The following is a 63,404-nucleotide window of genomic DNA, read 5'->3' as shown; positions in this document are numbered from 1 at the left end:
TCTGAGAGGTGTTAGGTGGTACCTCAGAAATGATTTAATTTGCTTTTCTCTAATAGGCAATGATTTAGAGCAATTTTTCATATGACTATGGATCAATTGATTTCTTCATCTGTAAATTGCCTTTATATATCCTTTGACAATTTGTCAATTGGGGAATGGCTTGTCTTTTTTAAAAATTTGACTCAGTTCTCTGTATATTTTAGAAATGAGTCCTTTGTCAGAAATACTAGTTGTAAAAATTGTTTCCCAGTTTCCTAATTTCTTTTGATCTTGGTTACAGTGGTTTTGTCTGTGCAAAAGCTTTTTAATTTAGTGTAGACAAAATTATCTAGTTTGTATTTAATGATGTGCTCCATCTCTTTCTTGGTCATAAACTGCTTTCTTTTCCATCTTTTCCATAGATCTGACATCTAAACTATTCCTTGATCTCCTAGTTTGCTTAAAATATTGTTTTTTATGTCTAAATCCTGTATCCATTTTGATCTTCTCTTGGTATAGGGTGTGAGGTGTTGGTCTAATCCAAGTTTCAGCCATAATAACTTCCAATTTTCCCAACATTTTTTACCAAAGAGAGGGTTTTTATTTCAATAGCTGAATTCATTGGTTTATCAAACAGCAGATTACTATAATCATTTCCTGCTATTGCACCTAGTCTATTCCACTGATCCATGACTCTATTTTTTAACCAATACCAGACAGTTTGGAGGCCTGATGCTTTATATTATACTTTTAGATCTGGTAGGGCTAAGCCACCTTCTTTTGCCCTTTTTTCATTAAATCTCTAGAAATTCTCGACTTTTTATTTCTCATATGAATTTTCTTACAACTTTTTCTAACTCATTAAAGTAATTTTTTTAGGTTGTTGTTTTTATAAGGCAATGGAGTTAGGTGGCTTGCCCAAGGCCACACAGCTAGGTAATTATTAAGTGTCTGAGGCCGGATTTGAACTCAGGTACTCCTGACTCCAGGGCTGGTGCTCTATCCACTGTGCCACCTAGTCACCCCAATTTTTTGGAATTTTGATTGGTAGGGCACTAAATAAGTAATTTAATTTAGGTAGAATTACCATTTTTATTATATTAACTTGGCCTGTCCATGAGCAATTGATATTTGTCCAGTTATTTAAATATGATTTTATTTGTGTGAGAAGTGTTTTGTAATTGTTTTCATAAAGTTTCTGAGTCTACCTGGGCAGGAAGACTCCTGAGCATTTTATAATGTTGGGAGTTACTTTAAATGGAATTTCTCTTTTTAACACTTGATGCTATATCTTGCTAGTCATATATAGAAATGTTGCAGATTAATGAGGGTTTATTTTATATCCTGTGCCTTTGCTAAAGTGCTAATTGTTTCTAGTACTTTTTTAGATGATTTAATGGAATTCTCTAGGTATACCATCATGTCATCTGAAAAGAGTGAGAGTTTTATCTCTTTCTTTCTAATTCTAATTCCTTCAATTTCTTTTTCTTCTCTTATTGATGAAGGTAACATTTCTAATACAGTACTGAATAGTAGTGGGCATCCTTGTTTTACCCTTGATCTTATTGAGAATGCCTCTAGCCTCTCCCCATTGAATATAATGCTTGTTGATGGCTTCAGATAGATATTGCTTATTATTCTAAGGAACAGTCCATTCATTTCTACACTCTCTAGGATTTTTATTAGGAATGGTTGCTGTATTTTGTCAAAAGCTTTTCCATTATCTATTGATATAATCATATGATTTCTGATAGGCTTCTTATTGATGTAAATATACTAACAGTTTTCCTAATGTTGAACCAAGCCTGCATTCCTGGGCTAAATCCTACTTGGTCATAATGTATTATCCTAGTGGTAACTTATTGTAAGCATTTTGGTTAGATTTTATTTAAGATTTTTGCATCTATATTCATCAGGGAGATAGGTTTATAATTTTCTTCCTCTTTTTTAACTCTTCCTGGTTTGGGTTTCAGCACCATATTGGTGTCATAGAAAGAGTTAGGCAGAGTTCTGTCTTCACCTATTTTTCCAGAGAGTTTATATAGAATTGGAACCAATTGTTGCTTAAATGTTTGATAGAATTCGCTTGTGAATCCATCTGGCCCTGGAGATTTTTTTCTTAGGGAGTTCAATAATGACTTGTTGAATTTCTTTTTTCTGAGATAGAGTGACTTAGGTATTTAATTTCCTCTTCGTTTAACCTGGGCAACTAATATTTTTGTAAATATTCATCCATTTCACTTAGATTATCAAATTTATTGGCAAAGAGTTGGTCAAAATAATTCCAAATTATTACTTTCATTTCCTCCTTATTGGTGGTGGGTTCACTTTTTTCATTTATGACACTTGGAACTTGGTTTTCTTCTTTCTTTTTTTTTAATCAAATTAACCAGAAATTAACCAATTTTATTGGGGGGGGTTTGTAAAATCAATTTTTGGTTTTATTTATTAGTTCAATAGTGTTTTTTTTGCTTTTGCTTTTATTAATTTCTCTATTAATTTTTAGAATTTCTAATTTGGTACTTAATTGGGGTTTTTAATTTGTTCTTTCTCTAATTTTTTAGTTGCATGCTCAGTTCATTGATTTCCTCTTTCTCTAATTTATTCATGTAAGCATTTAAAGATATACTATATCCCCTGATAGCTGCTTTGGCTATATCCCATAAGTTTTGGTATATTGTTGCATTATCTAGGATGAAATCATTAAATCTTTTTTTATAAATTGTTGTTTGATCCATTCATTCTTTAAAATGAGGTTATCTAGTTTCCAATTAGTTTTGGATCTTTATCTCCCGGGCCCAATATTGCATGTGATTTTTATTGTATTGTGATCTGAGAAAGCTATATTCACTATTTCTGCCTTTCTGCAATCGATTATTAGGTTTTTATTCCCTTAGTACATGGTCAATTTTTGTCTAAGTGCCATGCACTGCAGACAAAAAAGTAGATTCCTTTCTCTCTGCATCCAACTTCCTCCATAGGTCTATCATGTCTAGGTTTTCTAACATTCCATTTGCCTTCTTAACTTCCTTCTTGTTTATTTTATGGTTATATTTATCTAAATCTGAGAGTGGGAGGTTGAGGTCTCACACTAGTAGAGTTTTGCTGTCTATGTCTTCCTGTAACTCCTTCAACTTCTCCTCTATGAATTTGGATTCTATACCATTTGGTGCATACATATTAAGCATTGAAATTACCTTATTTTCTATGGTTTCCTTTTAGGAGGATATAGTTTCATTCTTTATCTCTTTTAATGCTAACTATTTTTGCAGGTGCTTTGTCTGAGATAAGGATTGGTTATCCTTGCTTTTTTTTTTTCACTTCACCTGAAGCAAAATATATTTTGCTCCAACCTTTTACCTTTACTCTATATGTAGGGATATAGCCAGTTTCATCCTATATAGTAGCTTTTTTTCTCCCCCCCCTTTTTTTTACCTTTTGTATGTGTCTCTTGGGTCTCCTGTTTGAAGTCCGAATTTTCTATTAAGCTCTGGTCTTTTCATCAGGAAAGCTGGAAGTCTCCTATTTCATTATATGTCCAACCTTTCCCCCTAAGAGAAGGTTCTGTTTTGCCAGATAGTGAATTCTTGGCTGCATTCCAAGTTCCCTTGCTTTTCAGAATATCATATTCCAGGTCCTGTGTAATCCTTACTGTGTCTCCTTGGTATCTAAATTGTTTCTTTCTGGCTGCTTGCAGGATTTTCTCCTTTATCTGATGGTTCTGGAATTTGGCTACAATATTCCTTGGCATTTTCATTTTGGCATACCTTTCTGGAGGGGATCAATGTATTCTTTCAATTGTTATTTTCCATTTTCCAGAGATTTTCATTTGACCATTTGAGGTTTTGAGAGAATTATTTTCTTCTTGTGTTTGTCCAACTGTATTTTCCAAGGATTTCTTTTCTTGCAACATTAATTTTCTCTCCCAAATTTTCTATTTGATTTTTAAACTCCCTCCTGATTTCTTCAAGGAAGTCTTTCTGGGCTGGAGACCAAATCATATTCTCCTCAGAGGTTCTAGATCTCTCTGAGTTAGGGTCTTTACCTTCCAGGTAATTTTCTATGGACCCCCCCCCCCACTTTCCACTGGCCTTTCCTAAGGTCTTGTGTTAGGTGTGGGCCTGGTTCACAGAAATTTGGTGTTGAGATCCCTAGAGGCTTTACTCACTGAATTTAATAACTCCAAGTGGGCTGGCCAGTAGAGGTGCTAGTTGCTTTCTCTGGAGTGTCTGTGACCTTGATTTGAGGTCCTCTCACTTGGCCTGGAGGGGGTGGGAAGCACTGCTGGAGCCTGTTATCCTTGAACAATGTGGGCTGGGCCCTGTGACAAGGTAATCACTCTCCCTATTCAGTCAAGGGAGCTCTGCTGCCCACTCCTGAGCCCGGGGTGGGGGTGGGAGGGAATGTTACTGTGTGTATTCTGGGAAGTGAAAGTAAGGAGTCTGAGGTTCTCCAGACCAGAGTAGCCCAGCTGATCAATGTCCAGCTGCACTCTACAACTCTCCATGCTGGAACTCACCCTCCAGTCCTGCCAGAGCTTCCCAGACAATCAAATCCACAGCCAAAGCCTCCACACCCCAGTTGCCTCTTGGACTGGAGCTCCCACAGTCAATACCTCCATGGCTGATCCTAGGCTATTCCCACCCTCACCCCATCGCCCATGGGCTGTCTCTCGGCTCTCTCCTCTCTGCCTCTGGCTTACCCATGATCCCTGAAGACAGACTTGGTAGATGTTCTTCTCCTAGCATCTTTTTCTGGGTTTTGCCGATCGAATTTTCATTCAGAAGTTTGTTTCATATTATATATGAAGGAAGATCAGGAGACCTGTGCACAGTGCCTGAATTCCCTCCACCATCTTGGCTGCAAGTCTCTAAAATATGTTAAGGAGAAAATACATTTTCAGTTGAGGATTTTTAAAAATTTTTTTATTAAAGATATTATTTGACTTTTACAATTTTCCCCCAATCTTGCTTCCCCCACCCACAGAAAGCACTCTGTCAGTCTTTGATTTATTTACATATTGTACCTTGATCCAAATTGGGTGTGATGAGAGAGAAATCATATCCTTAAAGAGAAGTCTAAGAGGTAACAAGATCAGACAATAAGATATCTGTTTTTTTCTAAATTAAGGGGAGGGGCGACTAGGTGGCATAATGGATAAAGCACCGGCCTTGGAGTCAGGAGTATCTGGGTTCAAATCCAGTCTCAGACACTTAATAATTAACTAGCTGTGTGGCCTTGGGCAAGCCACTTAACCCCATTTGCCTTGCCAAAAAACCCACCTAAATTGAGGGGAATAGTCCTTGCACTTTGTTCAAACTCCACAGCTCCTTATCTGGATACAGATGGTACTCTCCTTTGCAGACAGCCCAAAATTGTTCTTGATTGTTGCACTGATGGAATGAGCAAGTCCTTCAAGATTAAACATCACTCCCATGTTGCTGTTAGGGTGTACAGTGTTTTTCTGGTTCTGCGCATCTCACTCAGCATCAGTTCATGCAAATCCCTCCAGGTTTCCCTGAAATCCCGTCCCTCCTGGGTTTCTAATAGAACAAGTGTGTTCCATGGCATACATATACCACAGTTTGCTAAGCCATTCCCCAGTTGAAGGACATTTACTGGATTTCCAATTCTTTGCTACCACAAACAGAGCTGCTATAAATATTTTTGTACAAGTAATGTTTTTACCCTTTTTCCTCATCTCTTCAGGGTATAGACCCAGTAGTGGTATTGCTGGGTCAAAGGGTATGCACATTTTTGTTGCCCTTTGGGCATAGTTCCAAATAGCTCTCCAGAAGGGTTGGATGAGCTCACAGCTCCACCAACAGTGTAATAGTGTCCCAGATTTCCCACATCCCTTCCGACAATGATCATTAACCTTCTTGTTCATAATGGCCAATCTGAGAGGTGTGAAGTGGTACCTCAGAGAAGCTTTAATTTGCATTTCTCTAATAATTAATTATTTAGAGCATTTTTTCATATGGCTATGGATTACTTTGATCTCCTCATCTGTAAATTGCCTTTGAATATCCCTTGACCATTTGTCAATTGGGGAATGGCTTTTTGTTTTAAAAAATATGACTCAGTTCTCTGTATATTTTAGAAATGAGTCCTTTGTCAGAATCATTAGTTGTAAAGATTGTTTCCCAATTTATTACATTTCTTTGGATCCTGGTGACATTGGTTTTATCTGTGCAAAAGCTTTTTAATTTAATGTAATCGAAATCATCTAATTGGTTTTTGGTGATATTCTTCAACACTTCCTTAGTCATAAACTGCTCCCCTTTCCATAGAACTGACAGGTAGACTAGTCCTTTATCTTCTAATTTGCTTATAGTATTGTTTTTTATGTCTAAGTCCTGTAACCATTTGGATCTTATCTTGGTAAAGGGTGTTAGCTGTTGGTCTAATCTAAGTTTCTTCCATACTAACTTCCAATTATCCCAGCAATTTTTATCAAAGAGGGAGTTTTTATCCCAATGGCCAGACTCTTTGGGTTTATCAAACAGCAGATTAGTATAATCATCTCCTGCTTTTATACCTAGTCTATTCCACTGTTCCACCACACTATTTCTTAGCCAATACCAAACAGTTTTGATGACTGATGCTTCATAATATAATTTTGCCACCTTCTTTTGCACTTTTTTTCATTAAGCTCCTGGCAATTCTTGACTCCATATGAATTTACTTACAATTTTTTCTAACTTGTTAAAGTAATTTTTTGGAATTTTGATTGGTAGGTCACTAAACAGATAGATTAGTTTTGGTAGAATTGTCATTTTTATTATATTAGCTCTCCCTATCCATGAGCAGTTGATATTTGCCCAGGTATTTAAACCTAATTTAATTTGTGTGAGAAGTGTTTTATAATTGTTTTCAAAAAGATTCTGAGTCTGTCTTGGCAAAAAGACTCCCAAACATTTTATATTGGCTGAGGTTAGTTTGAATGGGCTTTCTCTTTCTAGCTCTTCATGCTGTTTCTTGCTAGACATATATAGAAAAGTTGAGGATTTATGAGGGTTTATTTTATAACCAGCAAATTTAATAAAATTGCTAATTGTTTCCAGTAGTTTTTTAGATGATTTCTTGGGATTTTTTAGGTAGACCATCATGTCATCTGCAAAGAGTGAGAGTTTTGTCTCTTCCTTCCCAATTCTAATTCCTTCAATTTCTTTTTCTTCTCTAATTGCTGATGCTAACATTTCTAATACAATGTTTAATAGCAATGGTGATAATGGGCACCCTTGTTTCACCCCTGATCTTATTGGGAATGACTCTAGCCTCTCCCCATTGAATATAAGGCTTGTTGATGGTTTCAGATAGATACTGCTAATTATTCTAAGGAACACTCCATTTATTCCTACACTCTCTAGTATTTTTAATAGGAATGGATGCTGTATTTTGTCAAAAGCTTTTTCAGCATCTATTGATATGATCATATGAATTCTGATAGGTTTGTTGTTGATATCATTGAGTATACTAACAGTTTTCCTAATATTGAACCAACCCTGCATTCCTGGAATAAATCCTACTTGATCATAATATATTATCCTAGTGATGACTTGTTGTAATCATTTTGCTAAGATTTGATTTAGGATTTTTGCATCTATATTCATCAGGGAAATAGGTCTATAATTTTCTTTCTCTGTTTTAACTCTTCCTGGTTTAGGTAACAGTACCATATTGGTTTCATAGAAAGAGTTAGAGAGAGTTCCATCTTTCCCTATTTTTCCAAAGAGTTTATATAGGATTGGAACTAATTGTTCCTTAACTGTTTGGTAGAATTCACTTGTGAATCCATCAGGCCCTGGAGATTTTTTCTTAGGGAGTTCAGTAATGGCTTGTTGAATTTCTTTTTCTGAGAGAGGGTTGTTTAGGTATTTAATCCCTTCTTCATTTAACCTGGGCAACTTATATTTTTGTGAATATTAATCCATTTCACTTATATTATCAAATTTATTGGCATAGAGCTGGGCAAAATAATTTCAAATTATTACTTTAATTTCCTCCTCATTGGTGGTGAGTTCACCTTTTTCATTTATAATACTAGCAATTTGGTTTTCTTCTTTCTTTTAATCAAATTGACCAGAGGTTTATCAATTTTATTGGTTTTTTTCATAATATCAACTTTTTGGTTTTATTTATTAATTCAATAGTTTTTTGCTTTAGATTTTATTAATTTCTCCTTTAATTTTTAGAATTTCTAATTTGGTATTTGGGGGATTTTTTATTTGTTCTTTCCCTAATTTTTTTAGTTGCAAGTTTAGTTCATTGATTTCCTCTTTCTCCAATTTATTCATATAAGCATTTAGAGCTATAATATATCCCCTGAGAGTTGCTTTGAATGAATCCCATAGGTTTTGGTATGTTGTTTCATCATTATCATTATGTAGGATAAAATGGTTAATTCTTTCTATAATTTGCTTTTTGGTCCACTCATTTTATAAAATGATGTTATTGAGTTTCCAATTTGTTCTGGGTCTATATCTCCTTGGCCCAATATTGTATATGACTTTTATTGCATTGTGATCTGAGAAAGATGTATTCACTATTTCTGCCTTTCTGCAGTTGATCATAAGGTTTTTATGTTCTAGTACATGGTCAATTTTTGTATAAGTTCCATGTACTGCAGAGAAAAAGGTATATTCCTTTCTATCCCCATTCAGTTTCCTCCATCAGTCTACCATATGTAATTTTTCTAACAATCTATTTACCTCCCTAATTTCTTTCTTGTTTTATGATTTGATTTATCTAGATCTGATAGCAGGAAGTTGAGGTCTCCCACTAGTAGAGTTTTGCTGTCTATGTCTTCCTGTAGTTCTTTCAGTTTCTCTTCTAAGAATTCGGGTCCTTTCCCACTGGGTGCATATATATTCAATACTGAAATGACTTTATTGTCTATGGTACCTTTTAGGAGGATAAAGTTTCCTTCCTTATCTCTTTTAACACTATTTTTGCTTCTGCTTTGTCTGAGATAAGGATTGCTACCCCTGTTTTTTTACTTCAGCTGAAGCAAAATATATTTTGCTCCAACCTTTTACCTTTACTCTATATGTATCTCTCTGCTTCAAATGAGTTTCTTGTAAGCAGCATATTGTAGGATTCTGGTTTTTAATCCACTCTGCTATTTGCTTACATTTTAAGGGAGAGTTCATCCCATTCATATTCAAGGTTATGATTACTAATTCTTTATTGCCCTCAGTGCTATCTTCCCTCTGTTTGCATTTCCCCCCTTTTATCCACATTCCCCAGTCTTTTGTTTCTGAAAACCACCCCCTTCAGTGTTTGCCCTCCTATATCACACCCTCCCCTTTCTTTCCCCTTTCCCTTTTTCCCTTTTCCCTTCCCTTCCTTTTGTTATTTCTCCTTATTTCCCCCACTCCCCATCCCTTTATCTGCCCCCCCTCTCCTTTTCTCCTTTTAATACTTGAAAGGTTAGATGTTTTATAAGTTAGCTCAGTATGTGTAGGTTGACTTTAAGCCAAGTCTGATGAGAAGAATATTCAGGTGTTTCTCCTCTGCTCCCTTCTTCCACACTATTACCATAGGTTTTTTGTACCTCTTAGTGTAATGAGATTTACCCCATTCAATCCCCTCCCTCCTCCCATCTCTTTCCTGTCCCCTTTTTAGGGAGGTAGTGGTTTTTTTAAGATCATTCTATCTAAGTCATAGAAAATTCTGAGTGTCTGTCCCTTCTAGTTCTGTGTATTCTATCAAATAGAGTCAAAATTCCTGAGAGTTATTAGAGTCTTTCTCCCAAGTGGGGTTAAAGCCAGTTACATTCCATTAGATAGTAGTCTCATGGATAGGTCATGAATGTCCATCATTTCTGGCTAGGTGTATTCTCTCTGTTAGAGTTACATTTCTCAAGGTTTATGAGAATCTTTTTTATTTCCCCCCATGCTGGAATATAGCCAGTTTCAACTTACTGGATTGCATTTTTTTCTTTTTACCGCCCCCCCCCCTTTTTTTTACCTTTTCATGTGTCTCTTGAACCTCCTGTTTAATGTCAAAATTTTCTGTTTAGCTCTGGTCTTTTTATCAGAAATTTTTGAAATTCTTCAATTTCGTTAAATGTCCATCTTTTTCCCTGGAAAAGAAGGCTCAGCTTTGCAGGAAAGTAGATTCTTGGCTGCATTCCAAGCTCCCATGCTCTTCGAAATATCTCATTCCAGGCCCTTCAATCCCTTAAAATTGATGCAGCCAGGTCCTATGTGATCCTTACTATGACTCCTTGATATTTAAATTGTTTCTTTCTGGCTGCTTGCAGGATTTTCTCTTTTATCTGATAGTTCTGAAGTTTGGCCACAACATACCTTGGTGTTTTCATTTTAGGATCTTTTTCTGGTGGGGATCGACGTACTCTTTCAATAACTACTTTGCCCTCCGATTCCATGATATCAGGGCAGTTTTCCATCACTAGATCCTGTAATATTAAGTCGAGGCTTTTTTTTTTTCCTCTTCAATGTTTTCAGGAAGTCCTATAATTTTCAGGTTGCCCCTCCTCGATCTGTTCTCAAGGTCAGTGGTTTTGTTGATGAGGTATTTTACATTTGCTTCTATTTTTTCTATTTTTTGATTTTGTTTAACTGACTCTTGCTATCTCATGTAGTCATTAGTTTCTGTAGACTCCATTATTTTTGGGGGGAAGAGTTTTCTTCATTAACCTTTTGCAACTCCTTTTCCAATTGGTCAATTCTACTTTTGAAAGAGCTTTCCATTGGACCAATTGAGGTTTTGAGAGAATTAATTTCTTTTTGCATTTGCTCATTTGAGGATCTCAGAGAATTATTCTCATTTTGTAATTGTCCAACTGATGATCTGAGAGATTTATTCTCTTTTTGTGTTTGTCCAATTGTACTTTCTAAGGTTTTGTTTTCTTGTTGCAAGGTATTAATTGTCTCTCCCAAATTTTTAAGCTCCTTCCTTATTTCTTCAAAGAGGTCTTTCTGTGCTGGAGACCAGATTGTATTCTCCTCAGAGGTTCCAGTTCTCTCTGAGTTGGGGTCTTTGTCTTCCAGGAATTTTTCTGTGTATACACCTTTCCGCTGACCCTTCTTCATTATGCTAAGACCTTGAGTTGGGAGGAGCTGGTTCACCTGAGTTTGGGATTGCTAAAGGCTTTACTGAGTGCAGTTTCTCTGGCTGGCCAGTAGGAGGTATTGGTTGTCCTCTCTCGAGTGTCTGTGACCTTGGTTGAGAGGCCTTCTCCCTTTGCCCAAAGGGAGGATTTGGAGCTATTGAATTCTTTTGCCTTCAGTCAATGGTGGGCTTTACCCTGGCCTGAGGTCATTCCTCAGTTGGGCTGGTTCTTCTGCTCACACACCTCGGCCTGAGGCAGAAGTAGTTTGCATTTGTTTGTTTGGGAAGAGGCCTCTGTGCAATGGAGGTGTGGACTCAGAATTTCTCAGACCCTAGGAGCCCAGGGATGGTGTCCGCAGCTTTCCTGCACCAGGACTCTCCCCACAGCCTGCTCCCCAAGCTCCAGGGGGCAGCACCAACACCAGTGCCTCTGCTTCCCTGCAGACCCAAGCCCCTTTCATCCAGCACCACCGCTGATCCAGCAGGCCCAGCTCGTCGGCCCTCAGACTCCTGGCTCCAATTCAGCTGTTAATCTGGGCTGATCCAGGGCTGATCCTCCCTCTGAGCCCAGACTCACTCGCCCAAATTCCGCCAAAGCTGCTGCGGGAGACAAATGCTGAGGTAGATGTTCTTTCTCCTGGCTTTTCTTTCTGGGTTTTGTGGGTCAGATTTCTTTTAATGGGGCAGAGATCAGGAGACTTTGGAACTGTGCCTGTCTTCTCTCCGCCATCTTGGCTGGAAGTGAGTTGAGGATTTTTAATTTGTTTTTATATATTAGTGAAGAGGGTAAACTTTAATTTGTTAATCACTTTTTTGATATTCTGCAATTTAAAGAGATTATCAAATGTATATGTTGAAAACTCAAAATTAATTTAGTAGATCTTTAAAGAATTCACATTCCAAGAGGAATCCTTATTGTTATCGAAGTTTATTTTGTTAAGTAGATTATCATCTTCCAAATGAGGAAATGAATCAATAAATGAATAAGATAATATAAAAAATAAAACTAAGTTAATTTCTATTTGTAATGGAATTTCCTGTCTATATCACCACAATGGTAGGTAGTTTTTGCGTCAGGAAATACCGGAAATCCTCAATTCCATTGAATATCCATCTTTTTCCCTGCTGAATTTTTTAGGGGAGTACATTCTAGGCTATAATCCCAGGTCCTTTGCTCTCCAAAATATGCTATTCCAATTCTTCAATGTTGAGGCTGATAGGTCCTGTGTGAGTCTGTGTTCTCTTTGGATTTGAATTGTTTTCTTTCTGCTGCTTGCAATATTCTATTATTTGAGGGTTCTGGAATTTGGCTATTACAGCCCTTGGAGTTTTTATCCTGGGGTCTCTTTCTGGAAGGGTTCTGTGGATGCTTTCAATAGTTATATTGTTACCTTGTGCAATTTTAATTTTTAGGGTTTTTCTTTTTTTCCATTTTCCTTCTCTTCTTTGGGTTTGTTTTTTTTTTTTTTTTTTAGATTTTGCAAGGCAATGGGGTTAAGTGGCTTGCCCAAGGCCACACAGTTAGGTTATTATTAAGTGTCTGAGGTCAGATTTGAATTCAGGTATTCCTGACTCCAGGGCCAGTGCTCTAGCCACTGTGCCACCTAGCAGCCCCTCTTCTTTGGTTTTTAAATTCTTCTTTAAGCTCTTCGATGAGCTTTTGTATTTAAGTCTAATTTAGAAACTGCTTTGACACTTCCCCTGTGCGTGATTTTTTCATTGCTTTCTTCTTCAGTCATGCCATTACTGTCATCTTTGTCTGCAAAGTAGTTTTCTATAGTGAGAGTTCTTTTAGCCTTTTTGCTCATCTTTATTGTTGTAGTTCTGCTCCTGGGGTATATGGAATACAGATACTAGCTTTTATTTTGCAAGGGCTGGGATTCTTGTTGGCCAATATGTTACCTATGCAGTGCAGGCCTTGCCTTCTCAGAGGTTTATTCCCTTCTTTATGCCCAGGTTCTGACTTAGCAGTGGATTGTTCCCAACCCAGTCCTGTCTTTTACCCTTTTGTTTTCAGGGTTCAGACTTTGTTTGGGGTTGGTATCCTCCCTGCTGGCTACCTATCTAGTTGCTGGGATTTCTGCTATTGTTAAACTGTTGGGACCTGGATTGCACTGTGGCTAAAAGCCTCCTGTTGGCTCTCCCACTTCCTGGACTTTACCTCCACTTTTCCCCTGAAAGAGACAGAACTTCACTGAAGATCTTCCATGATGTTTACAGTTGAAAACTTCTTTGAATCTTCTATTTTTCTTGGTGTGATCTATAGTATGAATGTCATAGTAGAGATTTTATTTATCTTTGTACGTAAAAGCTCTGATAGTGTGTTAGCTTCCAGTTGCCATCTTGGCTCCACCCCAGAATCTCTGTTTTGATGTTCTTAAAAGAAGAAAGAAAAGGGATACACTGGAAAAGAAAGGAGGAAGGAGGATGGAGGGGGGGGACTTTCATATAACCTGGGTGTGGAAGTAGAAGACTGTACCAGTAATGAAAAGGGAAATGAAAGTGGGTGTTATTTGAACCTCTTTCATCTCAAGCAGTCAAATGAGGGGAGAATACCCAAATAGGGTTCAGGAGAGAAATTCATTCAAATCAACAGGGAAACAAGAAGAAACTAGGAGAGGAGAGAGTTGGAGAAGAGGACGGGTAGTTTCAGAGAGCGATTGAGTCATAAATAAAACAAATTTCAGGCTCGGGCGTGTATTTATAAGGGGAAGGTGAAATAAAGAAAGAAAAGAGAAGAGGGTTAGATGAACAGAAATGTAAAGATAAATAGTCATGAACACATTTCTTCCCTCACTATCCTTCTCTGTGAAGAGAGAATCAGAGAGCAAAGAGGAAAAAAATAAAAGAATGGGAAAAAGAAAATATATAGTTAAAAATTGTAATTATAAATGGAATGAAATATAATATAGCATAACTTCCTAAAATGCTGCTAATACTTAAAGTAGAAGATAATAGAATGAATTAGAAAATAAAATTTAAAAAAATATGCCATTTACAAGAAACATAAGATTCACACAGAGTTAAAATGAGGAACTGAATTAAAATATATTATGCTTCAGATGAACTCAGTTTAGATGGAGAAGTAATATGCAATTATTCTGGAAAGATAAAATGATGTCAGATTGTGAAGGATTTTAAGTAATAACCTAATACTAACTAGCATTTTTATAGCACTTTAAGATTTGGAAATCACTTTAGATATGTGATCTGATAACATAACCACCATAAAGAGGTAGGTAACTATTTTTATCCCTATTTTACAGAAACTGAGGCTGATCATTAACTTATTCACCCAGAAAAGACTTAAGGCATTTTCAGATTTTCAAATATGGGACAGATTCCAGAGTGGAAGGAACACAGTGGCAAAGTAGATAGACCTAGAATCAGGAAGATCTGAGTTCAAATGTCACCTCACACACTTACTACCTATGTAACACTGGACCAGTGACTTAATTTTGTTTGCTTCTGTTTTCTTTTTTGTAAAATGAGCTGAAGAAGGGAGTAGCAAACCAGTTTAGTATCTTTACCAAAAAAACTTCACAGATAACATGGCCCAAGGGATCAGGAAGAGCCTGATACAACTGATTAATTGAACAACAAAAAATCTCGAAGTCTTCTAAAAGCCTCCCTACCCCAAATTAAAGGTAATTCTTGAGAATTGTTAGGAGGCAGATTTTGACCCAGTAAAAGGGAGACTTCCTCCGGATTAGACTTATCCAAAACAGAGACCATCACTTCAGGAGGTGCATACATACACACGCACACACACACACACACACACACACACACACACACACACACAAAATGCTCTTAAAAGACCTGTGAAATGAACCTGCCCTACTCTATGCTAGTGGGTGCTGTCATATCCCCAAGAAGGTTGGACAGAATTGGCAAACAGCATAATGTCCACTCAGACAGAATCCTGGAGGATGAAGGCTCCCAGAACAATCATTAGTTCACTCTTACATGGAGTACTTAATACTTCACCGAGATTAGAAATACAGGCCCTTCCTTTGCTGGGAGGAGTCACTGAATTGTAGTGTAAGGATCTCTGTAGTGTAAGGAACTATTGGTGTGAAGCACTCCTTCCCCATTTTTCGGGTTAATTAGTCATTCAACACATATTTTTAGGGGCAACTGGGTCATAAAGTGAATAGATCATCAGGCCAGTAATCAGGAAGACCTGAGTTCACATCAAGCCTCAGACACTTACTAGTGTGTGACCCTGGACAGGTCACTTCATCCTGTTTGCCTCAGTTTTTTCATCTGTAAAATGAGCTAGAGAAGGAATTAGAAAAGCTCTTTAATAACTCTGCCAAGAAAACCCCAAATAGGGTCACCAAAAGTCAACAACTCAAAAAACAACAGGAAAAGATAGCATGTACGTTAAGATGTATAAATAAAGTAAGTATATATGAAATCATTCCAAGCCGGAGGAATTATTTATGTGGAAGAGAGCACTGGAGAGCTGAGAAACTAAATGAAGACAAGAGGGCATTCTAGGATTCTAGGAAAGTCCAAGAAAAGACATGGAGGCAGGAGACAGACTGGCTTGCCTGGAGATTGAGAAATAGTCCAGTTTGGCTGGTATATATAGTATAATAAAGGGAGAGCTTTGCAATATTCCTCAAAAGGTTTACTAGGACCAGAATTGTAACAGTCAGATTGTGGAAAGAAGGGAAGGGAACAAGCATTTATTTTGTTTACAAATATTATCTCATGTGATCCTCATAACAACCTTGGGAGAAAGTTGTCATTATTATTCACATTTTTCTAGATGAGGAAACTGAGACAGATAGAGATTAAGTGACCTGCCCAGGTCACTCAGCTAGTAAATATTTAAAACTACATTTGAACTCTCAAGTCTTCCCGACTCCAGGCCCAATACTCTATATCCTCTAGGTAGGAGATGGAATATTATTTGTGAAGACCAGCAAGAAGGCTAGTTGAGCTGAATTTTACTGTAGCCAAAAGGAAACTCTGCAAAATAAAGCTAGGAATATAGGATGGTATGTTTTCCATGTCCTAGACCCCACTCTGACATTCAGGTTAGTGAAGTTTTTGGATCCTTTCTTGGAAAAATGCTTTTAAAAGCAAGTTTTAAGATACAGATCCAATGAAATAAAGATGCCACTTTTTCCCATTCCACTTCACAGATCCCTGAAATCCATTCAGGTGGCCCATAAGGTAAGGATACCAGGCTCAGAGAGTTGTCTGAAGCTGGGAGAGGGGAAGGGGCCTGCTTCTTTTTCCAAATGAACTCCCTTCCTTTCATAGGTGAGGGGAAAAAGGTCCAGAAAATAGACCTGTGACTCACAGTCTTTGAGCTTATAAAGATTATCAAGGCTTAAATTTTTGGGGGAAAAAAAGAATGTTAAAATTATTTTTACCTGTAATTGGGGAAAAAAATAAAATATTCAATTAACAACAAAAAGATCAAGGCTATTTGGTCCAAAAAACTGATAAAAACAAAGAAGTTTTGGACTAAAAGAAGGTTTACATGTCCAGGGTCATTCAAACAATCAACCAAACAGTTATTAATTGCCTACTATGTATAAAGGCACATGAATGTGGTGGTCTTCTGCCCCAAAGAGTATGGTAGGAAAGCCAAGACTAGGATTTGAACTCTGGCTATCCAAGAGTTTGACAAAGAGGGGTTTTATGAGAGATTTGTCTGGTGGTGTCATAGAAAGAGATTGAATTTGGAGTCAAGGGATCTGGGTCTAAGTCCTGGCTATCTGAGTTGACCTGGGAGTTTCCTGATCTCTTTTTCTTCTCTAGAAATAGAAGCATTTGGACTCTGATATTCTTAGTCCAGTTCTGTGATTCAAAATTTTGCCCAGTTCTGGTGTCATAACCATAAAAGGTAGGTACTCTAATTATCATAATGACATATGAAGAAATTGAGTCTTAGGGTAAATGACTGACCCATTGAGTGGCAGAATGAGCCTGGGAACCAAGATTTTCTAGGTTTTCCACATTGTTCCTTCCATCTGGCTGATTTTGCCTTTCATGATGTACAAATCTGAATATGAAGAGCAAAAATAATTCCTCTCCCATGCTCTTTGAAGTTGTCCTTCCTGGGACTGCTTCTAGAGAGCAGGCAGGGCACATTTGGGTTATCTGGTCATTTCCATAACTATGGGTACCATCTTGGGTCTTCCACATGTCCTTTGCTCAGGGGCAGTTCATGTCTGATACCATACTCCCCCTTTTCCCCCTACTCCCACCCTCCTTATATTCAATCAAGAAGCACCAGCAAGTTGAGAGAGGTAGCCCTTGCTAAGCTCCAGAAGGCAGGGCATCCATCCATCCACATCTCAAATGGTGAAAGCCCCAGAGAGCATTTCTATTGTCAACCAAGGTCTCTTTTCCCAATGCCTTTTTTCATCCCAATTGGTTATAATGAACCCAGGAAAATATGATGAAATTAGAGGGCTCTGGATCTGAGCCTAGAAATGATTCACCTCGATGAAAGCCCCCTCCCACTTGAACCTGATGGGTAAAACCAGGTAACACACCTAAGACCACCCATAAGAGACCCCTCCCCAAAAGGCAAACTCTCCAATGAGGGACTTGGGCCACTCCCAGGTCACCACCCCTTCCCATGGGGGTGGGGTAGGGGGGAATTTAAGGAGATTTTGGGAAGGACTCCCTCTCTTACTTTCCAATTTCTGCTGAGTCTGGCCCCTGGCCTGGAGAGATCAATTAGCAACCCATATAGTTTTTCCTTAATCTCTACTTAACTTTCCTATCACTTCCTTTTGTGTTGTAACTTCTTTTTAATAAATATCTCTTTTTCCACAACTGCATTCCTGGGTCTTGGATAATTTAACTCAATTGTAATATTTTATGGTGTGCCAGCTAGGAGATTCTCCGCCTTGACCTGAGAAACTGGATCGAGTTCCATAGGTGAGTACACCCCTTTTTTAGATCCAAGATTTCTAGAAAAGTAGGGAAAATTAAATTGGTCCTTTCTAGCCCTCCTTCCTGTGTATCCCTCTTTTTGCTCGGAGGATAGCAAAAGCAAAGGCTTAGTTTTGGACACAACCTTATGCTAATCTCATTTGATGCGTTTTGCAGGTCTGCCCTGTGTTGAGTCAGACTGACCAGTGAGAGGCAATACTGAAGTTTTGCAGTATTTTTGACCCCACCGTAGAGTGTTTGGTTATTATAGAAGGATTTCTGGATGTAGATCCAATTGATGTGTTGTTTGCTTATCTAGAAGTTTAGGAGAATTAAATATGGGGAAAACTTTTTCGCTACCAAAGACATCCCCTCTGGTCAGGTGCTATCTCATTGGAAGTAATTAGACTTGCAGGTTTTGAAAAGAAATATCTAGTTAAGTTCAGCACGCAAAATTGGTCTGGGTACAATCTAAAAGGAGATAGAAAATGGCCAATTCATGGCACTCCTAAATGTGAGGTTATCATAGAATTAGACAAATTTTACAGAAAGACAGGGAGAATTACAGAAGCTATTTATGCTCAAGCTTTTTTTTTTTTTTTTAAGTTTTTGCAAGGCAAATGGGGTTAAGTGGCTTGCCCAAGGCCACACAGCTAGGTAATTATTAAGTGTCTGAGACCAGATTTGAACCCAGGTACTCCTGACTCCAAGGCCGTGCTTTATCCACTATGCCACCCAGCCGCCACCAATGCTCAAGCTTTTATGGCATTAGCAAACCACCATGAGCCTGTCAAAAAAGGAAAAGTACTAGTGACAAAATCCCCACTAAAGTGAGGAAAACTTAGAATAGACATATATTCTTGATGATCTAATGTTATACAGGGTCCCTACTCTAGCACCCCCAAACCCAGCAGCTCCCCAAGTTCCAGTTGCACTCTCAACTCCAGCAGCTCCCCAAACTCCATCAACTTCCCTAGCTCTGCCAGAGCCCCAGAGCATTTCTTCAGCTTGAAAACTTCAACCTATCCCCCAGCGCCTAGTCCTTCAAATCCAGAACCAGGTCACTTAAACTTCCTAGCATCAAAATCAAGTGTTCCTTACAACTCAGTCCATGAAGCTTTAGCTGAAGCCTTGGGGATTCCCCCTCCATATGCTCCCTCTCAAACAGAGAAAGACCCAAACTTGTTTCACTCAGGCTTAGAAATCTCAGGTAAAAGGAAGCTTGCCTCCAGGTATAAAGCTGAACCAAGTTTTGAGAGTGATAGAAAAGGTTTACATTTTGAATTGAGCCCATCTCAAACTAGGAGAGGAACTGTGCCACAAAACACATCTCCTCCGATACCTCTGACTCCTCCCTTTCTATCACCAATGCAATAACAAACCCCCATATCCTTGGTCCATCCACTGGTCTCTCTCTTTCTAACACCAACAATCCTCCCCCACCCACCCCACTCAGTCTTCCCCTGTGCCTTTGGCTCTCCCATTTCCTCACTCCATCCCTCCATTTTTATTCTCACTTTCTCTTAACCCACCCGAGCCTCTGGCTCCTTCTTTTGACATCCCTTTGTTAAATAACCCAGATATTCCTAATTCCTCTACCCCAAACCATAGAGAGATTCCTATTCAACTGTACCCTTTGAAAGAAATCCAAGATGCTCAAGGAAGGACAACTTGAGTCCATGCTCCCTTTTCAATGATGGACTTGAGCCAGATAAAGGGGAAATTAGGCCTTTATTCAGAGGATGCTCAAGTTTGCTGAGGCATTTAGAAAGATTTCTTTTCGGTATGAACTATCTTGGGGAGACGTAAATATTATCAACTGCTGTTCAAACAAACAACGCCCCCCAGAGGATTTAGAACCTAGATCAAAGGGAGGCAGACTCTGTCAGAGACAAAGGGAAGAGAACTGGACAAGTTTCCCCCTGGGGCCATAGCAGTTCCAGTAGCTGATCTCAGATGGGATTTTCAAACCAATAAGGACAGAGAAAAGAAAGACCATATGATATCTTGTTTGATAGAAGGAATGAAAAAAGGAATTAAATAATCAATAAATTACAACAGATTGAAGGAGATAACTCAGGGTTCTGGGGGGAATCCAGTCCTTTTCCATCATAGACTTGTGGAGGCAATGAAGAGATATACTAACTCATGCCCACCTCTTTTGAGGGAAGTGTCATCCTAGGCATGCATTTTATCAGTCAGTCTGCATCAGACATATATAAGAAAATTAAGAAGTTAGAGTTAGGACCCCAAACACCTATGTCCAAATTGCTGGAGGTGGTGTTTGCTTTGTTCAGTCATAGAGACACAGCCCTGGCAGAAGAGAGGTCTCTTCATGCCAAAGAGAAGGCAGAATTGTTGGCAGATGCCAACAAAGAACAAACTGCCCAGATCTTAGCTACCCTGACACAACAAGCTGGGGACAGAACACCTGGGGATATGGTCTGTTTTCAGTGTAATGGCATGGGTTGTGACTACTGGGAGGATCTCACAGTTCCTGCCAATGTTGCTATGGAATGGGTCATTGGAGACATGAGCCCCATTCTGGGAATCCCCCTGGAGGGCAGTCTCATTGTCTTGATCCCAACCTTAGGCAGTCAACTCGACAGAGACATGACCACTTCCAGAAAGGATGGGGAGAAACAGAGGCTTCAACTCAGTGCCCAATTTGTCCTTACTCCCCAAGGGAGGATTGGCTGGAAGTCAGCTTTAGCCTAGACTCCTCCCTTTCTATCACCATGGCTGAACCCAAAGTTTCACTAGACTTCAGAGGTAAGCTAATTAACTTCCTTATTGACATTGGGGCTACTTATTCAGTTTTGCTTGATCATTCCAGCGAACTTCTGCCGTCTGCACGTAAAGTCATGAGCACTGAAGGGAAGCTGAGGAAATGTTTGCAGATGAGACTTCTCCCCTGTCAGTTTGAGGATCTATTGTTTGAACACACCTTCCTAGTTATTCCCTCCTGTCCTGTTCCCTTATTGGGAAGGGATCTGATAGTGCAACTGGGAACTCAATTCTCTTATTAAGCCTCTAATTCCACTTTGTGCCCTACTAGACAGACCATCTCATATCCCCTCAGAAGTCCGGAAAGAGGTAGATCCTGAGGTCTGGAATATAAGTCTACTGGGAAGGGCAACCCATGCCATCCTTATTTCAGTCCACCTTAAGGACCCTAAGTCTTTCCCTCATGGGCCTCCATATCATCTTAAACCTGAGATAAGGCAGAGATTACATTCTTTGATTGACAAATTTCTGCAATACAGTCTGTCATTTTCCTTATAATAGTCCAAAATTTGGAATTAAAAGGTCTAGTGGAGAATTTTGCTTAATACAAGATTTGAGAGTTACAAATGAAGCAGTAAACCCTATACACCTCATTGTTCCAAATTCCTATACAACTTTCACTTAGATACCAGGGAATACTCAGGGGTTTTCCACCCTGGATCTTGAAGATGCATTCTTTTGTATTCCCCTTCATAAGGATTCCCAAATCCTTTTGAGTAGATACCTCCTGGAAGATTACCTCCACAGCAACTGATGTGGATTGTACTCCCATAAGGATTCAGGGACAACCCTCATATTTTTGGTCAAGCATTAGAAAAAGATCTAAGAGATTTAAAGATAGATGACAGCATCATAATCTAATATGTTGATGATATTCTGATCTGCAGCCCAACTCGAGAATCTGCTTTGAGAGCTACTACCCAAACCCTAAATTTTCTAGAACCAAAAGGATATAGAGTCTCAACAAACAAACTTCAAATAGCTTCTCAAACTGTTGAGTATTTGGGCCATCAGCTCACCGAAAATGCTTGTTCTCTCACCACAGAGGGAAAAAAACAATTCTATCCCTTCCTTCCCCAGTCACTAAGAAAGAACTGCGTGCTTTTTGCGGGGGGGTCTGTGAGTTTTGTAGAATATGGATACCAAATTTTGGGGGTATAGCTAAGCCTCTTTATAATGCAGTAGTGGGCCCTGACAATCTGCCCTTAGATTGGGGTCCAGATCAGGCAAAGTCTTTTGAGACCTTAAAAGGTAAACTGACCTCTGCTCAGTATTAGCATTGCCAAACCTAGATAAGTCCTTCATTTTGTACATAGATGAGAGGAGAGGCCAGGCCTAGGAGTCCTTGCTTGGAAAATGGACCTAGATTTGAGACCTGTGGCTTATTTCTCAAAGCACATAGATCAGGTAGTTCTGGTATGGCCAGCATGTCTAAGACAGCTGCAGCTACAGACCAAACTCACTGTAGGCCAACCTCTGGAGGTCTTTACTCCCTACAGACTATCTTGGAGGCAAAAGGCCATCACTGGCTCTCAGGTGGAAAGGCCCAATAAATACCAAGCCCTTCTATTGGACACACCTGACCTAACTCTCAGGAGCTGAAAGCTCAACCCAGAAACCCTGCTTTCTGACAATCCACCAGCTGGTAGCTTAATTCACAACTGTGAGGAGACTAGACTCTGTACTCCAGTTGACCTGAATTAAAGGATATCCCCTTCATTAACCCAGATGAGCAATGGTACACAGATGGATTGAGCTTCATATTTAAAAAAAAAAAATTTTATTGTTATTAAAGATATTATTTGAGTTTTACAATTTTCCCCCAATCTTGATTCCCTCCCCCACCCCCACCCCACAGATAGCACTCCTTCAGTCTTTACTTTGTTTGCATGTTTTGCCTTGATCCAATTTGGGTGTGATGAGAGAGAAATCATATACTTAAAGAGAACAGAATTCTCAGAGGTAACCAGATCAGACAATAAGATATCTGTTTTTTTTTTCAAATTAAAGGGAATAGTCCTTGTACTTTGTTCAAACTCCACAGCTTCTTATCTGGATACAGATGGTACTCTCCTTTGCAGACAGCCCAAAATTGTTCTCAATTGTTGCACTGATGGAATGAGCAAGTCCTTCAAGGTTGAACATCACTCCCATGTTGCTGTTAGGGTGTACCGTGTTTTTCTGGTTCTACTCATCTCACTCAGTATGAGTTCATGCAAATCCCTCCAGGTTTCCCTGAAATCCCATCCCTCCTGGTTTCTAATAGAACAGTAGTGTTCCATGACATACATATACCACAGTTTGCTAAGCCATTCCCCAGTTGAAGGACATTTACTGGATTTCCAATTCTTTGCCACCACAAACAGAGCTGCTATAAATATTTTTGTACAAGTAATGTTTTTACCCTTTTTCCTCATCTCTTCAGGGTATAGACCCAGTAGTGGTATTGCTGGGTCAAAGGGTATGCACATTTTTGTTGCCCTTTGGGCATAGTTCCAAATAGCTCTCCAGAAGGGTTGGATGAGCTCACAGCTCCACCAACAGTGTAATAGTGTCCCAGATTTCCCACATCCCTTCCAACAATGATCATTATCCTTCCTGGTCATACTGGCCAATCTGAGAGGTGTGAGGTGGTACCTCAGAGAAGCTTTAATTTGCATTTCTCTAATAATTAATGATTTAGAGCATTTTTTCATATGGCTATGGATTACTTTGATCTCCTCATCTGTAAATTGCCTTTGCAAATCCTTTAACCATTTGTCAATTGGGGAATGGCTTTTTTGTTTTAAAAATATGACTCAGTTCTCTATATATTTTAGAAATGAGTCCTTTGTCAGAATCATTAGTTGTAAAGATTGTTTCCCAATGTACTACTTTTCTTTTGATCTTGATTACATTGGTTGCATCTGTGCAAAAGCTTTTTAATTAATGTAATCAAAATCATCTAAATGGTTTTTAGTGATGTTCTCCAACTCTTCCCTAGTCATAAACTGTTCCCTTTTTCATAGATCTGACAGGTAGACTAGTCCTTGATCTTCTAATTTGCTTATAGCATTGTTTTTTATGTCTATGTCCTGTAACCATTTGGATCTTATCGTGGTAAAGGGTGTGAGGTGTTGGTCTAATCTAAGTTTCTGCCATACTAACTTCCAATTATCCCAGCAGTTTTTATCAAAGAGGGAGTTTTTATCCCAATGGCTGGATTCTTCGGCTTTATCAAACAGCAGATTACTATACTCCTCTCCTGCTTTTACACCTAGTCTATTCCACTGGTCCACCACTCTATTTCTTAGCCAACACCAAACAATTGTGATGACTGATGCTTTAGAATATACTTTTAGATTGGGTAGTGCTAAGCCACCTTCGTTTGCATTTTTTTTCATTAAGCTCCTGGCAATTCTTGACTTTTTATTTCTCCATATGAATTTACTTACAATTTTTTCTAACTTGTTAAAGTAATTTTTTGGAATTTTCATTGGTAGGGCACTAAACAGATAGTTTAGTTTTGGTAGAATTGTCATTTTTATTATATTAGCTCTCCCTATCCATGAGCAGTTGATATTTGCCCATTTATTTAAATCTGATTTAATTTGTGTGAGAAGTGTTTTATAATTGTTTTCAAAAAGATTCTGAGTCTTTCTTGGCAAATAGACTCCCAAATATTTTACACTGTCTGAGATTACTTTGAATGGGATTTGTCTTTCTAGCTCTTCCTGCTGTTTCTTGCTAGACATATATAGAAAACTTGAGGATTTATGAGGGTTTATTTTATTACCTGCAACTTTGCTAAAATTGCTAATTGTTTCCATTAGTTTTTTAGATCATTTCTTAGGATTCTCTAGGTAGACCATCATGTCATCTGCAAAGAGTGAGAGTTTTGTCTCTTCCTTCCCAATTCTAATTCCTTCAGTTTCTTTTTCTTCTCTAATTGCTGATGCTAACATTTCTAATACAATGTTGAATAGTAATGGTGATAATGGGCACCCTTGTTTCACCCCTGATCTTATTGGGAATGACTCTAGCCTCTCCCCATTGAATATAAGGCTTGTTGATGGTTTCAGATAGATACTGCTAATTATTCTAAGGAACACTCCATTTATTCCTACACTCTCTAGTATTTTTAATAGGAATGAATGCTGTATTTTGTCAAAAGCTTTTTCAGCATCTATTGATATGATCATATGATTTCTAATAGGTTTGCTGTTGATATAATTGAGTATACTAACAGTTTTCCTAATATTGAACCAACCCTGCATTACTAGAATGAATTCTACTTGATCATAATGTACTATCCTTGTGATGACTTGTTGTAGTCATTTTGCTAAGATTTTATTTAGGATTTTTGCATCTATATTCATCAGGGAAATAGGTCTATAATTTTCTTTCTCTGTTTTAACTCTTCCTGGTTTAGATAACAGTACCATGTTGGTCTCATAGAAAGAGTTAGGCAGAGTTCCATCTTTCCCTATTTTGCCAAAGAGTTTATATAGGATTGGAACCCATTGTTCCTTAAATGTTTGGTAGAATTCACTTGTGAATCCATCTGGCCCTGGAGATTTTTTTTAGGGAGTTCAATACTGGCTTGTTGAATTTCCTTTTCTGAGAGAGGGTTGTTTAGGTATTTAATCCCTTCTTCATTTAACCTGGGCAACTTATATTTTTGTAAATATTCATCCATTTCACTTATATTGTCAAATTTATTGGCATAGAGCTGGGCAAAATAATTTCGAATTATTACTTTAATTTCCTCCTCATTGGTGGTGAGTTCACCTTTTTCATTTATAATACTAGCAATTTGGTTTTCTTCTTTCTTTTAATCAAATTGACCAGAGGTTTATCAATTTTATTGGTTTTTTTCATAATATCAACTTTTTGGTTTTATTTATTAATTCAATAGTTTTTTTGCTTTCGATTTTATTAAGTTCTCCTTTAATTTTTAGAATTTCTAATTTGGTATTTGACTGGGGATTTCTTATTTGTTCTTTCCCTAATTTTTTTAGTTGCATGTTTAGTTCATTGATTTCCTCTTTCTCCAATTTATTCATATAAGCATTTAGAGCTATAATATATCCCCTGAGAGTTGCTTTGAATGAATCCCATAGGTTTTTGGTATGTTGTTTCATCATTATCATTATGTAGGATAAAATGGTTAATTCTTTCTATAATTTGCTTTTTGGTCCACTCATTTTTTAAAATGAGGTTATTCAGTTTCCAATTTGTTCTGGGTCTATATCTCCTTGGCCCAGTTTTGCATATGACTTTTATTGCATTGTGATCTGAGAAAGATGTATTCACTATTTCTGCCTTTCTGCAGTTGATCATTAGGTTTTTATGTCCTAGTACATGGTCAATTTTTGTATAAGTTCCATGTACTGCAGAGAAAAAGGTATATTCCTTTCTATCCCCATTCAGTTTCCTCCATAAGTCTACCATATATAATTTTTCTAACAATCTATTTACCTCCCTAATTTCTTTCTTGTTTTATGATTTGATTTATCTAGATCTGATAGTAGGACGTTGAGGTCTCCCACTAGTAGAGTTTTGCTGTCTATGTCTTCCTATAATTCTTTCAGCTTCTCCTCTAAGAATTTGGGTGCTGTCCCACTGGGTGCATATATATTCAATATTGAAATGACTTTATGGTACCTTTCAGGAGGATAAAGTTTCCTTCCTTATCTCTTTTAATGCTATCTATTTTTGCTGCTGTTTTGTCTTTGTCTGAGATAAGGATTGCTACCCCTGCTTTTTTTACTTCAGCTGAGGCAAAATATATTTTGCTCCAACCTTTTACCTTTACTCTATATGTATCTCTCTGCTTCAAATGAATTTCTTGTAAGCAACATATTGTAGGATTCTGGTTTTTAATCCTCTCTGCTATTTGCTGACATTTTAAGGGAGAGTTCATCCCATTCACATTCAAGGTTATGATTACTAATTCTTTATTGCCCTCAGTGCTATCTTCCCTCTGTTTGCATTTCCCCCCCCTTTAATCCATATTCCCCAGTCTTTTGTTTCTGAAAACCACCCCGTTCAGTGTGTTTGCCCTCCTATATCACACCCTCCCCTTTCTTTCCCCTTTCCATTTTTCCCTTTTCCCTTCCCTTCCTTTTGTTATTTCCTCTTATTTCCCCCACTCCACTTCCCTTTCTCCGTCCCCCTTCCCCTTTTCCCCTTTTAATACTTGAAAGGTTAGATGTTTTATAAGTTAACTGAGTATGTGTAGGTTGACTTTTAGCCAAGTCTGATGAGAAGAAGATTCAGGTGTTTCTCATCTGCTCCCTTCTTCCCCTCTATTACCATAGGTTTTTTGTATCTCTTAGTGTAATGAGATTTGTCCCATTCAATCCCCTCCCTCCTCCCATCTCTTTCCTGTCCCCCTTTTTAGGGAGGTAGTGTATTTTTTTAGATCATTCTATCTAGGTCATAGAAAATTCTGAGTGTCTATCCCTTCTAGTTCAGTATATTCTATTGAATAGAGTCAAAATTCCTGGGAGTTATTAGAGTCTTTCTCCCAAGTGGGGTTAAAGCCAGTTACATCCCATTAGATATCACTCTGATGGATAGATCACGGATGTCCATCATTTCTGGCTAGGTATATTCTCTCTGTTAGAGTTACATTTCTCAGGATTTATGAGAGTCTCTTCCCCCCCCCCCCCCCCCATGCTGGGATATAGCCAGTTTCAACTTACTGGATTGCATTTTTTTCCTTTTTACTGCCCCCCCCCCTTTTTTTACCTTTTCATGTGTCTCTTGAACCTCCTGTTTGATGTCCAAATTTTCTGTTTAGCTCTGGTCTTTTCATCAGAAATTTTTGGAATTCTTCAATTTCATTAAATGTCCATCTTTTTCCCTGGAAGAGAAGGCTCAGCTTTGCAGGAAAGTAGATTCTTGGCTGCATTCCAAGCTCCCATGCTCTTCGAAATATCTCATTCCAGGCCCTTCAATCCCTTAAAATTGATGCAGCCAGGTCCTATGTGATCCTTACTGTGGCTCCTTGATATTTAAATTGTTTCTTTCTGGCTGCTTGCAGGATTTTCTCTTTTATCTGATAGTTCTGAAGTTTGGCCACAACATTCCTTGGTGTTTTCATTTTAGGATCTTTTTCTGGTGGGGATCGACATACTCTTTCAATAACTACTTTGCCCTCCGATTCCATGATATCAGGGCAGTTTTCCATCACTAGATCCTGTAATATTAAGTCGAGGCTTTTTTTTCCTCTTCAATGTTTTCAGGAAGTCCTATAATTTTCAGGTTGCCCCTCCTCGATCTATTCTCAAGGTCAGTGGTTTTGTTGATGAGGTATTTTACATTTGCTTCTATATTTTCTATTTTTTGATTTTGTTTAACTGACTCTTGCTGTCTCATGGAGTCATTAGTTTCTGTAGACTCCATTATTTTTGGGGGGAGGAGTTTTCTTCATTAACCTTTTGCAACTCCTTTTCCAATTGGTCAATTCTACTTTTGAAAGAGCTTTCCATTTGACCAATTGAGGTTTTGAGGGAATTAATTTCTTTTTGCATTTGCTCATTTGAGGATCTGAGATAATTATTCTCATTTTTGTAATTGTCCAATTGATGATCTGGGAGATTTATTCTCCTTTTGTGTTTGTCCAATTATACTTTCTAAGGTATTATTTGTCTCTCCCAAATTTTTAAGCTCCTTCCTTATTTCTTCAAGGAAGTCTTTCTGTGCTGGAGACCAAATTGTATTCTTCTCAGAGGTTCCAGGTCTCTCTGAGTCGGGGTATTTCCCTTCCAGGAATTTTTCTATGGATCCACCTTTCCGCTGACCCTTCTTCATTATGCTAAGACCTTGAGTTGGGGGCGGGGGAGGCTGGTTCACCTGGGCTTGAGATCGCTGAAGGCTTTACTGAGTGCAGTTTCTCTGGCTGGCCAGTAGCAGGTGCTGGTTGCCCTCTCTGGGGTGTCTGTGACCTTGGTTGAGAGGCCTTCTCCCTTTGCCGAAGGCAGGAGTTGGAACTACTGAATTCTTTTGCCTTCAGTTAATGGCAGGCTTTACCCTGGCCTGAGGTGATTCCTCAGCTGGGTTGGTTCTTCTGCTCACACACCTGGTCCTGAGGCAGAAGTAATTTGCCTTTGTTTGAGGAGAGGCCTCTGTGCAATGGAGGCGTGCCCTCAGAGTTTCTCAGACCCGAGGAGCCTAGAGATGGTGTCTGCCATTCTCCTGCACCAGAACTCTCCCCCGAGCCTGGTCCCCGAGCTCCAGGGGGACAGCACCAACACCAGCACCTCTGCTTCCCCATGGACCCAAGCCCCCTTCGTCCAGCCCCTCTGCTGATGCAGCAGGTCCGGCTCTCGGGCTCTCAGACTCCAGGTTCCAACTCAACTGTCAATCTGGCTGATCCCAGGCTGCATCTCCCTCGGAGCCCAGACTCACCCGCCGGTACTCAGCCAAGGCTGCTTCGGGAGACAAATCCTGAGGTAGATCTTCCTCTCCTGGCCTTTCTTTCTGGGTTTCCTGGTTCAGCTTTCTTTTAAGAGGTTTGTTTCATGTGATAGATGGGGAAGAGATCAGGAGACTTCAGAACTGTGCCTGTCTTCTCTCCGCCATCTTGGCCAGAAGTCTAGAGCTTCAATTTTAAAGAGAGAGACAAAATCAGGATATGCCGTTTTCAGCCTCCATGATACTGTAGAAGCTAAACCTCTCCCACCTGGGTCTTCTGCTCAGAAAGCTAAGTTGATTGCACTCACTAGAGTTCTAGAATTAGGGAAAAGCAAAAAAATAAACATTTTTACTGATGCCTTTCTAATTTTACATGCACCAGCAGCTATTTGGAAAGAAAAGGGTTATCTCACAGCAAAAAAAATAAAAATAAAAATAAAAACTTCCCTATTAAGAACAGTCAGGAAATACTAGACCTTCTCCAAGCTGTTCAAAAACCTCAAGAAGTAGCAGTCATGTTTTGTAAAGGTCATCAGATGGGTGACTCAGATATAATTGTGGGGAATAGGCTGACTGATGCAGTGGCTAAGTGAGCATCCTGTCAGCTTCAGACATTGGCTCCTTTAATTCCACTTTACCTGAATCCCTCTCCCTTTCCTATAGCCCCCAGGAACATGCTTTAGTCAAGGACAGGGGTTATATTCTCTCCCCCTTTGTGCAGTATCAAGCACCCTCAGGCCAACTTCTCATCCCAGAAAAGAATCAGTGGAAACTCCTGTTTGGATTATGCCAGGTCACTGACTTGGGAAGAGATGCCCTTTATTCTCTAATAACTTCCATTTTTTTCAGGCCACAAGCTAAGGGAGACTGTCAGTCAAATCTGTAGAGCCTGCTCCATTTGTGCTCAAGTAAACCCTAGGGTGGGATTAAGCTTATACTCTTAAAACCTATCCAAAGGAGAGGTACCTATCCTGGGGAAGACTGGCAAATCAACTTTACCCTTATGCCCCCTTGTTGAGGTTTTAAACTCCTCCTTGTCTTGGTGGACACCACCTCCTGGGAGGAGGCATGGCCTTGTAGAATTGAGAGAGCTCAGGAAGTCTCCAAAGTCCTTCTGAAGGAGATAATTTCATGCTTTGGCCTGCCCTGCTCTTTGCAGAGTGATAATGGCCCTGTGTTTGTTTCTCAGATAACTCAGGGAGTAGCTAGAACTTTGAACATCACATACTTTCTTCATTCAGCTTGGCATCCTCAGGCACCAGGGAAGGTAGCAGGAATGAATGGGACACTCAAAGGCACCTTAGCTAAACTGTACCAAAAGACCAACAGGGACTGGATAACTCTTCTTCCAATAGAATTGTTGAGAGTTCATATTGCTCCACAGGAAAATATTAAGCTTAGTCCTTTTGAGCTGTTATAAGGCAGAACATTCTTGACATCAGACATTCTTATGGACCCAGAGCAACACTTAGTTACACAGTTCGCCACATAACAGGTGCTATCGGAACAGCTCTCTCTGAGTATGCTAATAAGCATCTGCCCAAAGCTGAAGATAATGGCTCTAGGGAAGTCTCTCCTTTAAGTCCAGGGGATATGGTATATTTAAAGTCCTGGAAGGCTCAGGTAACAGATCTGCAGGGGGGAGAAATGGAAGGGACCCTATTGAGTTATTCTCTCTACCCCAACAACAGTGAAATTGGAAGGTCTCCTTAGCTGGATTCACTGTAAAACATTCTTAGGGTTAATATTCCTAGTGAAGTCCTCTCAGGGTTAAGAAACATTAAGACAAAAACACACTATTACTCTTAGACTACTCCAAGAAGAGCTTTGCATTCTACGTTAGTCACCTATCTGATAAAACTATTTTTACTAACTAGGAGAACAGTAGACTATTCCCATGGAAAAACCTGGTCTTCCAAAGAAGTTCATAAGCCTCTTCTTGTTTGATGACAAGTACTGAAGGGGAAGATAGCAGACTGTTCCTAGACCTTGCATTCTAAGACAAGTGACATTACTTCAATAAGTTAAAATCCTGAAGGTTATTCTCACCATCTGGATAGTGAGGTAATATTTTATGAATACTTTTCATTCTTTTCTTTGTTGCTGCCAATCAACCCACTGAGGAAGGTAGCTTGTGCAGGAGCACAAAGAGACCCTGTTGTCTGATTCAGCAGAGCCCTTATCCAGACTGCTTGTGGGTGTGTTACAAATAACTTGGAAGAGGTCCAGGCATATGATTTTGTACATCTTTTGTGTGCATTGTTAAGGGAATCTTCCTTCTTCCTTTGTCATGTGATTTAGGCCACAGCCTGAGGGCCTGACCTTCAATCTGATCTAGATTTCCCTCTTTTGGTCCAAGGCAGCCAGGGCAAAATGCCCAAAACCACCCATCAGAGACCCCTCCCCAAAGGCAAAATCTTCAGGGCTGGACTTGGACCACTCCCAGGTCACACCCCTTCCCATGGATCCTGAGAGAGAATTTAAGGAGATTGTGGGAAGAACTTGCTCTCTTACTTTGCAGACTTCTGAGCCTGGCAGTTTACCTGCCAAGATCAATTAGCAATCCTTAATCCCCCGCCTTTCCTTAATCTCTACTTAACTTCCCTATCACTTTCTTTTGCCTTGTAATTTCTTTTAATAAGTATTTTCTTTCCACATCTGCCTTCCCAGGTCTCAGGGCCATTCTGTACTTGTGGATAATGGAACAGCAATGGGTGCCACCAAGGCCCCTTCAAGCGGTGAATCCTGTCATCCTGCTGGGAGCCAAGGGCCCGGCTCGGTCCCAGCTCGGCCGTGACCGTGAGTGCCGCCTGCAGGACTCCGGTGAAGGGCTCCGGGAGGACTACAAGCCTGGCCTTTCCCGGCTCGGTCCCAGCTCGGCCGTGACCGTGAGTGCCGCCTGCAGGACTCCGGTGAAGGGCTCCGGGAGGACTACAAGCCCGGCCTTTCAGGGCCCCGCGAGGCGGCCAGCGCGTCAGCACGTGCCGGGCCGGAGTTCTGGGCCGGCGGCTCCGCTGGGCTCCAGCTACCCACAGGCCTCTGGGCCGGGCAGGCGGGGCGGGGCCTAGCGGGGCGGGGCGGGGCGGCCTGTCTTCCCCAGTGGCCTCTGACCTTCCTTGGAGACTGGACACGTGCGGGCACACGTGCCTGCGGGCGCATGCGCGTTAGAGTCCCACTGCCTGGGACCCGATAGGCCCCGTTTCTCTGTTCTGGAGCGGCTGGGCCCAGCTCCTCTGCCGCCGCCGGGGCGGCCCGCGGCCGGGGCCGCCCCTCCTCTTGGGCTTCCCCGCCGGGACTCGGGCGGGCTGACGGGAATGGGAGCGGGGAAGCCCGGGAGGGCCCGCCCGGCACCGGGCCTGCGGGCCTGGACGGAGAGCATCTCCGCGGCCGCCCCGCCTCCTCACTGGCGGCCGGGGCCCTCTCCCGGGCCGGGCCCGGCGCCTGCCCACCAGGGGACCAGGGGCACGGGAGGCGGCGGCAGCGGGCACGGCAGGGAGGACTAGAGAAGGCCCTGGCGGCGCCGTGGGCTCCTGGCGGGCTGTGCCAAGGTGAGGGGGCAAAGGCCGTCTTCTGCGGGAGGGTGGGGGTTGCAGGGGGTGTCAGGGCACCCGAGTGGGGGTGGTCTGCCCCGCCGCAGAGTCCGGGCCCAGGAGCTAGTGACCACCGGCCAGTCACCTAGCTGCACCCCCTGCCAGGAGGCTCCTTATCCTTCTGATGGGGAGGAGGGGCCGAGTGGCGAGTCCCTTGGCCCAGGGCACCCAGCAGAAGCAGAGATATAGAGTGCAGGGGCTACATCCTCATGGGTGGCAGCTGAGCATCCCCTATGCCTTGCAGAGCTAGTCACACCTGGAAGGAATAATGGACAATGCGGCATCACCCCCCCCAGGGACCAACAACACCCCGGGGTCCTAGGAGGGCTGGACCTGAGGAACTCAAGCTACGCACTGCACCAGGGTGCAGCCCTAACGTTTATACGACCAGAAAGAAGGACCTGATGGCTAAGTGGTATTCACTAGGGCTTTTGTCCACAAGGGTGTTCATACAGCTATGGATGGAAGGGACCGTAGGTGGACCACATCATGTTACAGATGAGGAAACCGAGTGACTTGTCCAGAGCCACAGCTGTAAACGAATGAGCCGCCAACATCCTGGTCCATCTCCTATTCTAGGGCACTCTCCTGACCCAGGATAATGCTTTCTCCCGTTTCTCACCAATCTATTTTAATACATAGGTTTATAAGAGACATCTATCTTATTTCTATCTTATTGGGGACCTGTGAGAAGACTGAGATGGCCTTGCTACCTTGAATCTTGGGGGGAATAGCATCACCTTTCCTATCCTTGATTATGTCATCCCTAAAATAAGAAGGAAGTGTCCAGGGATGATGTACTCATCAGAACTGTGGATTTTTTTTTGACAGGAATAGACCACTTTTTAAAACTGTAAGTCAGATCCTTCGATGCTCCCCCCAAGAGATCTCTGTATATCTATTGGTCCTCCCTTAGGATGAGGTCATTCATCAGCAAAAGTAAAACTTGCCTCTTTGGGGCCACACTCCTAGGTGCCTCAATAAAGATTGGCTGGACCAGTTATGCCTCAGACCTGGAGCCCATCCTCAGCTGGCCAGGGCCCCATCCTCAACGCTGGTGCAGCCTGATGCATTGGTCTAGTCCTTGCAGATAAGTGTCTCCATCCACATCACTGGGATCAGTTTGGCTATGAGTCCTTAAGAAAACAAACAAATTTGAAATTCTTTGAATCTTTTTGGGAGAAAACCTGCCTTTCTTCTGTTATTGAGTCTCAGCTTGGGTGCCACCATTATGAATTCTGTAGGTGTTGATGAATTTTCATCCAGTTAGCACTTTTCATTTTCTTTTTTCTTTTTTTGGTTTTGTAGTGCATTGGGGTTAAATGACTTGCCCAAGGTCACACAGCTAGGCCATTATTAAGTATATGACGTTAAATTTAAAATCATGTCTTTCAGACTCCAGGGCAGGTGCTCTCTCCACTGCACCACCTAGTTGTCCCAAGTTGACACTTTTCAAAGAATTCTTAGCAAGTGGTTTTTTAGGACCTGGAAATGGTGGAGGGCACCATGGGAAGAGCAGCGGACAGAGAGTTGGAGTGGCTTGGATTCCAATCCTGCCATGGCCCTTATCCCAGTGTATGTGTGCCCACTCAAGCCCATACACACCTTCCTCTCTCTTTTTCAATTGGATCTATTAGATATAAATGATGAGGATGATGATTTACAAATATTTCATTTTATCCTCTCCATAACCCTCAGAGGCAACTGTTACTATTTTCCTTCCAGCTAAGAATCAGGGAGGATTCTGGTTCTTGATAGGTTTGTAATCACAAGTCAATCACTTCCTTTCTGAGTCTGTTTCTTCATTTGTAAAGTGAGGTGGTGAGACTGACTGATTAGTCAGCTCTCAAGTTCCTTGACCTTTTAACACATGGGTTCTGCTTTGACTTCAGTCACCATCTCTCTAGGTGACCATGGTCACAAGCCTCTGAGCCACAATCATCTCATCTGTAAGGGGGGGACAGATGCTGCCAACTCCAAGAGTTGTAAGGATCAGGTGAGGTGAATGGAGATAAAGTACAATGTAAGAATGGAATCTATTCTTCTTAGGCTGCCAGCTCTGGGGGGAGGGGGGCTGGGTAGGGCCCCACACAGGGCAGTGGCTGAATTCATTGTCTAATTCCTCTCAAGCTCTTACTTCTTCTCCAGCTTAGATGGGGAGAGGGCACTTCACCAGGCTCTCCCCTTCCCCTGGACCCAGTGGTCAGTAGCATCTTTAGGTGTGGTCACAGGGTGTAGGTTTGGACTGCTATGCCCTCTTGTTTCAAATCAGGAGTATACCAAGCAGAGTGGGTAGAGAATGGCAGGTGGATGGCTGGAGGAGCAAATTTCACACAGAGTAGGCACACTTGAGCAGTAGCACTTCGTTAGTGGCAATTAATAATTCCTGGTTGATTAATGGCTTGTACCATTGCCAGTCTGTTCTGCCCCCCCCATGCCCATAATACTCATCACTGAACCACACTCCTCAGTGGCCTCTTCTCCTTATGGAAGGGGCAGCACCCAGAGTGAGTTCTGAGGTTGGGAGCTGCACTTGTTCAAGTCCAGGAAGGAGTGAGAATTTTTTCAGTCCCTACTGTGTACATTGTGCCGGCTGCTAGAGAGACTTGACAAACAGGAAACAGTCTCTGCCCTCAGGGAGTGTGCGGACCTATTAAAATTACATTCTTTTCCAGGTATAAACAACTCATAAAGTGATGTGAAAGTGCCTTTTTCCAGGAGTTGCCTGCCAGTTCTTAGGGGTTACCAATGACTTGTCCAAGATCACACATCCAGTGTGAGTCAGAGGCTGGACTTGAACCTGGACCTTCATGACTGTGATGAAGGAAGCTGATACAGGTGCCTTTCTGAAAGGTAAAAGAGAGATTTGAAAGGTGGACTTACCAGAAGGTGGAGTGGAGGATAGGCCCAAAGCCCTAGAGATGGTGATGAGCCAAGGGAGATAAGGAAGTGGTGAAAGCTACCCCTGATTTGGGGTCAGGATGAGCTTGGGCAAACACCTTACCCTCTCTGGGCTCCATTTTCTCCTCTGTTTCTAAAGTCCCTCCAAGATTGAGGGGGCACTTGTTAGTCCATGAACTTCTTGCCCAGGGCATGCCAGTGCACAGCCCTTCTCCCAGTTTGCCAAGATATTAGTCATTGTTGGGACTCTTATGGGTTGTATTACCTCACAAGCACAGAAGCCCCTTCCTTTCTCCCCTCCCTCCTTCCTTTCCCTTCTTGCTTCTTGCCCCTCCTTCCAGTAATTGTGGGGAGGTTGGCAGTCATGCACTACCTTGGAAGTTGTGGGTTTGTTTCTGATTTTTTTTTCCTGCTGTCCCAAATTGTATTCTGGTTAAAGATAAGCAAAAATGTGGACACATGGGAAAGTCTTAGCAGGGTGGGGTCTCTTACCCAACCTGGGAAGCAAGTTTATCCAACTTTTTTACCAGGGTTGTATGTGATTAATGGTGTTAGTACGGATTTGCCCCTACAGTAAGACACTCCAAAAGGGGAAAAGCATGAAGTAGTTTTTTATTATAATGAAGGTAAGGTCAAAGGAAGCTTGCAGCAATAACAAATGATTCCCAATAGTATTATAAATGTCACAAATACAATTAAGATAATGAAAGAGATAGGAAACATTATCAAAGATAATCAAGAGAGACAGAAAGTTTTATCAAACATAATCAAGACAACCAAACAAGCAGGATCCAGGAAGGACAGACTCATAGAAGATACCTCAGGCTGGGGAATCCCATTTTTCAACAGCCCCTTCCATAGTCCAGATCAGAAAAGCCCTAGATAGAGAGCATCCTCTCCATCAGTGAGATTCCAAAGGACTCTGAGCAAGGCTTGTGCAATTATTAGACTCTAAACAAGAAAAGCATGGTGCCAAGTATCTATGTGACTCTGTACTCAGAAGATTCAAGGTGAAACTGCCCAAGTTTCAGGAGAGATGCTTCTTCTCCAGATAATTGGGGAAGGGGGTGATTTTACAGGACTGGTCAAGTTGCCAATAAATGCTCCCGTTCTTATCGGGGAATGACTAGGTTCCCAATTATATGAGTGTTTTACTACAAGGTCACCATGCCCCTGACTTGCTTTACTATTTTTTTTGGTCAGATTATACTAGGGACATCAAAGAGCTTCAATATTAATCATTCAGGTTCGGCCACAGGAAAGGACCAAGGGCCACTCCTGTGTGGTTTGGCTGATGGTCCCTAAGGGTTTCTAAGGTGGAAATCTTAGAAATTTGTGGTCATCAAAACCCTTCATGCTAGTAGAAGCTCAATGTTTAGTAGAGACTGGACAGTTTTTACTTTCATTCTACCTTCACTGATGATCCCAGCTAGGCTCTGGGCTCTTCTACCCTCCCCTTCCCCATTCTCTACTGCATATATACTTGTTGATTGATCAGCTGCCTCTCCCCTGGGCTGAAAAAGATGGCATTGCTACTTTGGGATTGGCTACTCTCAGCCATATTGAGGTTTGGTGTAGTCAGGCTGCTAGGCAGTTGGCCTCTCCAGGCCCTTTGGTTGTCAGGCTCCTCAGCTGTCCTGTCATGCTGGCCATAAGTCCCAAGGAATCAGATGATAGATTGTCTAGTTGCCTCTTGCTCTTCTTTGCCAGGATGCTGGTGCCCACTGGACAAAAGTTCCATTGAGGTAGTGAGGAGCAGAACTGGGATCCTTTTGCTTCCCAGACCCCCCTAGGATTTTTCCTGGGGCTGGATAGAAGTGGGAGGCAGTGTTTGCATGAACTAGTTTGGGAACTCCCTTCCAAAACCCTGGAAAGTTTGACTGGGCAGTTCCTGTGGGAGTTTTCCTCATCCACATAATAGAAAAAATTACCATGTTTATGAAGCCGCTAGTGAAGTATTTCATAAATGTGATTTCATGGATTGTCTCCATTTTACAGAAGAGCAAACTGAGGTAGGCAGAGGTGAAGTGACTTGCTCAGGGTCATCCAGCTGTGGAGGGTCAGCTGCTATTTTGGTGATAATTCTTAGAGAATAAGAACTCTGGCATGCATTATTTTATTGAACCAAATGGGATAGGTGCCATTCTTTCTGCCATTTTACAGAAGAAGAAACTTGATTTTCAGAGCATGTTCAGGACCACATGGATAGGAGGTATCTGATGTGGATTTGAACCTAGTTCTTTCTGTATTGATTCTAACACCTCAAAAACAGTGGGAGGAAGGGGAGCATCTTAGCAGACCAGGTAGCCACATCCTGTTGAACCTCCAGCTGGTTCTGAAATGGATCAAAAGCGGAGACTTCAGAGGTTTTGATTTTAGACTTGTTTGTTGGCCTTGATGCCTAGGCCTAACCTAGCGTATTGGATGCCCAGGAGTAGGTCTGGCTTGGAGAAGATGAGAACCATAACTCAGTAGAACTCTGCTATGCCTCAGGCCTATGTTGGCTGGACGTCCCCTCCATGGAGTTGGGGGTTTTCTTTGCCCTTTTCCTGGGCTGGGACTTCTGATAACACCCAGGGAAGAGAAGGTGATTGGGCATCCCCTTTGGGGAGGGGTGTGTGACTTTGGCCTTTTCCTGGGGCTGAGGCTTCTGATAACACCCAGGGAAGGGATGGTCAGAGTAAGAGCATGTAGCAGGAAAGGTGCAGCTTGGATTTCACAACATGACCCAATTGGGCAGAATATGATGGGGGCAGTGTTCCTGGTCCAAGGGTTCAAGCCTTAATTTGGACAGGAGGTCTGTTGTGTGCCAGCTAACCTACCCTCCTTGACTCAGTCCAGCTGCAGTCAAGGTCTCCAATGAACGTTGAATGAGGTAGGAGTCAGAAGTAGCAAATTCTCCTTTTATTTAGCAGCAAGCAAATACACTTTTTAAATACACTTTTTAGTTCCTGGTTTCCTCCCATACACATGGCATTCTCCAAACAGCCAATCAAACAACGCTTTCATGCTTGTGGACAGTAGATGATCAGTGAACTCAGAAAGTATACTTTCTCTCTGGCTTAGGTGCTCTCACAGAATGTCCCAGGAGTTGCCAAACAGGAGGAACAGATAAGAAAATCCAGAGAGTTGACCCAGAAAATTAGGCCAAGGGTGTACCTGGGCAAGAGGACAGCTAGGCCATTCCTAGTCATGAAATGAGCTCTCTGTGACCCTCAACAGTCCCTTACACCCCTCTTCCTCCTTTCCTCCCTCCTTCCCTCCTTCCCTCTCTCCTGCCCCTCTTTTCCTTCATTTTATCTGTCTTCCTCCCTTTCCCCTTTCCCTCCCATTTTTTTTCTTTCTCTCCATTCTACCTTCCTTTCCTTCTTTCCCTCCCTCTTCCCTTACTCTGTTTTCTTTTAATACTTGAATCTTGATTTTGAAACTAATACAACTATAGGCCAGGCAGATTGGGAAGGGAAACAGGTGGTGATTTCCTGCTGCTCAGGTCAGACCGGGCCTAGTGGATAGTGTGGCTGACCAGAAGCCTGCCAGCTGACCAGCCAACTTGTATGAACTTGGGTGAGTCACTGGGGCTTCTTGACTCCAAATCTCCTCACCTGTAAAAGATCATCCCTAGCAGCTCCTCCTCCCCCCATACTGTTTCTAATGTTGGGATTTCCTCTTTAGAATTTACCAGCTGATTTTTTTTTTCTTGGCAGTAGATATCAGTAGGGCGGCTAGCAGGTGGAGTCAAATTTTGGATTGCTCTCTTAGCCACTCAGGTCAGGCCTGTGTGTTGGCACTTGGGGTCAGGGTCTACTATGTCATCTAAACACACCCCTTAATTTAACAGATGAGGAAACCAAGGCATTGAGAAAACTGAAGTGACTTGCCCAGGGTCCCACACCTAGTCTGTGTAAGGTTAGATCTCAGCTCTTCCAGACTCCAGCCCTTGATTCTCTGCTGATCTGTTGGGGCATCTTGTCAGGATAATATTGATTGGCTCCGTTGTCTGCCCTGTCCAGGTGAATACTGGGCCATTCATAAGTTTTCAAAGTTCCTTCAGCGATTGCAGAACAATCCAAACTCACTCAGAATGTGTGTTTTTTATTGAAAGATGATTTGAATTGAAAACAAGTTTCCAGCAGGCAACTCTAAGTGATTTGTTGGAAGATGGTGATGGTGTCAGGGAGGATTATGGGAGATGTTTATGTAACCCTGAAGTTGTCTGTGGATGGGATGGCCATAAGAACTGAGTCTGGAGGCTCAGACAAAAGCAGCCCAGAGCCCTGGACTCCTTCCTTTGTCTCTTCTTGGGAAACCTTGCTCTTGATTGCTTGGAGTGAGTGTAAAGATCCTTTCTCTTGGGGGTGGCTAGGTGGTGCAGTGGATAGAGCACCAGCCCTGGAGTCAGGAGGCCTTGAGTTCAAATCCCACCTCACACACTTAATTACCTAGCTGCATGGCCTTGGGCAAGCCACTTAACCCCATTTGCCTTGCAAAAACCTAAAAAAAAAAAAGATCCTTTCTCTTGCCTAGAATCCATTCATTCATTCAGCAGGCTTTTGTTACTACCTTTGGTGTTCCACATACTGCCCTAGACAATGGAGAGACAAAAGGAGAAGATAACCCTTTGGAAGCAAATGTTTTTATTCCTATTATACAGATGAGGAAACAGATTTGTCTGAGGCAGGATTAAATGAGCTTGTGACCCTGGACCAGTTACTTGTTGAGTGTTGGTTTCCTCATCTGTAAAGTGGTAGGAGGAAGATGGGCTTTCTAGGGTGGTTGGTTGTTGGTTCTTGATGGTCTATCCTGGTAAGATCTCCTCACTCTACAGGTCAGTGTAGACAAACTGTTGAGTTCCTTATATTGACTTCAATATGGCCATATAACTGAAAAGTCCTTGTACCCTCTATGTGAATGATCATGTCACTGTTTAGCTTTGTTGAATAAGCATGCATCTAAGACTCACTGCTACAGGCTGCTAGGGATTCTAAGAGATGAGCCACACTGACCTTGTTCTCAGGGAGCTTATGGTCAAATAAAGGAACTTGGACAGAAGCAGCTGGAGGTGTGATACAAGAGATGGGTAGCAAGTGCAACAAGGGGTCCAGGCAAAGTCTTGTGAGAAACAATAGGAAAGAGGGAATCCCTTTCATTAGCTGAAGATAGGGAAGGTGTCCACACCTCATGAAGGAAGTGTGGACACATCAGAATTGGGACTTGACCCAGGATCTGAGTGAGTTTCAAGGATTGGAGGAAGATCATTTGAGCAAAGGTCTTGAGATGGGAAAAAGCAGGTTTCCAAGTGTCTTGACTTCTGGCCAGGGGACTCATGGGGAGAGTTTGACTCTCTGAAGGTTATGGGGTCTTGTACTGATTAACTTGTCCCTTCTATTACCAGTCCTGAAGGGCTTCTGGTTCATGGCCAGGAATGGTGTTCTTGGGCCACTCTGAATGTGAAGCCAAGGATTTCTCTAGATGAATCCCCTTTCTTTCTTACTCAAGGACCTTGTAGAAGTGTCTGAGATCTGTTTCATGAATAGAGAAGCCAGAGAGAGGATGGGGCAGGAACCTAAAACTCAAGGAGGAGAAGCTTTGCCCAGGGTTCCATGGAAACAAGGTTTCAGGGAAAAGACCTTTAATGAACAACTAAACATTTATGTCCCTTATCATCCTTGAGATTCTCCTGAGATTATCCTTTGGGCATTTTGTTTGTTCATGGTTGTGTGGGGTATCCCCATTTGACAGTGAACCCAAGAGAGTGCAGGCACATTGTTCTGCCCTCCCTCTATCCTGACCCATAGTAGGGGCTTTATTAGGGCTTTATCTGAGGGGTATGGTGAGGAAATGCTCTGAAGCTGAGATTTCTCACCTTCCCAGGATAACAAAGCATTTTATATTATATAAACCATTTAATAGTATGCAAATTCTTAAAACCAAGCTCTTGATTTGCTCCAATCTGAGGAACTTCCTTTTACTTGGACTCCAGCTGGCCAGTATCCAGCTCACTGCCTGCCAATGGGCTGGGGCTGGCTCCTAGGTGATGGGGGGTGGGCCTCTTGGACCATTCAGGAGAATGTTCCAGTCTGTGATACTGAGTATAAAACACTGGTGTTCCTGGTGAGTTCTTAGGATAGCTTCATTTCTGCCCCTGTTTATTAGTTTAGTGCCGAAAAGAGTAGAAGCTAATATAAATGGAAGCCAAGATTGTCATTGTCATCATCATTTCTCTCTGCACAAAATTGAATTCTGATGTTGGGATTGAGTAACTTCTCTCTCCAGTCCCTTTGTTAGTCTGGGAAGAATGACCTTGAGAGGCCTTGAGGTCTCCTGGACATGATGACTTCAAGATTAACGTGTGCAGCATAATGTCACTGGGCTGGGGGGGGGGGGGAGGAAGAGGCTGAAGAGGAGGAGACCTGGGTTCCCAGGAGGTGCATGTCAGGAATGGGGGTCCCAGAGGAAAGGGGGGCCAGGAGGAAAGGAGGGGTGAGAGCCTTAGTTTCCTTAACTTTCAAACGAAGTGGGGGGGGGGGGAAATGACCAAATGAGGCTCCTAAAGGTAGCCCTCCAGGGTCATTTACAGCCATGTTTTCTTTCCCTCTCTACACAGACCACAGACCAGAATGCAGAATCTCTTTCCGGACACCAAAGTGCATTACCATTGTGTGTTTGGAACTCTTCAACACATCGGCCAGAAGAAAAGCTATTGCAGGCTCATTTAGGGCATCAGCCTCATGGTCATGGCAGCAGGACTAGCACATGACTTGTAATTCTCATAAATGAAAGCTTAAAGAAATATGTAAATGAGTGTATGGGTTGTAAAGAAAATATCTGACCAAATGGTAATTTGAAGGCCTTTGTTCAGAGTTAGGCCACTCTGATCAGTTCTACAACAGACTCTTCCTCTCTGCTTCCTTGGGGCTTTCCCCTTGGGTGACCTGGCCACCTTGTACACTGTTTTTGATTGTGAATAATGACCTCTAGATCTGTTCATATCTATATCTGTGGATGTCCTGTCGGTCTAGATACAGTCCATTTTTCTGAACTTTAGGGACCTTGACAGGAGAAGGGGTTGTGCTAAAGTTTTTTTTGACTTTTTTTGCTGTTTGTTTTTTTTACCCTTCCTTTACCATTCAGACTCTTTATGTAGACATTTATTGATGAGATCTTAAGTAGAAATCAAACATCTGAATGCAAGCCATGAGAACATGCTCTCTGTCCCTCAGACTGAGTTTTAAAAAAGACCCATGGAAAAATGAGCATTGGCAAGAAAAAACTAAGACTGTACTAGCAAAAAGTGTTATTGACTGACTGGAGGCATATTCTCCAAAGCAGACTCCCTGAGTTAGGGTTCCTCCTCCAGCTCCTTCAGCTTGTCTGACACAGCTTTAGGGGAGAAAGTGATGAAATAGTTTCCTTGTGAAGGAGAGCCGGGTGAATAAGGGCATTATTAGATCCTACACACATATCTTGTGAGCTTGAAATGGGTGGGTTAGGAGGGGAGGGGGCTTTGGGCTTTGAGTCTTATTTGGTTGGTGTTGGTTGTTGAGTGATTTTGTAGACCTGGTTGGCCAGGAGCCCCATCTGGTATTCAGAGCTTAGGTAGGAAGGTGGAACCTGTGGCTCCTGCTTTCTCATTTGGCAGAAGACCTGAGTAAACCAAGTCACTTGCGTGTTCTGTAGAAATGTGATGATAATATTCACTGAGATGGTGTCCTTTGTGGGGGGGGGGGCTTCTTATGGCCACCTAGGAACAGTCTTGATTTAGGATTTTGATGTCAGTACCCCAGACAGACCCCACTAGTATCTGTAGGGAGGTTTGAAAACATTCTGTATAGCCTGGAGATGTTCTGCTTGTCATGTCCTGGTGTTGACTGTTTAGACAGACAGCCAGAGGCCGGACTCCATTCCTCAGCTCCCCAGCCATTCTCCAGTAGTAACATCAGTCCTCAAAACTCAATGTCCCCAGTGAAGTAGCATTCCTCAGACAATGCTCATGACTTAATTTGACCGGGGAATTAGGGTCCCAGCCAGTGGAGAAGCTGCCAGTAAAACTAAATATCTCCAGAGGTCCCCTCTTCCTCTAGCATCCCATTCTGTCTCTAAATCGAATTCTGGAGAACTACAGGTTTACAGCCTCATTAGATTATAGAGATCAAACCTAATTCAATCCCTTCACAATACAGCTGGGGGTAACTGAGGTCCAGAGAAATGAAGTCACTCCCTCCAAAGTTGGATTGGTAGTATAAGAGGGTGTCAGGATTTAAATTCAGCTTTTCTTCTGCTGCCTCCTCATTTCGCTGTCCTTCAAGATCCCCCTTTTCATTTTTCTCTCTGCCTTCCCTTCCAAACCTCCTTCTGGTGAGCTCTGTCCAGGCTAAAATCTAGGAATTGAATTGAATGATATAAATATAATTGTTAGGATTTGGGGTGGGGGGAAGATTGCATATAAGAGTGAGAAAAACCCCTTGAATATGAGGGTAAGAAGAAAGGGCTATTGAGGTTGGTTCCTGGGGCGCTCTGCCCTCAGTGAGGAAGGCCTAATATAGCTGAGACCTAAAGGACCAACAGGCAGGTTTGGACACTGGTCTAGGACAAGTGGCTGTTGGCTTTCTCTGGAGCCCACTCAGTTTCTGCCAGAAGAATGTCCAGGTCTTCAGACAAGGAGAAGAATGAAGCTAATTAGTCATTTCTCTAACCTTAAGTTTGACAGCTAATAATGGGCTAGGAAAAGCAAGTCTGTATTTTTAAATTTAATTTTATTTCATTTTTAATATTTTTTTTAGCTTTTTGCAAGGCAAATGGGGTTAAGTGGCTTGCCCAAGGCCACACAGCTAGGTAATTATTAAGTGTCTGAGGCCAGATTTGAACTCAGGGACTCCTGACTCCAGGCCCAGTGTTCTATCTACTGTGCCATCTCACTTCCCCTGTACCACCTAGCCATGCCTAAGTCTGTATTTTTTAATGAGATTCAACAAACCACTCTGTCCAGTCCTTCTTTGAGAGAAGGTGGGGGTTGATGGATGGAAACCAAGGGGGGGGGGGGAAGATATTTAATGTTCTAGTTTTGTTAGGACACAGGGTGTGTCCTTTTCTCCTCATACTTAATGAGGAAGTGTTTGAAAAACTCATAGAACACCAAGATAAAGCAGTGGCTGGCATCTGAAATTTTATTCAGGGCTTGATCCATTAAACATACCCTGCATTATCATTTAGTTGGTAGACTGTTAGAAAAGCATTGAAAATGTCAATAAGAAGTCCTCTGACTTTAGTCATGTATAGTGCCATGTTCTGCTGGGAGGTGAGGGTTTTGCAAGCATCTAAAGGGTTAGTAGCAGGTGCATCAATGGCCCCTGCCCTGCCTCTGACAAGAATGTGAGATGGTGGATTTTAGCCTTGTTGTGGGTTGATTTGTTCCTGAAGGAAATTTATACATATGAAATGAATGGATTGAACTAGAATATTTTGTCAATTGAGTGGTGTCACTCCTATAGAAAGCTGGAATTCACTGCTCCCTCCATCTAGTCTGGATACAGTCACATACAGAAATTACTACAAAGTTGTATATCTGTATTCCTTGTTTTACCACTGGCAATAGGGAGAGGCAACTATCCAGGAAAATTTGGTGAAGCAGCAAACTTCCCAGATTTCCAGCCAGCCCACCTTTATCCCAAAAATATGAAGGAGAAAATTCATTCTTTGGGCAGAGGAGAAAAAAAAGGGAGGTTTGGAAGATAAAATCATTTTTCTGATGAAAAGATATGCTAATTCTTCCGATAAAACCTTTTCTTTCCTTCAGTGCTGCTATTTTGCATTTTTTTTTCTGTTGTTTGGTCAGTCTGAGCAAACTCCTCTGGCCAATATTTCTCTGGGAGAAGGGGGAATGGGAGAAAGTGGAATGGAAACAATAGTGGGGAAACTATAAATGGCTAGTATGTCTGTTAGGATAGGTTGTTCTTTTCAACCTCTCATGCTTAGTGAGGAAGTATTTGACAAAGTCAGAGATATCCAGGATCAGGCAGGCTATGAAAGAATATTCAGGCCTTGATGCTTTTAAAGTACCTTGAGATAACCCTTTGTTGGTAGACTGTTAGAAAAACATTGAAAATGTCAGTGAGATGTTCATTGCCAAGGAAAATTTCATGTTTTCTTCGGTGTTGAGGAGGGTTTTACCACTTTCCCAGGGGTTGTAGCAGCTGCAGCAATGGCTCCAGCCATGCCTCTGACAAGAATGTGAGATGGTGGATTTTAGTCATTTTATTGGTTGATTTGTTCCTTAAGGAAATTAATATGTATATAAAATGAATGGACTGAAATAGAATATATTTGTCAATTTGGTGGTGTCACTCCTTCAGAAGGAAGGAATTCACTCCTTCCACTACATCATCTGCACATTGTCAAGTACAGAAATTAGTAGAAAGTATATCTGTATTCGTTGTTTTACCACTGGCAGTAGGGATAAGCAAATATCCAGGCAAATTTGGTGAAACACCAAACTATCCAGCTGTCCGACCAGCCCAACTTTTTCCCAGAAATATAATGGAGATAATTCATTCTTCTGCCAGAGGAGGGGAAAAGCAATGTTTGGAAGATAAAATCATACTTCAGATAAAACCTTTCCCTAAACTTCAGTGCTACCATTTTGAATCTGTGGTCTGATTTTAGGGATTGGGAAAAAGAAGAATGGAAACAGAATGTGGGTTTTCCTTAATTACCTAGTATAGCTGTTAGGACAGGTTTTCCTTTCTACTCTCTCATGGTTAGTGAGGAAGTGTTTGAACAAACAAATCCATGAAAAGGCAGTGGCTGGGATATGATAAATTATTCAGGCCTTGATGCTTTTTAAAGTACCCTGAGATACCATTTAGCAGTAGATTGTGTGAAAAGCATTGAAAATTATCAGTGAGATGTTGACTGACTTTGGCCAAGGATAGTGCCATGTTTTCTTGGGTATCGAGGAGGACTTGATGACCATCCCAGGGGATTGTAGCAACTACAGCAGTGGCCCCAGCCATGCCTCTGACAGTAATGTGAAATAGTGAATTTTAGCCATTGTTTGGGTTGATTTGTTACTGAAGGAAATTTATAGTTATGATGGTGTCACTCCTATAGAAAGGCCCAGTTTGCTCCTTCCTCCATGCAGTCTGGATATAGTCAAGCACAGAAATTAGGAGAAGGCTGCCTATCTTTAGTCTTTTTTTTTTTTTACCGCTAGCAGTAGGCAGAGGCAATTTTTATTTGCTCATTTAAAAAAATACATTGTATTCTTGTAGATATGCAGCACATACATCTCAGACCCAAGAGAACATACTCCTCTCACCCCTATTAAAACACCATAGGACAAGGCAGGAGCCTCCAAGAGAGGAAGACTGGATTCATGTAGAAGCTTCCAGCATCTTTCATAAGAGCAAGCCAGGCTTTCTCTAACCATCTCTGCCAGTGGGGTCAGTCCTGGTGGAGGGGACAATAAACCCTTCTTATATAAACTGTTCTAACAGAAATATTAGTTCTGGTGTAGAGAAAAGGCAGGGGATGATAAACTCTTCTTATAATCTTTCTCCTCCAACCATCCATTCTTTCTACCAGTTTTCTATCTCATTAAAAGGATACCTGAACCTAACAGAATTCATGGCAGAACAGTGGGGGATTGGGAGGACAAGGATGGGAGTGGGAGGACAAGGGGGGAGATGGGGAGATTGGGAGACAAAAGGGATGGAAACGGAGGGGGAATTCTTTAAATTAATATTCTCTTAGTCAGAGAAATTTAAAGAACTCATACAGAGACCAAGAAAGGGCCATGATAGGAATTTCAAAAAGAATTCACACCATAATAGCCTTAAAGACTATGGAAACTCATAGCATTGGCCATACCAGGAAGATGTTTGCCTTTGGCCATGGAGAAGGCCTTCTTTTCCTGGGTATTTACCAAAGTTTTGCAGACATCCAAGGGTGTGTTCACAGCTGCTGCCACGGTCTGGGCCATCCCTCCAACAATGATATGAGAGTGCTTTATAGGTAGGTTTGGGATTGATATGGTCTTAGATGTATTCTTAAGTAATAAAGTGCATTGCTTGAAGGGGCATACCCATGGTTTTGATGGCTTCTCCATCGGGTTTCTTCTCTTGAAAGACTCTCTCAGTCTGTGGACTGGCTTCAAGTCCCTGACCTGCCCCATGTTAGGAGTGTCAAATAATAGGGCCCCCTGACCAACAGGGGAATTAGTTTGGCTCAATAGGGAAATGAAATGTGAATACACAGGTGAAGGTGCTAGCGGGACAATTAGCAGTGCTGTTTATTGATATCAGACAGTTCTTTGTGGCAGAAAACCATAAAATTAGCATACAAGGTAAAACAATGATATTTCTCAAACTTTTATAGGATGTAACCCAGGTCAAGAAGTTCAGGTACAGGGCTATCACCAAGTGAGGTCATGGATGATGTAGCTGTGTTATCACAGCAGAGTTCCATGGAAAATCTTCAGTCTGAGGATCACCAAAGCCTGAGCCTTTAGTCATAACTGACTTTTAATCCAAACTCACCCGAGCAGCTCTCAACATTCTTTGTACTTTTTTTTCAATGACCCTCAATAATAATGAGGAAGCTCCACTTGAAGTTCATTATCACCACCTGTACATAATGTTTTCTTTCTATAGATGAACAACAAAAATTCTGTGTAAAGATACTTCATTATAACATTAACCTTCAAAGAACCTGATGTTTTGTTTTGCTTTAAGAGAATGAGATGTCAACATGGAAACTTTATGTTTCAGGTAGGTTAATAAATTAATGATTAAATTTAGAAGAAGTGAAGTTGCAGATTTCTTCCCCATATTAAATTCAAGTTCAGAAGGATAGTGTATAAGAGATTGGGAAGTATACCTTAACTGCAAGATACCCTCTTCAGTAATGTTGAATAAATGTGATGGCATTTGGAAAATGATTAGGAAATTAAAAATAATGTAACACTAATTAGATGACTTACTAATGAGTAAGATGTTGAAGAGTGTTATTAATCATGTGATCTACTTTTGGAAATATTAACTTTGTTACTGTAATGATGTCTAACCTGGAATTAAAGATTGATTGCTATATAGGGATCATGAGGGAAATTATCAAAGGTGATGATGCTCTGGGTTCCCTAAAATTTTTAAAGGATGTATGGAACCCTGCTCTAGATCTGTAGGTCCAGGTATAAATGTAATAATGGAAAGATTGTTTTGTTTTTACCGTTTTGTTTTACCATTTTGTTAAATCTAGAGACCATTGAGATATTCTAATGGATTGAATGAATTTTGAAAAGTAATCATTTATATTTCAAACTTGGCTAATAATTAGCATAAGAACTTGTCAATTATATATGTAAACTGAACTTTTTGTGGTTTTATATATATACATGTGCATATGTACATGTGTAAATGTAATATGTAATTATATAATACAATATGTAATACAATACAATATGTAATGTAATAAATTATGTAATACAGTAATAAAATTAGATATATGTTTGTGTGTATGTATGTATAAAATCAAAGTTGTGGTTGTTTGCAGTAAAAGCACCTGAGCAACATGGGAAAGCAGTAATGATAATCCGTGATTTTTTTTTCCCTGTGACAATCTCTGGCTAATTATTATGTGGGAATTCTCAGAATAATTTCCTAATCCAAGGAGTTGTTTGTTTATTGTGTATTGCAGCAAGGTAGAAGGAAGGGGTTTCTATCCAAGAGGCCTCCAACATATCATCTTTATCCAGCAATAAAACAGACATGATTTTGGACAAAAGGGATGTGGGTCCAGAGATCAAAAGTTAGTGCCACCTTAAGAACAGACTGTTCAGTTAAATTATGGCACATAACTGTGAAGAGTATTTTTGTATGTTAATGAATAATCCAGATGCTGGGTGAACTTGAATGCTTTTTGGATATTTAGATAGATATTTAATGTATTCTGATGACAGGAACTCTCAAGTAGGTATGTGTAATATATGTGTAGGAAAGGGGCCTGATAGATTGTGACCCCAGTCCAGTCCAGATTAGAATTAGCATTTAGTCCTTGTGAAGAGGATTCATTTGGAGATCTAATTAGATGGAATTACTAGTTTAGATCATAGGACTTTTAATTGGCTTTTGTTTTTGTGTCTGATATCAGGTGTGATCAGCAAAAGAAGTACTGTTGAATCAATGCTTTTTTATAGGCTTTTTTTATGGAAGGCAATGGGTTAAGTGACTTGCCCAAGGCCACACAGCTAGGTAATTATTAAATGTTTAAGGTCAGATTTGAACTCAGGTACTCCTGACTCCAGGGCCAGTGCTCTATCCACCTTACCACTTAGCTGCCCCAATGCTCTTTTGAAGTTTGGAAACCCAATGCAGGCTTGGAGACTACTCAGGTGACAGGTGTGTATTGGGATTAAAAGATGAAGGGGTAGCTTCTTAATAAAACCTGAGTTTGGACCCTTTTGACATGACTTCCCTAAATGTGACATTTGAATAAAGTCTCATTTGATAAACCTAAAATTTGGCTTAAGGAATTTGATTATCCACATGACTTCTGCCTGGAAACTGACACTCAAAATTATCTATAAAGGAATTTTCCTTTGATCTCTTGAATCTTTATAGTAAATTGCTAAAGATCAGTCAGATATAGACATTTTAGGTCAATTGGACTTTAATACCTAGATAGACCAGCATGTGGTTTTAACCTCTACTGTTAGCTATATGTTTTGAGAAGAATGAAGGTCCTATTTTATTTTATGCTAGGGAAAAGGATATTTAGGTAAGGGGAATAAAAAGGATTATATAATCTCAAGATATAATGCTATGCAGTAGCAATATCAAGTTCTAATTGATAGGAAGGGAATGTAAGTCAGTTGACTGTATCAGGAAAATCACCTTTAGTGAGAAACATTTTGGGAAGGAAGGAAATTTTTTTAGTTAGTGATGCTTGAGTTATTATTTTAATGAAGAGAAAGAGGTTAAGACTGTCACTTTGTGGATACTCTTTGTACTAAGATGATCATCTGATGTAATTAAGCTCCAGTTAACCTGATAATTTTCAATGCATTCATTTATGAAATGACCAATTATGGAACTTTTATTTTTGTTAAAGTGAAGTATGTATATAAATGTGACAGTGAGTAAGGAAAATGCGAATTGTAATAACTAGAATTTTATGGTCTAATGAAAACATGAGTCAAATCTGATAAGATGTATTAAGAAGTTCTTTTGCCAGAAGAGAAGATCTCAGCAAGTCATTTGAATTGGAGATTAGAATGAACTCTGGACATACAGAAAGATATTGGATGTCTTCAGGGCAAAAATGGGAGACTGGACAAGTTCATCTTCTTCCATTGTGTCTATGTGTGTGTAGGCATTGTTTGGTCAGGGGGGTTCCAAGAAGAAGTGGGTCTGAAGTTGAGGGAGGAGAGAGAATAGAACCTGAAGGGGTATTAAGGATAGTGTGAGAGGACTTCAGATGAAATTTATATTCATAATATATCTTATAAAATATTGCTGTGTATTATATATTATATAATACCATTTCAGGGTTAATATTCCTAGTGAAGTCCTCTCAGGGTTAAGAAATGTTTAAGAAAGAATAAACTATTATTCTGAAACTTTCTAGAAGAAAACCCCTTGTATTTCAAACAGGAGGGTCACTCTCCTAACTTTTGATGACTAATTTTACTGACTACCAGAAGGGTAGTAGACTTTTTCCCATGAGAAAGACCTTGCATTCCAAATGAGACTTGTAACATCACCTGTTTTTCCAACAAGGAATGTGAAAGATAGCAGACTATTCCTAGTCCTTGCCTTCCAAGACAAGTGACACTACTTTAATAAGATAATTAGAATCCTGAAGGTTATTCTCACCATCTAGATAGCGAGGTAATATTTCATATAAAATCCTTTCATACTTTGCTTTGTTACTTGGGTAGATTTTCACAAGTAGAATGTAACTCTGAAGATTAATCAATGAGTCAACAGAGAGAGATAATAGGGAGGAGGAGAGGATTGCTTTAGGCCATATAATCTTGCTTGACTATTCAGGGAAGTTCCTTGAGCTTTACTACCTTTTGTGAGACTTAGAATGTGCCCTTTTCGCGAGAAAAGCCAAAATAAACGTTTTTGTTGTTGTCGTTGTTGTGGTTGTTGTTGTTCAGAGGAGGCTCTCTAATTTTTAAGTGGATTTTTTTTATCCCACACAGAGACCAGATTTGAACTCATGTCCTCCTCCAGTCCTGGCTTCTAGCCACTGTGCCCCCAGCTGCCCCTTATATCATTTCTTGATCTACTTCCATATTTATTAAATATTCCTGTTCTCCCTTACCCAGGACAATGTGAGTTCTTTGCAAGCAGATCCTTTTTTTATTTTTCTTTTGTATGTCCAGGGCCAAAAACAATGAATGATTGTTAGATTAACATGTGAAGCTAGAATCCCAATTTATCTCTCTGGATTCCAGAGATAGTGCCATTTTCACCATTAATTTCCATCACATTTTCCTGGGTTCATTATAACTGATTGGAATGAAAGAAGGTATTGGGAATAGAGACCTTAGCTTTTACACTTGAGATGGAGGCCCTGCCTTCTGGAGCTTAGCAAGGGCTACCTCTTCTCAACTTGCTTATAGGTCTTGTGATTACAGGGAGGTTGGGGGGTAGGGGGGAGAGGGGGAGCATGGTATCAGACATTATCTGCATCCAAGCAGAGGGCATGGAGAAGAACCAAGATGTTCCCACGGTTGTGGAGATGTCCAGATAACCCAGTTGTGTCCTGCCTGCTCTCCAGAACCAGGTCTGGGAAGGAGGCCCTCCAAGAGCATGTGAGATGAATTCTTTTTCTGGTTCATATTCATATTTGTACATCATCAAAGGCAAAATCATTTGGGTGGAAGGAAGAAGCTGGAAAACCTGGAAAGACCAAGCTCCCATACTGACTCTGCCACTTGCTGGGTCAGTCATTTTCCCTGAGACTTAGTCTCTTCTTATGTCATTATACTCAAGAGTGCTTACTTCTTTTGACAGTCATGACACCAGAACTGATACCAGGACATCTGGGCAGACCCTGTTCTGCCATTCATTAAGCCCAAGAGAGATGAATTTTGAATCACAGAACTGAACCAAGAATATCCAGAGTCCAAACTCTTCCATTTCTAGAGAAGGGAACAGAGATCAAGGAACTCATAGACCCATTCAGGTAGCCAGAATGTGGACCTAAATTCAGTTCTTGTTTCCAAATTAAATTCTTGACTGCAGTTCAGTTCTCTTTCTGTGGCACCAGCACACAAAGCTCTCAGAAACTCCTGGATCCCTAGACTTCTATTCCTAATCTTGGATGTCCTACTATGCTTTTTGGAGAAGGAGACCAGTACATTCATCTGTGCCTTTGCACATAGTAGGCAGTAACTACTTGATTGATTGTTTGAATGACCCTGGGCATGTAAACATTCATTTAGTCCAAAACTTATTTGTGATTATCACTTTTTTTTATACCAAATAGCCTTGATCTTTTTTAAATTAATTGAATATTTTATTATCCAATTACATGTAAAAATAATTTTAGCATTCTTTTTCTTTTCAAATTTTGAGCCTTGATAATCCTTATAAGCTCAAAAACCAGGTCAATTTTCTAGACCTTTTTTCCCCTCACCTATAAAAGGAGGCAAGATAGAAGCCCTGAACCCCATTGCTCATTTAGAAGAAGAAGCTGACCCCTTCCCCTCTCATGGCTGCAGGCAATTCTCTGAGCCAGCATCCTTGTGTTCTGGTTCATCAGTCTGTGAAAAGGAATAGAAAAAAATGACATCTGTATTTCAGTATATTTGGCTTCCTTGGTATCTTAAAACTTGCATTTAAAACCATTTTTTTTTCCAGAGAAGGGATCCAAGACCTTCACCAACCTGAGTATCAGAACAGGGTCCAGGATCCAGAAAACAAAGGAGGACTCTAACCTACCTTCCCACTTTTCTAGCCTTATTTTTCAGAGCTCCCTTTTATCTACATTAAAGTTCAGTCCAAACTGGCCTTCTTGCTGATTCTCACAAATAATAATTCCATCTCCTAACTAGAGGCACATTGCATATAGTTTTGCCTGGAGCTGGGAAGACCTGAGTTAAAATGCAGCCTTAAATGTTGACTAGCTGATTGACCCTGGGTAAGTCACTTAATCTCTATCTTCCTCAGTTTCCTCATCTGGGAAATGTAAATTATAATGGCAACTCTCTCCCAAGGTGGTTGTGAGGATCAATTGAGATAATATTTGTAAATAAAATAAATGCTTGTTCCCTTCCCTTCCTTCCCCTATCTGGGGGATAGGTTATGATCCTAGTAAACTTTCTGAGGAATATTGCATAGTTCTCCCTTTATTATACAGCATATACCAATCAAGGCAAATTTATTTCTTATTCTCTAGGCAAGACAGTCTTATCACCTGCCTCTCCATAACTTTTCTCAGCCTTTCTTGGATTCACAGAATTCCCTCCTGTCTTCATTTAGTTTCTTAGGTCTCCAGTGCTCCCTTCCACATGAATCTTCTTCCTTGGAATGATTTCATAAGACACTTAGTTTATTTATACTTCTAAATGTACTTATCATCTTCCCATTTTGCTGCTGTGTTGTTGACTTTGGTAAAACCATTTGGGATTTTCTTGGCAGAGTTATTAGGGTGGTTCTTCATTTCCTTCTATCACTTACTTTACAGATGAAGAAACTGAGGCAAACAGGGAAAGTGACTTGTCCATGGTCAGACAGCCAATAAGTGTCTAATGCTGGATGTGAAATCAGGTCCTCCTGACTACTGGTCTGGTGCTCTATTCACTTGATCACCCAGCTGCCCCTAAAAATATTTACCAATTGTCTAACCAGAAAAATGGGGGAAGGGGTGCTTCAAGGCTATAGCTCCTTACACTACATAGATCACAGGTCCAGACACAATTCAATGATTCTTCCCAGACAAGGAAGGGCATCTGTTTCTAATCCTGTAAAGTATTAAGTTCTCTGGGTAACAGTGAACTAGTGATTGTTCTGGGAGCCCACATCCTCCAGGATTCTGTCTGAGTGGATTTTATGCTGCTTGCCAGTGCTATCCAACCCTCTTGGAGATTTGACATCATTCATTGGCATAGAGTAGGGTAGGTTCATTTACAGGTCTTCCATGAAGGTTGTGTGTGTGTGTGTGTGTGTGTGTGTGTGTGTGTGTGTGTGTGTATGCATGCCCACACTCACAGTAAAGATACCATATATAGCAAGAGAGATTGAAAAGTCTTCTCTTCAAAAGAGGAAATGGCCCCAAAGGACTCAAGCAGGAACAGTGAGGAACAAGTACAGAGGAGTGGGTTTCTGCTCTCTAAGGGGGAGGGACTTCATAACAATCAAGGCTAGTCCAAGGAGGGCCATATGACTGGATCAGGAATCCCCCTTCCCCTTTCCTGAGTCCTTCAAGCAGAATCTTGGGACCCCACTTGGGATGGGTAGAGAGAATTCTTAGTCAGCTGCATAGATGACTGCAGCTTCTGCTCTGCCCATCTGTAATTCCATGTAGGAAGGGCATAAAATCTTGGGATTTAGAACAAGGCAGGATCAGAGAAGTCAAAAAGTGTTAGGATGAACACATGCTAGGTTATCATGTCTGTCTCTACCCTAACTATATCTCCCTAGGGAAAAAAAAAAGACTTCCATGGCTCTGGCAAGAGAACTAGTTCTCAGATCTGTTGTAGAGAGGATTCCTGTTCAGGCATGGGAAATCCACTTCCAGACCACTGCTGACTGATTGCTGTAAGTTCCCCTACTCAGGGTAGTCATCCTTCATGTTTCCCAGCTCATCCTGACTTGATTCACATTGCCATATTCTTCTTTGTCCAACTTTCTCCTTGATCCCCACTTCTCCCTCCCCAGATTGTCTTTCTTCTTGCTTGTATTTGGAACAAAATAAATACTTGACAAATGCCTGGTAATGATTTCACTGCTGGAGCCTCAGTTTCCTTATTTTTAAAAATAAGGAGATTAAATGAGATCATCTCTGAAGTCATTTCAAACTCTAACAGACAATAATCTACCCTCCCAGAATCTCAGAGTTAAGGGGACACATGGGGCCATCTAATCCAATGGTCTCACTTGAAAGGAGGAAAATGAAAAATCTGATGGTGGTTCCCCCCCATTTCCTTACCAATATAAATTTCAATCCCAAGATCATCTTCCTCCCTTTTCATTGTGCCACACTCACTATTCTTGTAGAAGGGGTTAGTTAGAGTTTGAACTCCCTTCCAATCCTGCATCCAGAGGTATTAAGCAATTGTTTTCTACAGCATTCCTGATCAATAGCCTTTCCCTGAAGATCTCTAGGTGTTGAATAACTCAGTGCCTCATAACTCCATTTTGCTAATGCCTCTAACTTTGTCTTCTACCAACCTGCCTAGTCTTTACCACTTTATTTCCTGGACGTAGCTGGGGATCACAACAGATACAGCTCTGGACATGGAATCAGGAAGATCTAAGTTCAAATCTAGTCTCAGTCACTGTGTGACTCTGAGTGAGTCACTTCCTAAATGCCTTGGTTCTCTCATCTGTAAAATGGGACTAATAATTGCCCCTGCACTTCCTGGGACTTTTATGAAGATCAAGTGAGTTAGTTTGTAGAGTGCTCTATAAATATCAGCTTCCTTTGTTATTTTTTTTAAGGTTTTTGCAAGGCAAATGGGGTTAAGTGGCTTGCCCAAGGCCACACAGCTAGGTAATTATCAAGTGTCTTGAGACCTGATTTGAACCCAGGTATCCACTGCACCACCTAGCTACCCCTTCCATTATTATTTTAAAGGGCTTCCCAGCTCTGACATTCTAGGAATTCAGCCTATGCACAATAAAACTTTCCTTTCTACAGCTAATTCCTAATGGAGTCAAAACCTCCATTAACTGTAGACAGCCCTCAAACTAAGAAGGATCAATGTAAAAACTCACAAAGCTACAATTTGATTCCAACTCTTCTAGTTTATGCCCTTCAGGAGAGAGACAATGCCTGATTTGACCTGGTATAATGTTTTTTACAAAGACCATCACTGAAATCCAGATTTTCTGAGGGCAGCTGGTCCTGTCCATACCTGCTTCAGAAGTCACACTTGATATGCTAACAGGTGGGAGGCAAGCTTCTTTTGAGGAAAGACTTTCTGCCTCCATAGATGATGGAATGTGTTTTGGGAAAACCTAATCCATAGGAAGTCCCCATTTTATTGGGTCAAAATATGCCTCCCCAAAATTACAGGCATTACTTTTTGTTTGGGGGGCAGTTTTTATGAATCCTTCCTCTACTTCAGTTTGTTGTTCAGTTTATCAGTGTGTCTCCCCATGGGCCATGTTGTCTGTGGAGTTTTCTTGGCAAAGATACTAAATTGGTTTTCCCCTCCCTTCTTCACTCATTTTACAGAAGAGAAAGCCAAAAATTAAGTGACTGCCCAGGTTCACATTTGAACTTGGGTCTTCCTGACTCCAGACATACCTACTTTGTCATTTAGCAGTCTTCTTCCATTCTGGAACCCCTCAAATACTTGAAAATTTGAAAACACCCTTAGTCTTATTTCAGTGAATCACTTAATGATCAGTCTCAAGTTTCTGGAAAATGGGAATAAAAATAATTATCTGCCTCTTAATGGCAGGCATGGTATCAGATAACATATGTAAAGTGATTTACAAATCTTAAACTGTTATAAAAGTGCTAGTTATATTAGATAATTACTTAAAATCTTTCATAATTTGACTTCCATCTATCTTTCCAGACTAAGTAATATTACTTCTCTATCTAAAGTGACTTCATCTGAAGCACAATTTTAATTCAGTTCCTCATTTTATCTCTGTGTAAATCTTGTTTCTTAAGAACAACAAAGTTTTGAATTCTGTATTCTAAGTCACTCTATTATCTTCTTCCACTTGAGTGTGATAAAAATCCACCTAAAAAAATATAGAGACCTCTCTGAGCAAAAAAGGAAAGTTTATTTTGGCTTTTCTCCAGAAAAGGGCATACTCCAAGTCTCACAAAGGTAGTGAAGATCAAGTAGCTTCCCTTAGGTGACAGTCAAGGAAAATTATATGACCTAGTGCAATTCCCTCCTCCCTAGCCCCCTCTCTTCCAACCTGACTGGTTAAGGTTTTCAGAGTTACAATCTTTACGCGTAAAATCCACCCAGCAACAAAGAGAAGAATAAAAAAGTTTTACATAAAATATTACCTCACTATCCAGATGGCAAGGGTATCAGAAGAAGAATTCTAATGACCTTCTGTTAAATGAATTAATGTCTGAGGATGCAAGGTCTTCTTAGTTTTAGCACTTATCAAATAAGAGAAGCCAGGCTACTGTTCTCACAGTTGATTATCAAACAGACGTCCAGCTAAGACTGCAAGGTCTCTCCTCTGGAAATATTCCATTATTTCCCTCCCCATCAGAATCAATGCAAGGCCTTTCTGGATACAGTCCACTGTTTCACTCCCTAGCTGAATAGGGAGGGTGTCTGACTGGGAATGCAAGGCCTCTCTCCTTCTTGTAAGAATAGTCTAAGAGTTAATAGTATGTCTTTGTTTTCATGATTTTGAACCCTGAGAGGACTTCACTAAGAATATTAACTCTTAAGAGGGAATATTCCACTCACACTTTAAGAATTAGAAGCATTATAGGAAGTTGAGCCAGATTATATTTCATTCCATTTATGTTCACAATTATTTAACTCTATATTTTCTTTATTCCTTTTATTTTTTCTTCTCTGCTCCCTGATCCTCTTTACAAAGAAAAAAAGGATAGTGAGAGAAGAAATGTGTTCATCATTGTTTGTCTTAACACTTGATACAATTAACTTGTTTTTCTAACCCTCTTTTCTTTTCTTTCTTTCTTTTATTCACCTTCCCCCTTCACAATCCGCCCGGTTTTATTTATGACTCAATCCCTCTCTGAAACTACCCTTCATCTTCTCCCATTCTCTCCTCTCCTAGTCTCCTCTTATTTCTGTGTTGATTCGAATGAATTTCTCTCCTGAACCCTGTGTGGATATTCTGCCCTCATTTGACTGCTTCAGATGAAAGAGGTTCAAGTAATACTCACTTTTCATCCCCTTTTTAAACAGTTACAGTTTTCTACTTCTACACCCAGATTCTATGCATGTTTCCTGCCCCCCTCATCCTACTTCCTCTTTTCTTTTCTAGTATATATCCCTACTAATCAAAATTCCAAAAACTTACACAGTTTCACAGCATGAGAGCTTGCTGGGTCAACCCTTGGCACTGAAAGGAAGAGAAGATTGTTTCAGCTGCTAGATTCAAATCCATGGTGCTTTGGGAGTGTGTCCTTCCAATGTACCCAGTCTTTTCTTCAGTTGTTTGCATGAAGTATCAGCAGTTGCTGACACTGAATTTGCTTATAGAAATTTTCTTCTATGAAATGAAGGTCCTAGAGAAGTCACAGAAAAAGTCTATACACAAGTTATTTCAGTTGATGTGAAAAGTGAGAAATGAAAAGCAAGGGAAAACAGATCTTCTGAGAAAAGGTCCTTGAATTCAACTTTGAAGACTCTTAAGAATTCTCAGAATCAGACATCTCAAGACTACATTTCCAAGATGGAATACAGCCTGGGCAAAGGTCTAGAGACAGAGGATGTGATATAATTTGTGATGGAGAAGACAACTGTTTAATTTGAATTGTAGAATGAATAAAGGAGTGTTTTGTGTAATTAATCTAGAAAAGGAAGCTGAGTTAAATGATAAATGTTTTAAATGAGAGAGTGATTTGTATCTCAGGCTAAAAGCAAAAATAATCCATTCAAGTTTATTCAGTCAATCTGTCAGGAAACAGTTACTAAATACTTACCATGTACTGGGCACTGCATGGGGGGAGCTCTATGCTCAGACCTGTATTCCATTTAAAGAACCAGAAATACTCAGAACTTGACTCTATACATCATTTGAAACATACTTTTTGAGGATGGGAGGTTGAGAATGTCTGCCCTGTTATTTATTGGTTCAGTAAAATGAAAGTACTTTCTAAATTACTTAATAAGGAACAAGGAATGAGAAAGAGCTAAAGAAGAATTAAGAAATAGGAATCTCAACTTTAACGGCACCATGGTAGCAAGAGACTGAAACAGGGATAGGGGACTCAGGCTCCAGCAGCAAAACTGTCCCTGCACCCCATCATCTATATCTAATCAAGCCAAAGGCTGATCCTACTCCACAGAACACAGAAGCTTCCTTCCCTACAATATGATTGAGAGAGGTTCTATGTTCCCTGTATTCCCTGGGATTAAATTTCAGACACAGGCACAAGACCCACAGTCAGAAGAATAAAAATCCTTTCTTTCATTCTCATTACCTAAATTCCTAAATGAAAGGTAATAGTCCTTTGTCTTTGTTCAATTCTTTCTCTGGGTACAGATGGCATTCTTCATTGCAGAGAGCCCCAAATTGTCCCTGATTGTTACTTTGAGGAACGAGTGAGTCCATCAATGTTGATCATTGCCCCCATGTTACTGTTAGGGTGTACAGTGTTTTTCTGGTTCTGTTCATCTCACTCAGCATCAGTTCATGCAAATCCCTCCAGGCTTCCCTGAATTCTCATCCCTCCTAGTTTCTAATGGAACAATAGTGTTCCATGACATACATATACGACAGTTTGCTAAGCAATTCCTGAATTGAAGGCCATTCCCTCGATTCCCAATACTTTGCCACCACGAACAGAGCTGCTATGAATATTTTTGTACAAGTGATGTTTTTGCCCTTTTTCATCATCTCTCCATGGTATAGGCCCAGTAATGGTATTGCTGAATCAAAGGGTATGTATATTTTTGTTTGCCTTTTGGGCATAGTTCCTGACTGCTCTCAAGAAAGGTTGGATGAGTTCACAGTTCCACCAACAATGCATTTGTGTCCCAGATTTCCCATATCCCTTCCAACATAGCTCATTGTCCTTTCTGGTCATATTGGCCAGTCTGAGGGGTGTGAGGTGGTACTTCAGAGATACTTTAATTTGTATTTCTCCAATAAGTATTGATTTAGAGAAATTTTTCATATGACTATAGATTGCTTTGATCTCATCTGTAAATTGCCTTTGCATATCCTTGGACCATTTGTCAATTGAGGAGTGGCTTGTGGTTTTAAAAATTTGATTCAGTTCTCTGTATATTTTATAAATGAGTCCTTTGTCAGAAATACTAGTTGTAAAGATTGTTTTCCAAGTTACTATACTTCTTTTGATCTTGGTTACAGTGGATTTGTGTGTACAAAAGCTTTTTAATTTAGTGTAATCAAAATCATCTAGTTTATTTTTAGTTATGTTCTCCTTCTCTTCCTTAGTCATAAACTGCTTCCTTTTCCATATATCTGACAGGTAAACTAGTCCTTGATCTTCTAGTTTGCTTATAATATTGTTTTTTATGTCAAAATCCTGTATCCATTTGGATCTTATCTTGGTAAAGGGTGTGAGGTGTTGGTCTAATCTAAGTTTCTTCCATACTAACTTCCAATTTTCCCAGTTTTTATTGAAGAGAAAGTTTTTATCCCAATAGCTGGACTATTTGAGTTTATCAGACAGCAGAATACTATATTTGTTTCCTGCTATTGTACCTAGTCTATTCCACTGGTCCACCACTCTATTTCCTAGCCAATACCAGATAGTTTTGATGACTGATGCTTTATAATATAATTTTAGATCTGGTAGGGCTAAGCCACCTTCTTTTGCACTTTTCCCCCTTGAATCCTTGGAAATTCTTGACTTTTTATTTCTCCATATGAATTTACTCACCACTTTTTATAATTCATTAAAGCAAGTTTTTGGGATTTTTATTGGTAGGGCACTAAACAGGTAGTTTAGTTTTGGTAGAATTGTCATTTTTATTATATTAGCTCTACCTATCCATGAGCAGTTGATGTTTGCCCAGTTATTTAAATCTGATTTTATTTCTGTGAAATGTGTTTTGTAATTGTTTTCAAGAAGTTTCTGAGTCTGCCTTGGCAAGGAGACTCCCAGGTATTTTATGTTATCTGATGTTATTTTGAATGGGATTATTCTTTTGAGCTCTTCCTGCTATATCTTGCTAGTCATATATAGAAAAGTTGAGGGTTTATGAGGGTTTATTTTATATCCTGTAACTTTGCTAAAGTTGCTAATTGTTTCCAGTAGTGTTTTGGATGATTTCTTGGGATTCTCTTGGTATACCATCATGTCATTTGCAAAGAGTGAGAGTTTTGTCTCTTCCTTTCCAATTCTAAATTCTTTGATTTTTTTTCCTTCTCTTATTGCTGAAGCTAAATTTTCTAATATGATACTGAGTCTTAGTGGTCATCCTTGTTTCACCCCTGATCTTACTGGGAATGCCTCTAGCCTCTCCCCATTGAATATAAGGCTTGTTGATGGTTTCAGATAGATACTGCTTTTTATTCTAAGGAACAGTCCATTCATTTCTACACTCTGTAGTGTTTTTTAGTGGGAATGGGTACTGTATTTTGTCAAAAGCTTTTTCAGTATCTATTGATATAATCATATAATTTTTAATAGGTTTGTTGTTGATATAATTAATTGTACTAACAGTTTTCCTAATGTTGAACCAACCCTGCATTCCTGGGATAAATCCCACTTGGTCATAATGTATTATCCTAGTGATAACTTGTAATCATTTTGCTGAGATTTTATCTAAGATATTTACATCTATATTCTTCAGGGAGATAGGCCTATAATTTTCTTTCTGTTTTAACTTTTCCTGGTTTAGGTATCAGCACCATATTAGTGTCATAGAAAGAGTTAGGCAGAATTCCACCTTTCCCTATTTTTGCAAAGAGTTTATATAGAATTGGAACCAATTGCTCCTTAAATGTTTGGTAGAATTCATTTGTGAATCCAACTGGCCCTGGAGATTTTTTTTAAGGAGTTCAGTGATGGCTTGTTGAATTTCTTTTTTTGAGATATGGGTTTTTAGGTATTTAATCTCCTCTTCATTTAACCTGGGCAATTTGTATTTTTCTAAATATTCATCCATTTCACTTAGATTGCCAAATGTATTGGCACAGAGTTGGGCAAAATAATTCCAAATTATTACTTTAATTTCCTCCTCATTGGTGGTGACCTCACCTTTTTCATTTATGTTACTAGCAATTTAGTTTTCTTCTTTCTCTTTTGAATCAAATTGACCAGAGGTTTATCAATTTTATTGTTTTTTTCATAAAACCAACTCTTGGTTTATTCAACAATTTTTTTCTTTCAATTGTATTAATTGATCCTTTTATTTTTAGAATTTCTAATTTGGTATTTAATTGGGGGTTCTTAATTTGTTCTTTCTCTAATATTTTTAGTCACATATTTAATTCATTTATTTCCTCTTTCTTTCTCTAATTTATTCATGTAAGCATTTAAAGATATAATATATCCCGACAGCTGTTTTGAGCGAATCCCATAGGTTTTGGTATGTTGTTTCATTACTGTTATTATCTAGGATAAAATATTTAATTCTTTTCATAATTTGTTGTTTGATACACTCATTCTTTAAAATGAGGTTATTCAGTTTCCAATTAGTTCTGGGTCTCTATCTCCCTGGCCCAAAATTGCATATGATTTTTATTGCTTTATGATTTGAGAAAGATGTATTCACTATTTCTGCCTTTTTGTAATTGATTATTAGGTTTTTATGCCCTAGTTCATGGTCAATTTTTGTGTAAGTGCCATGTACTGCAAAGAAAAAGGTATATTCATTTCTATTCCTGTTCAATTTCTTGCATAGGTCTATGATGTCTAGGTTTTCTA

The 63,404-nt window shown here is 40.3% G+C and overlaps 1 long non-coding RNA gene across 1 annotated transcript; it reads left to right on the top strand.

The window, feature by feature from the left end:
- The first annotated feature begins 32,351 nt into the window (after window positions 1–32,351).
- On the top strand, window positions 32,352–49,015 carry LOC141495969 (uncharacterized). Its single transcript, XR_012470915.1, has 3 exons — window positions 32,352–32,708; window positions 35,426–35,603; window positions 42,256–49,015. It is a non-coding gene; the product is annotated as an uncharacterized LOC141495969 (long non-coding RNA).
- Window positions 49,016–63,404: the final 14,389 nt, after the last annotated feature.

Source organism: Macrotis lagotis, chromosome 1 (assembly GCF_037893015.1).
Source record: "Macrotis lagotis isolate mMagLag1 chromosome 1, bilby.v1.9.chrom.fasta, whole genome shotgun sequence".
Taxonomy (NCBI): Eukaryota; Metazoa; Chordata; class Mammalia; order Peramelemorphia; family Peramelidae; genus Macrotis; species Macrotis lagotis.
Note: the sequence above shows the minus strand (reverse complement) of the source record. Positions and strands in the feature narration are given on the sequence as shown.